The sequence below is a fragment of the Equus przewalskii genome, chromosome X (assembly GCF_037783145.1).
Source record: "Equus przewalskii isolate Varuska chromosome X, EquPr2, whole genome shotgun sequence".
NCBI classification, from domain to species: Eukaryota; Metazoa; Chordata; class Mammalia; order Perissodactyla; family Equidae; genus Equus; species Equus przewalskii.
Genome location: NC_091863.1, coordinates 86007126 through 86079214, shown reverse-complemented (window position 1 = coordinate 86079214; position 72089 = coordinate 86007126). Strand labels below are relative to the sequence as shown.

General features: G+C 41.2%; 1 protein-coding gene across 3 annotated transcripts; it reads left to right on the top strand.

The window, feature by feature from the left end:
* Nucleotides 1-16317: 16317 nt before the first annotated feature.
* MORC4 (MORC family CW-type zinc finger 4) lies at nucleotides 16318-64862 on the top strand. Of its 3 annotated transcripts, none has more exons than XM_070605157.1 (17): nucleotides 16318-16709; nucleotides 16825-16897; nucleotides 22604-22736; nucleotides 27238-27455; nucleotides 28415-28562; nucleotides 30846-30978; nucleotides 31305-31433; nucleotides 34420-34539; nucleotides 35939-36039; nucleotides 45027-45125; nucleotides 47938-48066; nucleotides 49546-49614; nucleotides 50018-50069; nucleotides 51452-51627; nucleotides 62022-62715; nucleotides 63277-63522; nucleotides 63861-64862. In XM_070605157.1, exons 1-17 carry the CDS (start codon nucleotides 16608-16610, stop codon nucleotides 63939-63941), a joined length of 2703 nt encoding a protein of 900 aa, XP_070461258.1. In that variant the 5' UTR covers nucleotides 16318-16607; the 3' UTR covers nucleotides 63942-64862. The 3 variants fall into 3 exon arrangements, with proteins under 3 accessions (XP_070461258.1, XP_070461257.1, XP_070461259.1); XM_070605156.1 differs by having other exon boundaries at nucleotides 63277-63560; XM_070605158.1 differs by lacking the exon at nucleotides 63861-64862 and having other exon boundaries at nucleotides 27238-27456; nucleotides 28416-28562; nucleotides 63277-63717.
* Nucleotides 64863-72089: the final 7227 nt, after the last annotated feature.

The window sequence follows — 72089 nt, the reverse complement described above, 5'->3', positions numbered from 1 at the left end:
AGAAGCAGCAAAGTCACATTGCAAATAGGCCTGCAGAATTAGAAGGGTTGTTGTGGTCATCTTTGGAAACAATGTACACATAGATTGTGCAACTTTGGACCCAGAACCCAAATGTCTTTGTTAGAGCTGGACATAGCTGTATTTCCATTTGCTATTCCCAGGTGATGAGGAAACAGAATATCATCAAGTTTGTTTTAGGCAAGGATGTGTGGGAAAGATGAAAGAACCAGAAAAGAGACTAAGAAGGTGCTTCCCAAGAGGCAGGAAGAGAACCAGGGGTGGGATGCGGACCTGGAAGCAAAGTGAATAAATGTTTTAAGGAGGAGGGAATGATCAGCTATAAGCCAAGGCGGGGTCAGCTATAAGACAAATGCTGCTGAGGAGCTGAGTGAAATAGGTACCTTTTTCCTGGGATGAACTATAAGAAACTGATAAAAAGTAGTTATTCTCAGGAAGCAGTCTGGTGGAAGGAGAATGGAAGGCTTTCAATTATCATAACCTACCTTCCTCTGTTTGATTTTCTAACCTTGTATATAAATGACTTTCTTTTTTCCAATGTGAATTATCTGAAAGGTGAGATTATGGACATTTTTTAAAAATCTTTTTTTAAAGGGCCACTTACCACCACCAACTTTTCTCACCTTCTTACTAAAGTTAAACAATAAGAAAATCCAAGTGTAAGATTGTTCAGGTCACTTAATGTTCCTTGATATTTTTGCCACTTTTTCTCTTGAATATCATGTATAATCTAAAGTGAGGAAGGCAGAAATCTCTGACTTGAAAGTGCAATGAGGTTTCCAGCTTTTAAGCAAGGTTTTCAGGTCTCTGAAATAAAGTGAGCACAGTGAGATCATCCACTGATGAATTTAGGGGAAGGGCTAATTGGGTTGCTCAAATGTATAGTTATTGAAGCTACAATTATCCTCAGGTTGAATTTGTTTTCCAGAGAGGGCGACTTTACACCTCTGCATGCATCCCACTGAAGCGAAATGTGGTTTGAGCCTTCAGAGTGTCAAATCCAGTTTCGTTAGCATTGGGTTCCAGTTCCCAGGGTGCCACTCTGTGACAGAGCTCTGTGGAAATTGAGAAGTGCTGCAGATATGACTCTTGATCCCTCTGTGACCTTGTCACTCTGCTGTTTCTCCCCTTCTCTCCACATCTATCAGTGGAAGGCCCCAGGGCAAGACCTGTTTCTGCACACTAGCTGCTCACCAGCCTATAATTTCCCCTTCTGTCCGCAGCTCCTGACCTCCAAATGTCTTGTTCTTGGTCCTGTCTCACACTCAACACTACCTCAGCTAGGCCCGCCTGCCACTCTGAGGATCCTCACCTAGCTTCCATGCCAATGCCTCACCGCCTACCCCACAGCCCTGCTGACAGGGCTGCAGTCTAGTCCAGCCTGGGACCTGGTAGAGCCTGCAGCCTCTGCTCACCCTTCCACTCAGATCAGCCGAGGTGACCAGCTCTGATCAAGATACACGTACACGAGGCCGGCTCTGTGGCCGAGTGGTTAAGTTCACGCGCTCTGCTGCGGCGGCCCAGGGTTCGAATCCTGGGCGCGGACATGGCACCGCTCGTCAGGCCACGTTGAGGTAGTGTGCCACATCCCACAACTAGAAGGACCTGCAACTAAGATATACAACTGTGTACAGGGGGGCCTGGGGAGATAAAACAGAAAAAAAAAAAGATACACATGCATACACAAATATATACATTGACATATACAAATGCGCACCATTCACACATATACACAAATACTAACACACATGAATAGCATGTGTATATACATGCACATGCATGCTTGTATAGACACAACAAATACATACACAGACCAACACAGAGACACATCCACTTCATTTGGGCCATCTTCAGGCACAGCACACATACATTCCTACAAACACACGCATATATACACAGATACATACACAAACATACATACACACACACACACACATATATACACACATGGAGGAGCCACTTTCAGGCACAGTGAGGGCATCAGCCAGTCATAGAGAATATGTGTGGGTTTGATGTTATTTAGACATGGTGGAGGAGTCCAAGTTGCTCTCCATAGCATCAGAGAGGTCAAGTGGTCATTTTAAAGGACCTCTGGTCCATTTTTCCAGTTCCCATATAGTCCCACTATCCTCAGCTGCATGGACCTTTTCACATACAAGAAAATATTCTTCCCTGTTTCCATTTCTGGAAAGGTTACTTTGTCCCAGATATCTTGCCAAGTATTTTACATATATCACCTCATTTTATTCTTACAGTAACCCAATCATAGGAGCTATAAACACCATCCTATGCTGCCTCCCTCCTCAACACAACACAGGTGGCCTTCCCTCCTTTTGATTTCCAAAATACTTTTATATGCACTACTTTAAGCTGATTTTGAGTCTTGCAATAACACTATAAAGTAGAAAAGCTTGGCTTTGTCATTCTCACTTTGCAGCTGAAACTCACATAGGTTAAGGAACTTTCTTACGACTATAACAACTAATAAATATAAGCCAGATCTTAACTCTCCATCTGCATATTCCAGTTCCAGTAATTTTGTATATTTGTTCCTTTGTTCATTTATCATACATTTATGCTCCCTGCCCATTTCCAGGGACTGTACCAGACACTATGAAGACAGAGACTTAATAAGACACAGTCTTGACTTTGAAATAACTGGCATTCTAGAGGGGAAGAAAGACCAGTAGAGAAATATATCATAATATCACATGCCGGATGCTGGCATAGCGACTTGGACAAACTCGGTGGAATAACTGGTTCTGCTGAGAGAGCCAGCATTAAAAGTAGGCCGTGTGTCACGGACAACTCAAAGTCCATGCTTTGTCCATGCTGCTGAAACATCTGCTTTGCGTGTGCAGTAAATGGTAAGGAGGCTGAGTGGCCTCTGAAAAATTGTAAAGTCAGTCACATTTATCTACCTTTTCCTTCTGCAAAGTGTGAAAGGCAGTAGCAATTAATCAAAGTACAGTTTCTAAGCCAATGCAATATCAATTCCTCAATTATATAGGGACCAATAGGATTCCTGTTTGTCGCAAATAGCTACATTATTATAGGCGAGAAACTACATAATTGAACTTGTCCCTTAAAACTGCTTGTGTAGTTTCCTCGCTATTTTAGAAAGTGAGTTACAGGTGAGAAAACTGGAGCCTAAACAAGATCAAATGTTACCTTTTGCATGGAGGTCTTATGGCTTTTTGTTTTGTTTTTTACTTTTAATTGTTGGATGCCATTTAGTGTTCTCTTTCTCTCTCTCTTTACTATGGAAAATTGTGAAACATACCCAAGAGCAGAGAGAATCATATAGTCCATACCCATCATCTGGTTTCAACAGTTATTAACATTTTACTAATCTTGTTTCGTCCATTTTTTCACACAGCCACACTTTTTTCTGGAATATTTTAAAGCAACTATGATCTTATATTTGAGAAAGGTTTGAAGGGGTGTGCAATTAGAATGAGAAAATATATGTCCTTCCAGACCTCATGGGTCCTTAGCCCTAATTAAACTGCCAGCATGATTTTTAAAAAAGTATTCCAGTTTTAGTGAGATCTCTTTTATGGCATTAGCTCAGCTGGCAACACACAGTTCAACTGGACAAGGTGTCTTTTCGCCCTTCTCCCTTTGAAAGAGTTCTGCCAGAACAAACAGAATGGGAAAGTTTTTTGACTAAACATTTCACCTAAGAACAAAGCACAATGCAGAAATAGATACACAGGAGTTTTGGCTAAATATAAAGAATTCCATTGTTGTTGCTGTCCTGGGAGTTTCAGGATGTTTGGGTTTTAAGGTAACACATATGTCTTTTCTGTCATTGGAACTATGATTTCATTTATTTCCTTGTCCCCTATTATCAGGAAAGCTGCCTCTTAGTTGGTAGGCTTAAGGTATCCTGGAATTCACTGTGATGATTACTAGGTGAAAAGTTCTAAGTATCTTACTGGAGTACAGCTGTTAGGCAACACCATGAGCAGCAATGGAAATGGGCAATGGTTTCAAATTCAGATGGCTTTATTCCTAAAGATACCAACTTCAATGTTACTTTAAATAGCAAAATATTAAAAACAATGTAAATGTTGAATAAAAGGGGAATAGTAAAGTAAATCAGAGTACATCTATATAAATGGAATCTTATAATAGCACGGTTTGTTGGAAGTTGCTTATTTTGTTGCATTACATGATAAAAGCAGCATATGAAATTATATGCTCAGGATGAGCTTAACTATGTAAAGAGTGCATGGAAACAAAATTGGAAGGTAATGTGCCAAAAGGTTAATGGTGGTTGCCTCTGAGTGATAGGGTTATGAGTGATTCTTCTTGTTTCTTTTTCTATTTTTCTGTCTTTTTCAAATTTTCTACAGTCAGCATGTAATTACTTGTATAATCAGAAAAACATTTTTTCTAAATAAAAGGGACAAGCAAATCTCAAAAGCGCAATGCCTAGAAGCAGATCAGAAATCTGTTTTGAATGTTTCCAAGGCAGTGAACCAGGCAAAAGTAAGAAGGATGATTTCAGAGTCCCCAGGGAAGACTTGTATAGTTAGTTCCTAGGAAACCAGAAGTTTTAGCCACTCAAAACACATGTAAGTGTTTTTGGTGTGAATCAAAACCTTCCATTAGGCATAATTGCAACAGCAGCTGTTACACAACCTGTATAAACTATTTTTGGTGTGAATCAAAATTTTAACAACATAGAAACTCTGTTAACTATTTCATAATCACATAGGTGTAAATCTCATCTGACACTGGCCAGGTTTAGCTGTCCTAATAGGCGGGAAATTCCCGATGCTGTGGTGGAGCTTGCAGGAAAGGCTTAGCCAAGAATTAAGACAACTCCTCTGAATGCTACTTTTTCTTCTTCATCTTATTCTCATAAAAGAAAAAAAAAGGCAATTTCAAAATGGCTTTCACATTTATTGGATTTCTTTAAATGTTATAAGTAATTCATGCCCATTATAATAAGAATAACAAATGTATATAAAGAAAGACAAAATCTCATTTCTTTTGGTTCCATCCATTTGGAAAAACCAATGTTAATCTGATGTGTATCCTTACACACTTTTTTCTATGCTCATATAGTATGTACACACACACATACACAGATAGAGACTTCCTTCTCCCCTTATTTTCTTTACAAAAATGAGTGATATTTTACACCCTAATGAATCTGATCATAGGATCTCCTCGAGAGTTTGTTTTAAAAATACAGATTCCTGAGCCTCACCCTAGGCTTATTGAATCTGAGCTCTCAGAGAAGAAATTTAGTGAGCCCTATAATCAGAAGAGTCGGATAAATGCTGCTCTATATATTATTCTGCAACTTACTTTTATCTCTTAACAATATACCATCGTTATCCTTTCAGGTTAATGCCTATACATCAGTCATTATCTTTTGGTAGGTGTAGGGAAAGATTAACAGATTAAATCACAAAAAAAATCCAAATTGTTTGTTTTGCAAAAGACACCATAAGCAAAGTTAAAAGGCAAAAGACAGGCTAGAAGAAAATGTCTGCAACACATATAACAGAAGGTTGATATCCCTAATATACAAAGAGGTCTTACAACTTAAGAAGTAAAAAAATAAAAAGTAAAAAAAAGTAAAGAAGTTTAAAAAAAAAAGGCACTGTTGTGTTAAGAATTTGACTCCGAGATGGTGTCAGTAAGCAGCATGTTAATTAAGTAACCTTTGGATCAACACCTACGGAAGGAAGAGGAAGGAAGCAGGAGTGAGCAGGGGGAGAAGCAGAGCTGTGATGCAAGCCCAAAGATGGCCTCAATTAGAATGGCCCTTCAGAGCTGTCCCTCATCACTTTCTTTCAAGGCCGTCATGAGTGGGGCTGTAGTGCAGCTGTCATTCATTTTCAGCTTATACACATGCACCATGGCAGTCCATCCATGAAAAAAGCTCAGGCTTTTTCCTTCTTTGTCAACTGGGCACAAGGGATGCTCTTATATACCATAAGTGTGAGCATACGAAGAGATGCTGATGAAACAGTGGTGGATGGCATGGGAGTCTGGACTACCTGCTCATATAGCTACTTGCTTCTCTGGTCCTATTTGTGCTGGATTTATCACTTTCTTATTGAGAGCTTATTGTTAAATCCATTTGACTTTAGGATTTGGTGGATCTGACGGAACCCATTTCATGATGAGCAGTTGTGGCCATATACTTACCTGGTGTCCCATGATTAGCTTGCTTCATTTCTGCCAGGACCCAGTAGCACGCTGCGAGTTGTTTTTCAAAGGCATATAATTTTCTCTTCTGAAGATGACATGCCCATGCTCTGAAACCCCAGGGGTCTGCATTGTGATTATCCCATGGGATTTGCCATAAACTCCACATAGCATCTTTTCCCACTATTACTACCTTTTATACCTTAGAGTACTCTGGTCATATGGCCCAGGGCTGCTTGCACTGTAGTGCAGATCTGCTGCAGAGCACTTCCTGCCTCGTGCTCCACTCAAAGTTGGCAGTCTTCACATCATTCAGCATATAGGTCATAGCAGTATTCCCAGATGAGGAATATGCTGTCTCCAGAACCAGAAGAGGCCCAACAGATGTCGCACTTTCCTTCTTAGCGGTGAGATGTGCAAAGTGCAATAATTTGTCCTTTACCTTGGATGGGATTACTCAGTGTGCCCCTAACCAATGGACAACTAAGAATTTATTGATGTGCCAAGCCCCTGAATCATGAGAGGGTTTATCTCCCAAGTTTGAGCGATTGCATATCACCAAGGCCACCAATGCACAATTTTTGCTCATCCAGTTTGATTGGCATGATTTCTTTTGTATAATGGATCAGTGTGATGTTTTGTAGGGTATCTAGATCTCTTCAGACTATATTATGACCGGGGGAGAGAGTTAACATAGTCCTAAAACAAAATTACAAATGTATATTTTTGTCTATCCCATATGAATCTGAACATTTTCTGATCCTCTTTTCTGAATAGTATAGAAAAGAATACATTCCCCAAATTAATGGCAGCATACCATGTACCTGAGGCTGGGTTAATCTGCTCTAGCAAATATACTACATCTAGCACAGTGGCAAAAGTTAGGACCATTACCTCGTTGAGTTTACAATAGCCTGTCATTTTCCAAGATCTCTCTGTTTTTTTTTCCAGGGGTCTAGATTGGTGAATTAAATATAGATATGACAGGGTCTAACACCCCTACATGCTTAGATTTTTAAGAACGACACTAATTTCCACGCCTCCCTGCCAAATGCAATATTATTTTCCCCACTATTACATTATGGAAAAAAATTTAAACTTACAAAAAGTTGAAAGTATGATACAGTTAACACTCATATAGACACCTAGATTCTAAAATTTACATTTTATTATATTTGCTTTATCACATATTTATCCATTCTTATATCCACGTATCAAACCACCTAATTTTTTGATATATTTCAAAGTAAGTTGCAGACATGAGGACACTTCCCTTGAAACAATTGAGCAGGCATATCATTAGAGATCGATGTTTGTTTACAGTTCTTATTTTTGGCAAAATTTTCATATAATGAAATGCACAAATTTTAAGAGTACCATTTGATGACTTTGACAAATGCATATAACCCATGTATCATACAATTTAAGTACCTCCCATCCCGAAAACACACACACACCTGGGACTAGCCCCACCTGAGTGAGCTAACAAGCTACTCGTCTAGTCCTTTGTGCATAGGTGCCTTCTTCCTCTGAGCCCAGGGAACACATCTCCTTGACTCGCAGCTGAAGACTGGCTCCGTGGCCAGCTGGCACCCAGAGCTCTCCCAGGGAGAGTCAGCTTTTGGGAGCTAACGGCACACTCCTGCCTGGTCTGCAGCGCCTGCCATAGGTCTCCCCTTCCCGTCCCTCCAGGGAGCTGGAGCTTCTCCTTCTTCCTGAGATGCTCAGGGATTCTTGTCAGGTAGGAGCCAGGAGGCGGGCTGCCCAGATTTGTCACGATGGGAAAACGGCAATCACGGAGCACACGTGCACTGTGCTGACCTAGGCCTCAGTCCCGGGGCAGGTCCACTAGGCCCCTGACAAGACTCTAGGAAGAAAAGGAAGGAGAAAGAGTTCATTCAAAAGCCAGCAAAGCCCAGAAAGGAGAGTGGCTTTCTGTAGGAAGAACTTATGCCTGGCATTGAGCTGGAGGAGAGCGGCCGTGTTCCCTCTAATGGGAAGAGACCGAGCTGCATGCAGGCCTGGTTGGGGCCCCGGGGAGGTGTGAGGGCGCTGGGAAGGAGACCAGGGGGCTCATTTACCACTTTGTTCCTGCCATCTCCCTCGGACTGGCAGGTACCAGGTGAGTCCTCTGCCAGCAAGCCTTTCATGGAGCCACCATCTGGCTGGGAAGGGCAGTCCTGCAGCAGGCCATGCCACCGGCCTTAGGCCTGAGCCCTGGGCCCTGATATGCCCTCCGGGCTTCTCCCACAGAGCTCCTTCCCTTCCCTGGTCTCTCCTATCCAGGCCCTCAGCCAGCCCCGCTGTCCCCCAGCCCCCTCCTTCCCCGATGAGGGCTCCACAGCTTGATTATGCCCCAGCGCTGTGTTCGCCTGCTCCCCTTGCTATGAAGCTGCCTGACTCCTTTAGCTCTCTAGATCTATTTATGTTTCTAATTGATCTGACAGTTGGGGAGTCAGATCCCCCACCTTTGCCCTTTATTAACTTTATTTATTTTCTGAAGTCTGTTTGCCTTCCCCAAGTCTTCACAACTGGAACTGAAATTAGAACTGTAAAACACACCATGTCAGTGGCTGTAATGAAAGAAAACCTCCGCTCAAAATGCTTATTCGTATTGTATTCCAAATGTTCTATTTCATGTGCCAAAGCTTTTACCAGTAGCAATAAACCATTGGAGAAATAAGTACTAAATGTAAACCAAGTTGGACCATCCGTGGGTCCTATTCGAAACAATTGGTCAGAACAGATAAATCCAAAGACCATAAAATGGAAAAGGAGTTCTTTCTAATAGGGAAACAGGGCTTTATATATCCTCTCCATCAATATGTTTTTGTCTTCCTTTTTGTCTTCTGTTTGGTAAGGAATAAGTAGCCAGAAAATGGAGAAGTTGGAAAAAACAAGTTAAACAAATATGCAAAGTCGAGGCTAGTGGTTCTCAAACTTGAACCTGAATCAAAATCACCTAGAGGTCTGGGGTGGGGCCTGAGAACTTTCCTGTTTAACATGTTCCCAGGTGGTATGATGCTTTTGGTCTGGGAATCACACTTTGAGAACCACTTTAGGGGCTGTGCTGAGCAGGCTTGATGGTCAGGAGTCTCTGGTCCTGGGAGGACCTGCCCAGAGGCAGGGACAGCACCATGTGACCTGGAGGAGGGTCTAGCTCAGTGAGGCTAGGCCTTGGGCAGGGCTCAGCAACCCGCTCCTGGGGCTCCTACAGTTGCCTAGGAGCACAGGTTATACCCGGCACCTCCCGTCAAAGGCCCGGTCTCTTCTGGAGTCATCTAACTCCTGCTGTCATGCCTCCCTCTTCCTGGGTGCTGGAGGAACTGAAGCACCGATGCACCCCGGAGCCAGCGGCCCAAGATGAGCCCCGTGCTGCAGAGCACTGGTGATTCTCAAACTGAGCATGCGTCCAAGTCCCCTGGGACAGGAGGGCTTGGTAAAACACAGATTGCCGGTCCCTCCCCCAGAGTTTGTGGTCAGTAGGTCTGGGGTGGTGGTGGCTAAGAAGGTGCGTTTCTAACACGTTCCCAGCTGATGCTGGCTGATGCCTCTCAGCCAAGGGAATAAAGAGGCTCCTGTTTTCTTTTGTTCTTATGACTGAGGCAGAGGCCTGGCCACTGAAGATGCAGACCGGGGAGCAGCCTGGACAGACACTGGGAATTTATTTGGCACCAGACTAAAAATTCTGAGCGACTAGATTTTTGTTAAGGATTAGTGAGAAAAGCATCAAATTTTATACAGCATTTACTCATTCTAAGTATATTTCAAACTAATCATTGGATGATGATGTTTAGATTCAGCTATTTCAACAAAGGGAGGAGAGAAGAGAACCAACATTTACTGAGCTCTGTTGAGCTTTGCACTAGGCCCTTTACATATGTCACCTCATTTGCTTCTTGTAACAACCATACGTAAAAGACATCAATTAAAAAATAACATCCCCATTCTTTCAGATGAGGAAACTGAGCCTCAGAGAGCTTAAGTGACCTGCCTAAGGTCACACAGCTGATAAAAGCTGGACTCAGGATTTCAACCCAGGTCTGGCTCCAAAGCCCTTTCCACTCTACCCTGCTCATGAATGCACAAAGGACACACCCTTACTGAAAGGGCAGAGGGAAGGAGGGGAGAGTGTTTTCAGGGAAAACATGATAGAAACAAAATGCTCGCCATGGAGAGAGAGTAATGAGTAAGGAGGCAGAAGGGATAGGCCAGGGCCAGATCGTGGGGGGGCCTGAAAGTCACCTGAGGACTTTGCACTTCATCACAGGCAATGAGGAGTCGCTGCAAAAAGTGAAGAAGGGGTGGGACGTTAAATTAGGTGTAGCCTAAGAGAAAGGGAGGTGGTGGTAAGAGCAGAGGGCAAGGGCTGTTGGAGTCATAGCGCCCTGGAGCTGGAAGGGATCCTGGAGCTCACCGTCGTCACTCATCTGACAGGTGAGAAAACTGTGGCGCAGAGAGGGGAAGTGAGTTGCTGAAAGGATGCTTGCTGTGGGGCACTGCCCAGCTCTGCCTCGACCCTCAGCGCCGAAGCCCTCAGCTCCCCAGCTGTAGGGAGTGCTGCTGATCGACAGTGCACAGCTGAGCCCCTCACCAGGAACGGCCCTTAGCTGAAGAGAGCCACTGCGCCCAAGGTCGTGCACCCATCCCAGGTGGCAGCCTGCATCCGTGACGGGTCAGTGCAGAAGCTAAAGCCCTGGCCCCTTTACCACAGTGTAGGACAACTCCGAGGGCCACGCTGGCTCCAGAGCTCCCCGTAGGAGGCTTTGCTGTGGCTGCATGGCAGTTCCTCTTCCTCCTCTGCCCGGTCCTGCTTTCTTCACCCTCCGTGGGTGTGGATCCTGAGAGTGCCCCCCATCCAGGAGCTCGGGACAAGTGACCTTAGAGACTGGGTCAAAAGATGCTGGGAGAACCCTGCCTCATCCCCCCGGGAGCGCCCTGCGTGGTAACAAGTACATGCGTGTGTGAAAAATTAGAACCATCTGTCACAGGAGGAAATGCCAGGTGCCTCTCTGGCTCCTCCGCTTGCCTGGGACAGTGGCTAGGGGAACTCAGCCTGGACCAGGATGAAATAAAAAAGATCATGTGGGTGGCTCAGGGTTTGGACCTAAGCGCCCCGGACCAGGGCAAGGCTGACCTTGAGGTCCAAAGCTTTGCCCTAAGACAGAGGGAGTCAGGCCAGGGATTCTCAGAGCGCCCCCACACCTGGCTGAAGCACTTCTCTGCTCCTCATTTTGCAGCAAGACCCAGGGTTTCACAACTGGCGCCCATGCTGTGCCCACTGACACGCCCTGTTCACTGGAGTCCTCCCTCACCGTGTGCCAGCAGCTGCTGCAGCCCTGTTTGGTGGTGAAGTATGTGCAAGCTCGCATTGTGGCCGCTTTAGGGCCCTGTGGAGCCACAGGGATGGGATCTGTTCGGATTCATTTGCCGCTTTGTTTATTGCTGTGCGGCAGCAGCAGAGCCCAAAGGAGGCCAAACTCGAGCCTTTCAGCAGCTCCCTTGGCCCCTCGGGACCACCCGTCTGTCTCGGGGAGCTGGTGAGGGGCTGAGAGGAGGCCTCTGACCCCAGCTGCCAATCAGGAGGCCAACTACCTGGGAGGACACAAAGCTTTTGTTTAAACACCAAATCCCCCAAGTAGTAAACACGCCAATACTTAGTGCCACATTCACGATGCTCCAAAGCAAGCGAGACAGATGGACCACACACCTTAGAAGAAGGAAGTCAATGGCATTTTCAGAACTTCCAAGACTTGAGTCAAATAAGAGCGAGGGCCAAGCAAGGCTTTCAAAATATTGAAGAAATGGCAATGTGTCACTTTGCAAGGAAGATTATGAATGCTCAATCCAGACATAGGGGTTCTGGTTAAAATTTACCAAAATGGACATTTATGGTCCCTGCCCATCTATTCTTCCTCTAGGAATGCCATGTTCTAGTTACATTTCCAGAACTGTGCTTCAGGCTCTTCTGGCTTCTTCTCCAAACTTGCCACTCATTGTAATTGTACCCTCCTGACTTCTGATGGTTACACTTCGCATAAGATATCTATCTTTTCAGAGCCCTACAATCCCAATGGCTACTGTGAACCTAATTCTGTAATGGCCTTTCCCACTGTCAGGCCTAACTTACAAGGGAGAGCCACCACTGAATTTCTTAGTGGTGCTGCTGGCCCTCTCACCAGAACATTCCTTAGGGCCTTGGTAAATGGTGTATCATGTGCCTTTCTGTTTGAGTTTTCAAGTCTTTTTCAGTACAGTTATGCACCACATAATGACATTTTGGTCAATGATGAACCACATGTACGACAGCGATCCTTCAAGATTAGTACCATATAGCCTAGGTGTGTAGTAGGCTATACCATCTATGTTTGTGTAAGTACCCTGTATGATGTTCATACAATGACGAAATTGCCTAACAACAAATTTCTCAGAATGTACCCCCATCCCCCATCGTGAAGGGATGCATGACTGTATATCCACTCCAGTATTCTCACTTCTGAATCTTTTCATCACTTCCTCCACTATTGGCACAGTAAAGCTGGCAGCATTCAACCTCACTTAGCATGGATCATCATTTTTTTATACTTCTAGGATCTATCTAGTAGTGAGTTTGCAGTCTCTTGCGGTCCTTGTCAGGGTGTTACATCCAAGTATATTCCAGTAGAATATTCCAAGAGAGTGTTCCTACATTGATAAACTCTCCTTTATCCAACCTTATAGTCTAGCTCCCTTGATCAAGCACTCTTAGAATCCAATTATTTCTGAACTCTTCCAGGTCATGCTGGCTAGGTCTTGTAGCTTCTTGGGGTATGGTCATTTTCCTCCCTTATCAGGCCTAGCATGTTCGTTCTATGCCTTAACCCCCGTTACAGGCCTAGTGGGAGGGGAAGGAGGGGAAGTCAGCACACACATTGTCTTGTGGGAGAGAAGCTCTGCGTCATCTCCAAGCAAGAGCTGGGGGCACTATCAGTGGGGAAGTCAGGCTAATTCTGCAGGCTCACAGGGTTCGGGGAAATCTGTGGATTCAAGATTTTGGTGGCATCAATCGAGATATCCCTAACCTATGTGTCACAGTCCTGTTCTTTTCTAGCATCCCGATTTAGGCATAGCAAACCTGTCTGCACTGGGAGTTCAATCTTCTTCAGGCTCAATAACCATTGGATTCTATTGGTCTTACAGCTACAACTCCTCCCGTATTTCTCAAACACTGGATGCATCACACCAGATCATATGTTCCCTTCTACCAGTACACCATCACAATTCACCACCTGGTGAAGGTCCTAACAATAATAGGACTGCCACCTTGTGGCAGGGAGTTATCCATGCTCTACCTAACCCGCTGTGATGTGATCCCCACTGCCAACCTGGCAGTGAGTGATCGAGCTCCCAAATCCCATCTAAGTGCCAGCTTTCTTGGATAACTTTCAGTTTCAAGTATCATAATTTGAGTTCCCCAGATAGCAGACTCCAGGACAGCATGTACCATGCAGGAAGCTTATTAAGAGGTGTCTATCTGATTAAAACCTATGGAAGGAAGCAGGTGTGGGCAGAGGGGCACGTTGAACTGCACTGCAGGCCCAACAACTACCTCAGCCAACGTCACAGAGAGATCTGGAGTTAGAACGACTCTTCAGAATTGTCCCAAGTTGGGCTGAGATGGTCAAGCCTTTATACCCCTTCTTTGGTCAGTTACTATGGGCTGCCTCAGAAAATTTTGTGACCTTGAGTGAGGCAATTCTCTGTACCTGAGGCAATCCCTGAAGGGGCTAACAGCTAAAGGCAGTTTGCCAACAGTTCTCTCAGCAGCTCAGCCAAAAAGTCCTTTTTTTGAAATGGGAGGTGGGCTGACACATCATAGTATCCACCACAGGCACCAACTCTTTACGAATTGTCAATTAAGAGTAAAGAATTAAGCATTTATCCTGTTCTTCCTGTACACATTGTATTTCACAGTAAACAAGTAGTCAAAGCTGATGAGGGTAAGTTCTGTGCAGAAGGACCCAATTAACAAATTACAAGGAAGGATGGGATTAGACTATCATTCTGCGACTCCAATAAAACATTTCTTTCAGACAGTGAATATCAATTGATGAAACCATAAAGTAAAGGCTTGATGGGCAACCTTATAGTGGAACGTTCAGGCTGCCTCCACCTGAACCCACTGATCAATGTGAACGTCACTAAGTGTTGGACAGTACGCACCTCCTGATGTGATGCAAGATGCAATAGGAAGCATGCAGCACCATCTATGAGCGTTCCTGCTTAAAAACAACCTTTGTACTAGAATCTAATGAAGTCTTTGGAGCCAACTTATGCTTTATAGTCAAGTTCCACTTAATCCTCTAACAAGAGGAACAAGCTAAGTGACAAGATGAAGAAGCAGACCAATGAGACTGTAGGGCATTCAACAGTACAAGTGCCTTGGTTTCTTCAACAACTCAACAACATGAAGAAAAAACGGAGGGGGGACTGTTTTAGATTAAAGTAGATTTAAGACACAGAACCAAGTGCAGCGTGTGCATCTTGTTTGGACCTAGATTTAAACAAACCAAATGTAAAAAGTCATTTTTTGAGATACTTGAGGAAATCAGAATATGGACTGGGTATTAGAGAACAGCAAAGAATTGTTATAAATTTTGTTTAGGGTGAAAGTGGCATTGTGATCATGTTTTTGAGAAAGTGTCCATATTTTTAGAGGACACTGAAGTATATAAGGTAAAATGACATGATGTTTCAGATTTTCTCTAAAATGCTTACAGAAATGAAAAAGAAGAAAAGAATATATAAAGCAGGTATGGCAAAGTCTTGATCATTTTTGAATCTGAGTAATGTGTGTGAGAATTCATTATATCAATCTCTATATTTTTGTGTATTTTAAAAGATTTTTAAAGATACCAAAAAAAAAGACAAATGCAAAGGACCCACTGGGGGAAAATGATGCTCAAATAATATAAACAGGCATTTATAGAAGAGGAGATACAAATGTACAATAAACATTTGAGAAGATATTCAGCTTCACTGTTAGTTGGGGAAATGCAAATTAAAACAATAAAATGATGCTATTTTTTATTCAAAAGATTGGCAAAAAGTTAAAAGATCAGAATCATCTAGTGCTATGAATGTAGAAAAATGACTGTTGCTGGGAGGGTAAATGGCCTTCATCTTATAAAAATTAATTAAGAGTAAATCACACAAATGCTGTTAGATACAGCAATATTCTGTAGAGGTAATAGTACCAGAAATTAATGGTTTGTCCACGAGGATGTCTGAGGCAGCACTTTTTGTATTGTCAAAAAGAAATTTGAAAACCACCTGAATTATCACAAGGGAATGGTCAAATAAATTACGGTTCATTCATACTAGGGAATGTGATATTTTCTAAAAATTAAAAATCTTTTTTTCTATAATCAAAAGTATATGTTTAATTGTACAAAATTAGAGAACACAAATAAGAAAAAAAGGGAAAAATTCATAATTCCAGACCTGGAGACATCATCTTGTAATACGTCATTTCAAGTGTTTCTTATTGTGTGTGTATGTGTGTGTGTGAATACATGCATATGTATATACGTACTTGTTTTTCCACTTAAAAAGGTATCATGTTACACAAAATGTTGTAACCTCGTGTTTCCTTAATTCCCTCATGAACATTTTCCACATCAATAAATATTCATGTACTTACATGGCGTTTAAGAACTGCGTGGTATTTCATTTTATGGATACTCCATAACTTAACAAATCTCCTATTTTGGGGTATTTAAGTGCATTCCAATTTCTTCTTTTATAAACAGCCTCCCTGCACGCTGGCAAAGCTTTGGAGAGGATTTGCCAATTGCCTTCTAGAAAGTTCTGGGTGCTTCTGGAGGCATTTGACCCAGAGTCGTTAGAATGCTTTCCCATCACGCGATCCTGCTATCTTCCCAGATAGCAAAACTGCAGTTTTTAGACCTTGTAAGACTTGTCTTATCCTGCCCGTTAGTCATGCCGCCTAACTGGGACTCTGTTCCAGAAATCCCTCCCCGCCCGCCCGCCCCGCCCCCGCCCCCGCCCCCGCCCCCTCCCCCGCGCTTTCCCGCCCGGCCGCCCGGCCTATGGCAAACGCCAAGAATTAATGAGGGGCGGGGAGCGAGGAGCGGCTGTCAGGAGGTCGCCATATTTCCGTACGGCCGAGGGAGGCCGCCGGCAGTCGGCGGGTCGGGAGAGGTGCTGCCAGGGCGGGGCCGCGCGCGCCTCCTCCGGCCTCCCCCTCCCGCCCGGGACAGGTGGCTGCGCGCCCCGCCCCGCCAGCTGCGGTGGGAGCGGGGCAGGCCGGCCGGACGGCGGCCGCCGCGGCGGGTGGCAGGGAGCGGGGCCAGTCCGGGACGGCCGGCCGAGGAGTCCGGCGGCGGCCAGCGAGTATCGTGGCGGCCAAAAAAATGCTCCTGTACCGAGGGGCCCCCGCGGGCCCGGGCGCGCCGGGGAGTGCGCTGGCCCGGCCGGGCGGCGGCCCGCAGGCCTTCGGGATCCGCCTGAGCACGGTAGGTCGGGGGCCGAGGGGGCGGACGCGCGCGGGCCCCGGGGCTGCGGGGGTCGCGTGGGGAGGGCCCGGCGGGCCGAGGCCTCACGCGGGACGGGCCCTTCTCTCGCCCCCAGATGAGCCCCCGCTACCTACAGAGCAACTCCAGCAGCCACACGCGACCCTTCAGTGCCATCGCGGAGCTGCTAGGTGAGTGGCGAGGGCGGGCCTGGCCGCGATCGCCCGAGGCAGCGGTGCCAGCGTGGGGCCGCGGCCGCGAGAGGAACGTGCGAGCCGCGCGGGGCGGGCCGGGCTGGGGGCTCCGCCGGCGCAGGAGGGGGCGGCTGTCTTGCCGGGGCCGGAGTTCCGCGAATGAGGCTGAGCAAACAAGGTGTGTCCGAAGAGTTGCGACTGCCGTGTGGCTTTTCTCTCTGGCTCGTGATGTTCCGGGCACTCCAGGATAGCCTAGTTAATAATCAAAAGGAGATGCATAAAAATACCGGGCCCCAAGGCACCTGGGCCCCGCGGGGACTGGTGACCGACAGAGGCCGCCCAGGTAGCCAAGGGGCATTGTAGAGGACCTGGGAGGGTCATGGGGAAAGGTCTGGAAAACGGAGTTCTTTAACTTTTGGGACTAGAGAGTCTGGGAATGATGGGACATCTCTTAAGAGATGACACGAGTGCATTTGGCTCCCTGCGACTGCGGAGGGCTGGGTCCGTGGTCCACGAGCGCCCTCACACCGCTGGAATGAATACTGAGCACTTAACCTCTCGCTCCACCGATGTTTGCTTTTAAAGCGTTTTCAGTTGATCCCTTGAAGCCAAGTACACCAGCTTTTGCAGTAGTGTGCTAAATGCTATGTGGAAAGCAAAGAAGAACAGCATTCCCGGACAAAACGCAGCAGCATCCGGAGCATATCATAAATGTTTCCGAAATTGGGAGAGGGGAGAGAGATTTATGGGGCAAGGTAGCACAGAACAAAATCTTGAAAATAGTTTCCAAGCTCCCCAAATGAGCCCCAGCCCCTGCTTAAGCAATCACTGTGGCTGTGCAGCGTGAGTTGCTTTGGGCACGAAGTCAGTAGGCAGCAGGAGGAGATGGTGAGGAGAGTTACTTGGAAGGATGACAGGGAACTTGGATGATCAGTTTGACCATAACACAGCATGCTCGCAGTATGTGTGACTGTTCATTAGAAGGTGCAGGAAAGAAAGTGACACGGATGCCTTTTGAATTCTAGAGAAGAAGGACTGTATCTTTAAGGTTTTGCACCATGCCTGAGTGAAACACTGCACAGTAGAATGAGGTCTGTGTGCATGTAACTTACAAAAAAGAAAAAAGAGAGGGCAAAGTAACGGTTTACTTAGTGGGAAATGGGAGACAGAAACGTGTTGTTCCCTCACAGTGGCACTGTGCAAAACTGTTTGTACCTATGTTGTATACTGAACTTTATGGGGGATTTAAAGAGTGTATCATTTGTAATTTTGAATATGTATGATTTTTGTTTCAAGCATTAACCTAAAGAACCTAAGCCTTGTCCAAGATGTTCCATATGAGTGCAAGTATGTGTGTGTGTTACATACATGCACACACACATACAGACTTTAAAACCAAATCACGACTATTTGTAGTCATATTAATAACAAGAAAGAGGGAAAGCACAGTGTTAATTGGTAATCCAAAGCTTTCATTTCAAGTTTTCCTTCAACAGTTTTCTCCTTCACTTATGCATTAATTTTCTAGTGAATCATTCATTCGGTAAATGTTTATTGAGCACTCACTGTGGGCAAGGCCACCGTGGTAGGTACAAAAATGAATACAACACAGATTCACCCTTCTAGTAGGGGAGAGAAAATAGGTACAGGAAGTATATGCTTTGTATAACAACAAAATAGAAAGGGATATATCAGCAAAGATATACTCATCTAGTGCTGTGGGAGTTCAGAGAAAGGAGGGATGACTTCAGCTAACCAGGAAGAGAATTAGGAAAGGCTTTGTAGAGGAGGTGACATTTGAGCTGAGATTTGAAGGATTGGGGCATGTGGATCTGGGTGAAGGGAGGGGAGGGCATTCCAGGCAAAAGGAACAACTGCATGAACAAAGGCATGAAGAATACTGGGTAATTGAGTTTAATTAGAGCATAGAGTTCACAAATAGTCAACTCTATAGGTCTCTGGAGAGTTTACAAAGAGCTTTTCCAAATACGTTTTTAGCTTTAGCCTTTGAGGTAAACAGCATTATTATTATAATCATCCTGCAGATAAGGATGCAGAGGCTCAGAGAATTCAGTTGGCTTTTCCAAGGTTACGTGTCTAGTAAGTGGCAGATCCAGGACTCAAACACAGATCTTTTTATTCTAAATACCAAGTAGGGAATGAGGTTAGAAAGGTGAACTGGGACCGGGATGTGACCCCGAGGCTTGGGTATTTGGCCTTTTAGTTGTAAGTTTTCTGAGCAGGGGAGTATTATGGTCATGTGCTCCAGGAAAGTTAATCTTGCAGCGATGTGTAAGATGGATTGGAGAAGAAGGAGACGTGGCTTTGAAAGAGTAGTTAGGAGGTTATCGCAGTAATCCAGATGAGAGGGAATAAACCCTGTCAACTAAGAAATTGACGGTGGGAGTAGAAATAGCGAGATGGGAGAGCGCCTAGGGATGTATAGAGTAAAAGACAGGGAGGGATAAAAACTTTGAAATTTCAAACTTGTGGTCATTTCAATTGTGTGTATATAAAGAGAACAGAGGAAGAACAATAGGGTTGTGTCAGAAAGATGATGACCTTAATTTTAGACAAGAATACTTTTAGATGCTTGCAGAATGTCTGTAGGGCAGCACCTTGGCCCCAGTGACCTTGCAGGAGTCCACATAGGCCATCTTCCTGGAGTAGGGGAGCCTCAAAGCCATCTCCCACTTGCCATCCTGTCTCTTCGGGGAGGCTGTCATGGGACAGTTTCTCATTGCCTCCCAGGTTCTGATGACGTATGAGGCTTGTGTTACAGCGCTTTTTCAGAAGACCAGGGGTCGGGTACACCAGCTTAGGGGATAAGAGAGATTCCGTGTGATCTGGTTTCTCATGCTCTTGCCTGAGTGGTGGGTGAGGGGAGGTAGGATAGGGTCCTCCCACTAAGGATAGCATGGGCCGGGTTAGGAGAGAGAAGACTCCTTGGGATCTGGTAGTGCAGCTCTTGCGTAAGTGGGCGAGGGGAGGGAGTAGGGGTTCTCTCGCTGTCCTACCTGCTCATAGGCTGGGTAGGCCAGGCCATGGAAGAAGATAGTTTCCCTGGGATCTAATAGCATGTGCTGTGTGTTGATAAATTTTTGGAAGGTTAAACAGCAAGAGGTAGAATCGAAACCAGCCGCCAGATTGGTGCCTGATTACTCTAAGTTCATATGTTGAAGTCGACCGTGTTATTATTATAACTTCATTTACTGAGGCCAAGTGAAAGGCCACTTAAAACTGGAAGTAAGCGCAGAGCTGTGCTCACTGCCTGCCGGCTGATCTCTTGTTCCCTGCTGCTCCAGCTGACCCTGGCCTCTTGTGGGCCCCCTCCCTCCGGTACTCCACCGCTTCCAGCCAAGAACATAAAATGTCTAGCTACTCCTGGCAGCTACTTCGTAACTCCTGAAGTGCCTGTATTAAAGCTCTTTGGTGTGTTCCTGTAAAAAAGCACCTAGTAAAGTTTGGACAGAATTTGCTGTAGAGAGGAAAAGAGTAAAAGTAATTTTGTGAGAAGCCTGCAAGCTGATTCATTGAATGTGTCGTATAAATGCAGAATTGGAATTGATGTGTGTTATGTGTTTGAATCATGAATGTTCATAAAGTGTTAGAAAAATTCATCTGTGTCCCAAGTTTTCAAAGTAGAAATGATGTCCTGTTGGTTGACAAGTTCAAGGTATCAATCTCAATGGCCCTGGCTTGCTGCCAGCAGGAGTGACTGATAGGTCCTGCAACAATTCAGGGCCTGCTTGCCAAATACTTTCTTCAAACAATGTAAGCAGCTTCACAATGCTGAATCCTTCTGTCAGTTAAAGACAAACTGCTGCCTCTTGTACTAAGTAAAACTCTGTATTTCTGAAAAAGCCACTATTGCATATCAAACTTATAATTTCTGCCAAAAGTTGGCTCACTTGATTTGCTACATGACACAGGGCTTTGGCTCCACCTGGTCCTTAAGTATTGACTGTATCAGACCTCTTAACCCCCTTCTGGGGCTATTGGGGATGCCAGACTGCTGTTGCGACTTTGCCAGGTTACAAGCAGTGACGGTTTTATCAGTGGCTCTGGCAGTACCATTGTGGCCCTTGAAATTGTGCCTCGTTTTATTGGATGGACATTCCATACATCGAAGTGATTGTAACTGATGTTGTTAATTGTATTGTAAAAAGTTTCATTTTGAATATGTGTAATACAGAGATATTGTGGGTTGGGTTCCAGACCACCGCAATAAAGTGAATGTTGCAATAAAATGGGTCAGATGAATTTTTTGGTTTCCCAGTGCATATAAAAGTTATGTTTACGCTCTACTGTAGTCTGTCAAATGTGCAATAGCGTTATGTCTAAAAAACAATGTACATACCTTAATTAAAATATACTTTATTGCTGAAAAATGCTAACTATCATCTGAGCCTTCAGCAAGTCATAATCTTTTTGCTGGTGGAGGGTCTTGCCCTTCACAAAATATCTGCAAAGTGCAATAAAGCAAAACGCGATAAACTGAGGTTTGCCTGTACTGCCCTTGCTTGTAAGGGATGCTCCCAGTAGAGAAGTGCCACAGTTTGAACAGTGGTGGTAAGATGAGTATGCAACCAGGACCCCACCCGGCTCTCTCAGCCCAGCCACGTGGTATCAGTGAGGCGGTATAGGATGCCAGGGAAAAGGAAGTGGGTGGACGGGAACATCTCTGTCTTGCTCAAAGAGCTGGTAGACACAGAAGTGCTTAAGGAACCTATCCAACAGGCGGCACAAACTGCCCTCCCACTCGGGCCGGTGAGCCCTAATGAGACTTTTGCACCACATGTGTCAGTGACTGACAATTATGTAAACTGGTGCCTGTGGCAAAAAGATATGGCCTCTAGACAGTGGCATCCCTGGGGTTGTGGGCATAGCATATATGTTAGAATATGGCTATATTTGATGTCTTTGGAGTCTTAAATAATTAACCTGTTATGAAGACCTAACTCAGGAGGAAAGGTGAAACTTCCTATGTATTTTTTTTCTACTTTAATTCCATGTTCTCCATTTAATGAGAGTTGGACAGCCTCACCTTTAAGGCTGTTGCAGAGTACCTAAGCAGAATCACTCCTTCTCTAAGCGTGCCGGTTACCATCACTGGGATCCAGGCAGGCAATTAAATGTTTTGATTTTAACCTCTGACTCTTTCAGTGCCTCTTAGGCTGTAAACAGGGATCATGATAATATGTGTTCTTTAACAGAGGAGGTGATGTAAAAAAATAGAAAATAAAATTTTCACAAATAAACAGTAATGTGTGTAATATGCATCTATTTGTACCAAAATTGCCGATTCAGCTCTTCTCAATAGCTACCCTTTACTGTATGTGCTCATGAGCAGTAAAGTGGGTAAGGTACAAGAAGTAATAAGATAAAAATGGAGCAAAATGCTTTGTATATAGGAGGAGTTATTTTTCCAAGAGACCCCAAAGTTTATAAGGAGAAAAGCAGATTGCAGATCAGTCATTCTGTGAAATCTAGAAATCAGCTTCATAACCCCATCTGCCACTATGTCTGTTGTTCCCTGTAACCTAGTAAGTGCACTACCATTAATGCTCCCTGTTCACCTTCCGGAACATCCGTGTGGAGAGAATAAAGGACAGTGTATATCCTCCTAGGGGCACTGAACTAGAGATTTTAGTCGAATATTGGAAAAAGAGATCTAATATCACAGATTTCTACCTTTTGCAGATAATGCTGTAGATCCAGATGTATCCGCCAGGACGGTCTTTATAGATGTTGAGGAGGTCAAGAATAAGTCTTGTTTGACCTTTACCGATGATGGATGTGGGATGACACCTCATAAACTACACCGAATGCTCAGGTAAAAATGTATTCATTCTTTTTCTCTTGAGTTCATGAAAGTTTCTTTAACGCTTAATAATTTTCTTTAATATTTTACTTTCCCTTTAGTCATTTAACAAATATTTATTGAACATCTGTTATGTGCCAGGGCACTGGTTATGGAATAGACACTGTTCTTGCCCTCACAGAACTTACAGTCTAGCTGGTGATTCAGCAGTAATCATAATAGAAAATGATTAGTACAATGATAGGAAAGTGTAGGAGGCAGTGGGATAAGTCAGCAGAGGAGCCCAGTCTGCTCCAGGAGGTAAGGAACAACCTCTTAGATGAAGTGATATTGAAGCTGAGATGGAAGGATGAGTGGTAGAATTGAACAAGGTAAAGACTTAGCAAGGGGCAAGGGATGAGAGTTCAGGCAAAGAGAACAGCGAGTGTAAAGACCTGGAGGCCTTCACGGGCCTGAGACCTTCTCCAGTTTATATTAAGCTAAACCAACTCTTGATCATAAGTAGTGGAGTTGGGGACAATTTGTGGATTAGAACCATGAATGTGCCTGGGTATCATCAAGCCCCATGAAGGATAAATAGAAGGCATTCATACATATAATCTTTGAAGGTTTTGCAGTAGAATTGCAAAGTTAGGAAATTCTCTTTTCTAACTGCTGAGGCAGTTAGATTTCTGTTGCCACTTTCAACTCATTTAATTACTTAAAAAGGTTTGTAGTTGAGAATGAAAGTTTGTACTTTATTGTCTTCACATATCACTCAGTGGAAGATGAGTGTTTCCTCAACTCCTTCCTTCCCTCTTCCTTTTTTAGCAGATGAGGTTGATTACTCTCCGTGTGGCTTCCTGAACTAGTGCGTGAAACATGAGTGCCAGTGGAGAGGTGCTGTGGAGGAGGGAAAAGGGTCCGAACTATAAAATGGAAAACATTCATTTGGTTGTAGTTCTGTTTGAGGGTATCCTAATTCTCTAACCCTATTTGTAGGGAAATCCCTTTGATCCATCAAAGAAAAGAAATGAAATTTGGGCATAACCAGTTATAAATTTGCTTGTGTTTTCCCCCTCAGCAGTCTGTGTACCTTATGTCTCAGACCCTCATAATTAGAAGAATGTTTGAGGGGCCGGCCCCGTGGCCGAGTGGTTTAGTTCGTGCACTCCGCTTCGGCGGCCCAGGGTTCGGATCCTGGGCACGGACATGGCACTGCTCATCAGGCCAGGTTGAGGCAGCGTCCCATGTGTCACAACTAGAAGGACCACAACTAAAATATACAACTATATACTGGGAAGATTGGGGGAGAAAAAGAAGAAAAAAAAAAAGATTGGCAACAGATGTTAGCTCAGGTGCCAATCTTTGAAAAACAAAATTTAGAGAACTTTTTGATGAGTCCTGGATTAATGTATACGTAACTAGATTTTGTGATCATTTCTTAAACTTGAATCAGCTATGAGATCCATTTATTTAAAAGAGATCATTTAGTCCAATCCTAACTTCTAGCCAAGCATTCCACTTACCACAGTTTCTTTATAAATAATTGAACTTTAGAGGTAGCTTTGAAAATTATTATTAAGTATATTAATTTTTCTGGTTTTGGTTTGGGGGCATATTGCTTTCATATTTGGAAAAAAATAGTAGGGGTAATTATGCAAAATTATTAAGCCTACAGAAATTCTATTTGACCTATAACATTTATAATAATCCTATCTACATTTTCCAACTCTTTATGCTACTCTTCCTATTTTCAGGCTAATAAAATAGTTATGTAACTCCAGCGACAGTTTCTCCCATAAATATAGAAGCCTATGAAAATCAAATTAAAAAGGAAAAACCTATCATTAAATTCATTTACGGTCCACAGTTAATTCTCTTTAGCTTCTGGGGACAGCCTGTGAATCAGCTAGTCCATATATTCAGCTGCCTTTTTCAGCAAGGTGGAAAACCTCTTTCAAAGTTCAGGGATTAAAAGCAGCCACAATTCACGAATTGAAAGTAATTTGCTACCTCTGCTCAGAAGTGCATTTCCTAGAGGTCTCTTCTTCTAAAACAATAGCCAGAGAATAATAGTGTGCTTAGCAGGCTTTTATTCTTTCATATGACATGTTACATCACCAGTATATCTAGGAAACAGTAGTGCCTGTCCTTGTATGTCCATGCATTTGCTAAGGTTTGTTTCATTGGTCAGAGTCTCAAATTTACCTCTCTAGATTCTAGAATCTTGACATTTTAAGGAACTAGGGAGCAAGCTGCTATCTTCCTGGATGCTACTCAAAGAGCTGGTGTCCAGGCCTCCTTGGTGTATCAACATTAGGAAATAAGTTGGAAGTTAGTGAGCTATGCCAAACTATATAAAATTCCTTCCTACAATTCTGTTATTTATTGTGAGGGCTTTTATTTTAGGTAGTTGTTTGCTATCTGGCATTCATTCTGCAATTTTTAGTTAAATAGAGTACCTAATACGGAAGGTAAGTGGAATAAAAGAACATCCAGGAAGAGTTAAGTGGAACATAACAATGACAACCTCGGGAGCTTGCAGCTGCTCTCTTCTCATTATTCTTACTCTTTTCCATTTCTGGTTCCAGCTCTGCCCTGTTACTTATTTTCTCAGCCTTATATAGTCATTTGGTCTCCCCAAACTAAGTAACACAACAGGGGTTTATACTTAGAAAGGGGAAAAGAGATGACAGCAGAAGAGGCAGGAATGTCTAGGACATTAAGGGAGTAATAGAGTCTCCCTATTTTCACCACTTTCCCTTGACCACCTAAGTGAAGCTTTTGTGGCATTAGAGAAGGTTCAAGTCCAAATAACCATACAAATTCATTTCACGTGGTACATAGGATTACTATTTATGAAGAGCCCTGAGTTTTAGATATGACATTGGATCTGAAGTAGAGGTAGATGACAGCACATGACAGTTCTCAGAGTGACTTCTAGAGTTAGTTTAAAATTGAAGTTTGAATACTACTTTATAATTTATAATATATTGTGTATACAGTATATAATTTAATCCTCATAATGACCCCATCTTTTCTAGCCAATTCTTCCACAAGAGGAATAGGAATGCCTGAATCTTACCAACTTCTGTAAGTTTATTTCCTGGAATACTAAGGCCCATAGACAGCGGAAACTCCATGCTCTTTTGGTATTTTCAAAGAAACCAGTGCCCTAGAAATTGCCTTTTTCTGTGGCTAGATTTATCTGTAGGCTACACAAAGCTCCTGTAAAGTGTCTACTCTAGAAGGACATAATGGTATCACTGTATGACACTTTGAAATAGAAAATTAAAAGGTGGTCCCATTTCATAGGGAGTAAACACAAACCACGGCCTTCAGGAAGTGGAAACCAGGCACTTCAGTCCTGCTCAAAAGAGTAAGCGCCGAGGCCAAGCCGCTCCACCATGTCATATAGAGTGTCTATTTTATTGATGTTGTAGAAGCATCTAATCTGTAATATGCAGAATCCTTCCTTAGACTGTAAGCCACGAGGGCAAGACTCTTGTCTCTTTTATGAACAGTTGTGTCTCCAGTGCTTAACACAATGCATGGCACATAGTAGGTACTTAGTAAATATTTTTTGAATGAATAGTAGTGTACAGCGTTGTAAACTTAGTCAATCTGAAAAGAAACAACCTTTAAAATTAGTTTTATTTGTGGTGAGGGAAGATATATATGAGGAAGATAATCATCACTTTCTAGATTTCATGTCTTTCAGTTTTTTGTTTCTATTATTTTATTGTGGGTTTGAATGGAAGAAATCAGAATGGGAAAGGATCTGGCTCCTACATTAAGCTGATCTAAGGGGCTGTAGATTGTTGAGGTGACTGAGTGAAAGGCCCTTATTAGAACAAGAGAAACTTTATGCTGCAGCTGTTTGCTGATATTCAGAGGCAGAACTACCTATTTTTATCCCTTGGCGACATTCCAATGAACTGTCCCAGCAGATGGAGCAGAGGGTAAGAATTGGAAGGGTTATCCTTTGGGGGGAGAGTTGAAATCGTCAGGATATATGACTTCTGACTTTCGGATTTCTAGAGGGTGATATAACCAGGTTAGGGGATGCCTACTGTAGTACCTCTGACCAGTGCCACCATCTGGTACTTTTGTTACCTTCTTACGGTGTATGCTGAGATAACCACGCTTTTCACCTTACCCTAACTTTACTGTTAGCAATCAGCCATTTTATCTAGACAAGAAAGGCAACTGCCTGTGGCCTTCTCCAGCTGTCTCTGTTAGTGAAAAGAAGCCACCTTTACATTTGTAACATGTGACTCTACTGTAGTGGAAGTGTTCATGTGCACACAAAACGCATAGGAAAATCAGTCCTGTTACCCCATAGTAATTTCCTATGTTTTTAACTTAACAGTTCTGGCCAAAAATAACAAAAGGAAGAAAAAAAGAAGGACTTTTTACAAGTGTTCTTCATTTGTAAGCCAAACATTCTGCCTGTCACCTGTCTTGGGGTGCTTTTTACCTTTCTGATTTCTTTTTTTTTTCTGATTTCTTTTTTCTTGTGTAATTACAGCTTTGGCTTCACAGATAAAGTAATAAAGAAGAGCCAGTGTCCCATCGGGGTCTTTGGTAATGGTTTCAAGTCAGGCTCCATGCGGCTAGGAAAGGATGCCCTTGTCTTCACCAAGAATGGGGGTACTCTCACTGTTGGACTCCTATCACAGACCTATCTGGAATGTGTCCAGGCCCAGGCAGTTATTGTACCAATTGTTCCGTTCAACCAGCAAAACAATATCCTTTCTGGAAGTGGAGAATGTTGGTTAAAAATTAGTCTAATCTGACTCTTTTGATAGAAACTCTTTCTTCAGGTCAAATCCAGCTAACAGAAATTTTCGTACTTAAAGAGGTATTCAACTGTCTTAAATTTAACTGGAATTTCATCCTATTAAATATTTTTAAAATGAGTGGACAGTTGACAAGCACAGAAAAGTTTTTGTTATATTGGAATTTTCATTGTTATGCAATTTGATTATATAGTATATCTCTCCCCCACCCCCACTCCCATGGTAAAGTTCGGTCCTTCTCTGTTTTTCCCCTTAAGGGTAGCTACATTTGCGTCATACTCCTAGAAACATACTATTCATCAGCGTATCTGATAGCAGAATAGCTCATTTCCCTATACCCGGACAAGCTGTTATTCCTGTTAGACACCAGGTTGTCGGACCCAAGCAGTATAGCAGTAAAGTCTGAACTCATTGCTTTCAAAGAATCTAAAAATTCAGCCTTTGATCTATTTCTTAGATACCGTCATGGGCTACATAACGATGTTTCAGTAACTACCGACCACATATGCGACGGTGGTCCCTCAAGATTAGTACCACATAGCCTAGGTGTGTAGTAGGCTATACCATCTAGGTTTGTGTAGGTACCCTCTAGGGTGTTCACACAGCCATGAAATCACCTAATGCCACATTTCTCAGGACATAGCCCCGTCATTAAGCAACATATGACGGTATGGGACTCTTTGTTTACAGTATGTCTTTGAAGCTGTATCCTGCAGGGATGACTAATTTTGGTGTTTGTCTCTACAACCTTTCTCCATTTTCCCCCATTCCTTTCTTCTGTAGCAGTAATGCCCATGCCTTATGGTATATGTGAGTATTTTGTCTGTACGTGGAACCCAAAAGACAGATCTTCCTGATAGCATCCTCTTAAGATATTAATTTTTCTTTGACTATATTTGGTTTTACAAAAAATGATTATTACTGAGGATTCCTTGCCCAGCCTAGAAGCCATCTTGAACTATTCAATTTTCAACAGTGAAAATGAACTGCTGTCCCAGTTTGATGCCATCCCAGGCAAAAAAGGCACTCGTGTTCTCATTTGGAACATCCGCAGGTATAGTATGCTAAGGGCGATGGATTCTAATAAGCACAGGTAGTATGGTAAAGCACATTTTAGTAAATCTCTCTAGAGAAGCAGAGTAGATACATTTTGATACATATTTGTACCTTATTGCATACCTTTCCTTAACTTTCTAGAACCACAGCTCTGTTCAAGATGGTGGTCTTATTGGTAAAATGTGAAGCTTGATAAGGTGGAGGCATGCATATCCTGAGGCTACTGCCACAATCACAACAGTTCAGCATTGTTCTGAAATCTTGAGAATCCATTATAAATATCTATTTTCTATTCATGGACACTGTTTTGAGATAGGTAAATGATAGTTATTTTACCTATTTGACAATGAAAATGAAATATGAGAAAGAGAAATTAGGGTTAAAAAGCACAACATGATCTTTAAAAATAAGAATCTCTGTATTAGTGCTTTCCTAGTAGCTGGATTAGAAGTAGAAAAAATCTTTGAAGCAGATAAATTTGACCTATAGTGAGGCTGGCTTGAGGTCATGTGTTTAGAGCTGATAAAACAGTCTAGAAATACTCTAGGGTACATCATTTGTTTAATCCTGGCTTGTCAAATGGAATACATTTAACAGTGTCCACTGTAAAACCTAAAAACCTTTAATATAAGGTAGAGGTACTACTCTTACGTTTAGTAGAATAGAGTATCCAGTACATTCATTCTTCTTTTTCTCCTTAGGTCAAGTATTTCGCCTCATTTCTTAGCTGGGTAAAACTTACATAAAAACCATGCTGGTTTATATAGAGAGTACTTTCAATTAAAAAGAAAAAAAGTAAGGTTTTTTTACACATTGGAAACAGATCTTCCTGTGTCCTTCTGGGAAAATCCCAAGTAATATAATTTATATTTTAAAGAATCTTTTTTCCTGAGGTATTCCAGTGATTTAAACACATTAATCAGACTTTTTTCTTTATACATTGTCTCTGTGTTATATGGTACTAGGTGTTATGTAAATGAAAGGATTCCCAAATAACTTTGGGAAAAGTTGGCTTAAACAAAGCTTACCACGTTGCTCTATTGCAGGGCTTCTCAGAGGCTTTAGTATACTAACGTTATTTCAATATGCACTGAAAATATTTGAGAGCAATATAGTACGCAGTATTTCCCAATTCAAAAAATGTCTCTGCAGACCTCTTTTCCCTGGATGGTGAATGGTGAGGGCCAGGGAGGACAGGAACCCTCCTCAGAGTACATGTGTTAGAGTGGGATGGGATAGCAAGAATCAAGATTATCCCGGAAAATCCAGAATATACTATTATAATGACTTGGGCTTTAATAGTGGCTCTGGTCCAGCCCTGAAGAAGGAGCTACATTTTCAACACAGCATTTCTGAGCTTGTGAAGCCTGAAGTATGAGGGAGGTGTCACCAGACCTTGAGGTGACTCGGAAAGCCAGGAATTGTTTCTCAGTTTTATTCGATTATACAACCTTTCTTTATTTCTTTAGTTCTTATTTAAGAGTATCTTGGGGGACTACTGTTCCACAGAACAAATTTTGAGAACTATTGTTCTGACATATATGTTTTCTCTATAACCCATCATTTGTTTTGCGCTTTTTCCAGGAACAAAGATGGGTTTGGCCTTTTTTCTCTGGCACTTTGTCAGTGATGTAGCTCAGGATCTTGGGATGGACCAAAGCCAAGTGGCCCAAAAGGATTCTGAGAAGAAGAAATGTCCTTAGGAATATAAGTACTATTATATTTAAATGATAATTCCATAAATGATATTCTAGAGGACTAACAAATATATGCTGTTTCTATAGCAACCTTTTTTTCCTTCTAAGAAATAGGATTAGATCTGAGGAAATCTTGGTATCTCATTAGTCCTTATACTATTGCTGAAGTTAGAAGATGTAAGTTTTGATTCATCTGTTTATTCAGTTGGGGAAAATGATGTTGAATGACCTACCCAGCAATACCCAGAAAGTTGGGATCTATTTTAAGATCCTGCTTCAAGGATAGCTGACGTTCATTTGATTTATCAGATCACAGACATTCCCACCTTCCCCTTTTTTCTTTCCTTCTGTACTTGGCATCACCACCTCCATGAAACAGAGTAGATTTGTATAGTCTGGAACTATTTGTAAATATTGTGTGATCTTCAAACCAAGTAGTTTGTAGTTTCTTTGCACTGGTAGTCAGGGAAGGAAATAGATCTCTGAATTTTGGCTCATATTGTTTCTTTTCTCTTGGGTTCCTAGTGCATTTTTGTCCTTTGGAGCCAGTTTTTGTTAGATTGGTACTTGTCTCTTTTACCCAGAAATAAAGATGGAAAGTCTGAGTTGGACTTTGATACAGATCAGTATGACATCCTGGTATCAGACTTTGGCACAGAAGAAAAAGAGACTGGTGGTGTTACCTGTGAGCTGCCAGAAACAGAGTATTCTTTACGGGTGAGTGAGAGTGGTTTTTCTTCAACAGTGAGAGGTAAGGTTTCCTGTAATGTGAAAATATTATAGAACAAGATCTTACCTTAGTTATATAAAGATGACAACCTTTTAGCCTTGTGCTAGGATTCCTTTTCACTGTCTCCACTGAAACAGTTTAGCTAATAATGTAGTCAGCAGCACTTGACTGTGGTAGTTGACATAGTATAACAAGGTATAGAAATGGAGCCAAATCGTTGCCCAGAAGAGATCTCGTTTGCTGGCAGTGTTCTATGGGGATAGCAGTAGGACTGGCAATGTTGTATAATAACTTTCCCTTCACTGTTCCATAGGCATTTTGTGGTATTCTATATATGAAGCCACGAATGAAAATTTTTCTGCGTCAAAAGAAGGTGACTACCCAGATGATTGCCAAGAGCCTGGCCAATGTAGGATATGATGTATATAAACCTACCTTCACAGTATCCTTACAACTACAACTACATGAAGCTGACCTCTGTGTTTCAGGATTAGGTTTCCAAGTTGGCACAGAAAAACAAAAACCTGTCTTTTTCCAATTCAAAAATGTGTGTTATAGTACAAATCCTATTATAGTGTACTCTAAGGAGGTATTTCTTAATTGCCAATCTGTGTACCAGTTTTATCAGAAATCACCTGGAAATTATTAAAATAATACAACATCTTGAAATTTTGGAAATTCTGGTTCAGTAGAGTCTGAAATCTCTTTTTTTTAAAGGAAATATTTATTTTTAAATCTTCAGCTGATGCTAATGAGTAGCCAGATTTGAGGATCTCTGCTGTAGGAAATAATCCACACTGTTTGGTTTGTTCTGGAAGTTTGTTATATATATACGCTGATTGAAATAAGCAAAATGTTGACTAGAATTTGTTAATCTTTTGGACATAGTATGATTTTTGTCTTAACAAGTCCAGACTTATGTTGATGGAAGTTAGGAGAGTAAAAATTAAAAGTTGATTTTCTAGGGTGAGATAAATCCTCAACAGGTTTGACATGAATTTCCTAGTACTTCTCATAATGGCAGCCCCTCAGAGAAGTAATTACACGTTTTCACTTACCCTCCACCGCACTGGGAACGGATTTCAAACACTTGAGAAAATCTTAAGATGAACTATGGAAATTAGGTCTATCTTTGTTGATGGCTTTTTGGGCAAAAAAAATCTTTGAAAGTCTGAGAACACATAAGCAGGTATGAAGAATAGCTCTTGTAATTTATTTTTTAGTAACTAAGCACAGCTCTTGGCCCAAGAAACATGTTCACACTCTATTTGCTTTATCAAAAGTGTTGTCTAGCTTGCTTTGTCTTTTTTCCCCTGACCAAAAATTAGGAATTGTCATTCCCTTTTTAAAACAGCTGTGTAGTTGTTACTCATAAGCAGATTGATTTTCTCCTTTTGGGGAACACATACTTTGTCTTCCAGGAAAATTTTTAGAAGCCCTAAACAAACCCAACTTAACAAAACCAGAAAATTAGTTAAAATATTACTGTGTATAGGCCAAGATCTTAGTGCCATGGGTTTAACAAAGCCAGTCTAAAGAAGTGCTTTCCAACTACTGTTTCAGGATATACCTTACTTTTGTCTCCAGTTTCTTTCTTTTGTGAGTTTCTATCATGGCAACTCCTATGTAATCATTCTATATGTTTCTCAGCTCTTCTCAGCTCCCTTTCTCATTAAACTAGTTACCCTCCCCTGTTATAATTTGGGCTGAATGAATTCACCTTAGGCAGGGGTAAAATGAAACCCCTGACAAAATTTCCCTGGGTCACTGAGGAACAAGATCATTGATGCTGACTGATTTATTCAATTATCAAAGGCCTCTTCTCTCCTCTTGTCCTCTCTCCTTATAGTAGTTTGAGGAACCTCCTACCCCATTGTACCCTTCACACCATAATTTAGAATTTTTCAGGTGTGCAACAGGAGGGAAGTATTTGACCATCTTTATCTTTAAAATGTTAATTTCGCAGTATAGAGTTTTGGTTTGTTTGTTTGTGGGACTTTGTCCTGCTTTGTTTTCATGTTAGAATAGGGTCTTATTTGAGGTTTGATTTGAGCTTCTGGAGCCTGGAACGTTATATGTTCTGCGCCAAACATTACTGTGCTATGTACTCACTTGTATCATGTCTTTGTATCACATCTGACTAATTTGTCACATGGATTTGATGCAAGTAGCTTGTAAAGAGAGCGCAATGGAGATTATTTTATTTTTTTTTATTATTTTTTTTTTTTGATGAAGATTAGCCCTGAGCTAACTACTGCCAATCCTCCTCTTTTTGCTGAGGAAGGCTGGCCCTGAGCTAACATCCGTGCCCGTCCTCCTCTCCTTTATATGTGGGACGCCTGTCACAGCATGGCTTGACAAGCGGTGCCATGTCCGCACCCGGGATCCGAACCGGCTAACCCCGGGCAGCTGAAGTGAAACATGCGCACTTAACCGCTGCGCCACTGGGCCGGCTCCGGAGATAATTTTTGAACAAGTAACAAAAATAACTTTTCATTTAACTCATTTGTGCATGAAGATTTATTAGTGTTTGTTTTAACGAAAATCTCAATTTCTCTGTCTCTTTTATCTTTCTCACTCTCATACGTTGGTTTTTAAATCGAGTAGGACTTGTTAAAAACTCATCATTATTCATCTTTTACATATAATAATTAGTTCTCTTAATTTCGTCTTGTCTAAGCTTGTTAACTTCTTCCTGTGAAATGTGTTACTACAGGACTGTTCGTTGTCTTTTACCGCTAAAGGTGATTTTGTTCTTGGTGCTTTTGCTTTCGTTGTTTCAGATGATTGGCAGAACTTACCTTATTGCTTATAGTTGTGTGAATTTGTGTTGTACCATTTACAACTCTTACCAGAACCTGGGAGACCTTAGGAGCAAACGGAGCAACTAGCAAGGGTTAAGAAATGTTTTGTGATTATTTGTGAATTTTTAAATCACTGATGATATTTTGGTATGTTTCCTTACAGTCTTTTCTAAGTATATATTTATATACATATTGTTTTAGATAATGCTTGTTATTATATTAGGAACATTTCCTAATGTTTCCAAATATTTTTCAAGGACATAATTTAAAGAGCTGCATAGTGGACCATGTAGATATACCAACATTTATTTAATCATTCCCTTATTGTCAAACATTTAAATAATTGATGTTTTTCTGCCATTATAACTAATTGATAAATCTCTGTAACTCAAACCTTTATGGACTTCGCTGACTGTTTCTGAAGGATAAATTCCTAGAAAGAGAATTACTTTGTCATAGGTTAGGAATATTTTTAAAGTTATTGCTACAAATTTTTTAAATGCCCTCTAGAACGGTTGTATCAATTTACATTCAATGATGTTTGATGTTCTTTGCTATAATATAGTACAACATTTTGTCTGCTAAAGCCCCTGGTGTTTGTGTCCTTAATGATTGTCTTCTCAGAATAAGCAGGTGAAAATAACTTTTGGGTTCTCTTGCAAGAATAATAACCAGTTTGGAGTAATGATGTATCATAACAACCGACTCATAAAGTCCTTTGAGAAGGTGGGCTGCCAGGTGAAGGTGAGTGGTTAATGTTTCCTTGTCACAGAAGGCTGAAAAGAGTAAGAAGAGGATTTAAAATTTGCCAAGGGGATAGAGTCATTAATGGCTTGTGCTCTCATCTTTTGATGGTTGTTAAATCTGATTCTGGAATTCTGTGTTACCAGTGAGCCATCTTGTGTTGAAAAACTCTGTTTCTCATTCTTCATAGATGTTAATCAAACCAGGAACTTTACTGATTACATTTTCTACGTAGCTGTTAGTAAAAAGTAGAATTAAAACACCAGCAACTCTGCCATGTGTATCAGTTTATTAAAGAGAACTCTATTTTCTTGAGGAGACAATAAGGCATAGCGGAAGATGCATAAAATTTAGTGGCTGATGACAAGAATTTGAGTCCTGGCTTTTCCACTTACAAGCAGTGTAACCTTGGCTAAATCATTTAATTTCTCTGAGGCTCAATTTCCTTACCTGTAAAATGGAAACAACAATAATAATTTTACCTGCTCTGCCTACCTTACAGCTTAAAGGGTTGAGAAACTTAATTGGCATAAATTATGTGAAAATACTTTATAAACCAAATTATACAAATATTACCTTCACCTTTAATGTTTTAATACAATTTAAAGTAGTAATATATCGACAAGTATCCCATTCATTCCTGTTTTACAAATAAGATTGTTAAAGCACAAGGAATGATAAACTACTTTATGTTACACCATAGGGCAAAGTTATGTTAGACCAGGATCACTAGTTTTCAGCCTTTGTTGCTTTTTCTTATTCTGTCATCTTTGTACAATTCATCTATGTGTATCAGTCTAATTACACCTTGACTTAGTTCCTTCCGTTAAAGAATAAGAAAGTGATTTTAAATGCAAAAATCTCTTGTATCAACTTGTAATTAACAATCACTGTAAGTCTGACTCTTCGGTAGTTGTTTGGTAGCCTACATATACAAAAATTGTTTACTTTAATAGAGTGTAATGATTACATAGCATCCTTAAATTTTTTTTTCAGATGAAGTTTGGTTTCAGTTCCCTAGGACAGTAGTATAGAACCTTGATTTTTTCCCGGTGTCATTCTTTGTTCAAATGAATTCTTATGGCAATCCCAGAATATAAAACAGATGTAAGTGGAGATAGTGTGGGTGAAATAGTAACGGCTATCAATCCTTGGAAAATCCTAGGGAATCTAGGGATCATAGTTTGAAAATCTCTGCCCTGGAATTTACCAGAGGTTCTAGTTTAATGTAATACTTGCAGTCTCTTGGAATACATTCTGAGTGTTTCTCTAGATCTTGCTGGCCTTTCCTTGCCCACGAACATTATGTAACCTTTCTATTATTGTTAGGAATCGAAAGGAAATGCCTCCAGGCAGTCAAAAGTAATGTAAGTGTTGAAATTAATATTTTTCTTCTAAGCCAACTCATGGAGAAGGTGTGGGAGTAATTGGAGTCATTGAGTGCAATTTCTTAAAACCTGCCTACAACAAGCAAGACTTTGAGTACACCAAAGAGTACCGGTGAGTCACTGCCAACCTGAGGTGTTTCTGATACTTTGTTCAGATACCATTCTATTCTCTGAATCTTCTAAAGTCATCTCTGAAACCAACCAGATAAGGTAACTGAGAATTCCTTCAAGCCTATTTTCTAAGATTAGAGATAAAATGATTTGATTTTTAAATTAAAGTTCATTGATACATGATACATGGAGCCCAGCTGAGACAAACCTTAACTTTAAAAATTATGGAAAGAACATAAGATTCATTTATAGTAAAATACTTCTGGTGAAACAAAGAGCCTTGGAATTGATCTTAATGAAAAGAGATGAGTGAATCTGAAGTTGTTGAATATGTTAGGGGAAAAAAAAGCAGCACTTTGAAGTTTGTTCCAAGAGGTTTTCTTGAAGCCAGTGAACAGATTGAAAGGAAAGTATTGGAGCAGCTGGAAAGATGTGTGTGTTCATGGAAGCATCTAGATTTAACAGGTAAGACCAGTAAAGAATCAGAAAGGAACTTGACGTTGAGGCTGAACCAGCAAGGATATTTTTAGGAGACAAAGAAAGGAGTTGATAAAGCCAGGATATAATAGTTTGTTTTAAAACTTTTGGGGAGGGATGGATCATTCATTCCTGTTTGCATCAAGTATTATGAGATATCTCCTATGTGCCAGGTACGTGGGACATAAGAATGAAAGATAAAAATTCTTGATGTCTTTGAACAAATGAGATGAGGTGTGTGCAAATAAGAAACTTAAATACCTATAAAATAATTGCGGTAATTGGGGATATATGCAAAATGGGAAGAACCTTTAAATATACCTAAAGGATCAAGGAAGGCTTCACATAGCAGATTATATTTGAACTTAAACTTGAAGGAAAATTTTGAGTTTGCTAGGTGGACAGATAGGGGAAGGGCATTCTAAGCAGAGGGAAGTATATGCAAGGGCATGAAAAGGGCAAGGGGTGTTCTGGGAGTGTGGAGAAAGAAGTCATGAGGTCATTTGGTGTCGTTTTCCTTGAAGTCTCAGTAGCAAATTTTTCCTTAGAGTAGAGGAAAAGTAATTTCCCAAATCTCTTTTGTTTTTGTGCCCAAAACTGTAATAAAATTAATTAAATGTTCTACCTTAATTTATCTGAAACCATAAGAATTTTAGGTTTAGTGCTTGACAAAGAGAAAACTATTTGGATGACAACCCCAAATTAATTTCAGGGTAATTGGTAATTGGTCACTAGCGCTACTCAATGGTTATGTTAACTATCTGCCCTCAGTTTAAGTAAAAGTGTCTTTTAAGTAGCTTTGACTAGGACTTGACTCTTAAGAATGTAAGCTTAGAAATGACATCAGTTTAATAAAAGTGTCAAAGCCAAATCATTCTGTTTCTCCTGAGTGAAAGGAATAGTGAATTTCTGGTGATTAACCAAATAGTTAAGATTTGTGTAAACCAAATGTTAGATATTAAAAATTACTTAACATCTTTCTTATATCCTCTTTGCCATCCCCCACCCCCTCTATCTTGGAGATTTTAGACGTGTTAGACCCTTGGTTTGTGAGGTTTAGTTTCAGTATGATGAGTTTGAGGTGATTGTAGAGGATCAAAATACAGATATTCCATAGACAACAGGTTAATTCAGTTAAACATATAGGATTTCTAGCTTAAGTAGCTTAGTATCTGCTACACATTTTATTAGAAACAGAAAACTAGTATACTGTCCTGCATACAGGGTCTTTTGAGGATAATTGCATAACTCATCCCAATTCTGGCATCGTTTTCCTTTTTTACTGTATTTCATATAAAATAAAAAGATGTTTACTTAAAAAGTAAGGGAATTTGTGAGGGGGATTAGAGAAGGTTGTCTATGATCACAAATTCATCCTAAGTGTATTATAGACATCAAAGCCGCAAATGCTAAAAGAGATACGAGCCATCATACTGCTGGAATGTCTACAAATAAATCATATGTAATATCACTTTTAATAGTTATGGATATCAGATTTCAGCTGCAACTATCAGAGCTCAAATTTACAACATTTTTAGAGTGAATTTCAGCTTAAGAAATGCAATCAACACATACTAACTGAGCACCACACTGGTGCATGGCACAGTGTTTAGGCTTTGTGGAATTTTCCAGAGAAATTCAAGACATGGCTGCTGTCTTTGAGAAGCTAACAGTCTATTTGTAATAACAGATTGTCATATATGTGAAACAATTTAGAAAGCAATAAAATGGCTACTTGGTTAATCGAAACCTAGGTGGTATGGTATAGGAAAAATGCCTTCATAGAGTAGATAGGGAAGGTTCTAGGTGGAAGGTATGACTTGAGATATGCCTTAAAGGATATAGGATTTAGAAAAGGGAGGGAAGGGAATTCTAGGATAGAATTATAGCATGAGCTAAGGTAGTGACACGAACTCAGAATGGTAAGAATATGGGGAGTGGGGATAAGGGAATGTAACTAGAATGAAGGGAAGTAATGGATAGAGTAGGGCCATATCCTAGAGCAGGCATTGGCAAACTTTTCCTGCGAAGGGCTGGAAAGTAAATATTTTAGGCTTTGTGGGCCATATGGTCTCAGTCACAACTACTCAATCATGCTGTAGTATGAAAGCAGCCATAGACGATAAGTAAAGGAATGAGCGTGGATGTGTCCAAAACCATTTTGTTTAGAAAAACAGGCAGTGGCCTGAATTTGGCCCACAGGCTGTAGTTTGCCCTCCCCGGTCCTAGAGCTACAGTTCCCAAACTGTGTGCCAAGCTGCACATAATGAACTCACAGGGAAGCCAAAGGATATTTAAGATTTTTGAGGGAAGTACAGTGATACTTGACTTACGTCTATAAACAATAGAAATTGTTTTCTATTGCTGTTGGAACAAATTGCCACAAACTAACTAGCTTATGACAACACTGACTTATCTTAGAGTTCTGTAGGTTAGAAGTTCAACACGGATCTCGCTGGGCTAAAATCAAGGCGTTGGCAGGGCTGCCCTCCTTCCTGGAGACTCTAGGGAAGAATCCACTTCCTTGCCTTTTCCAGCTTCTAGAGCCTGCTGGCACATCTTGGCCCGTGGTCCTCTTTCTCCATCTTCGATGGAGTGTTGAGCCCTTCTCACATCACATACTCAAATGACCCTGCTTCTGTCATCGCATCTTCTCTGATTCTAACTCTTCTGCCTCACTCTTTCACTTTTATGGACCCTTGTGATTGCATGGGATAATTCAGAATAATCTCCCTATTTTAAGGTCAGCTGATGAGTAATCTTAATTGCATCTGCAACCCTAATTCCCCCTTGCCATGTAACCTAATATATTCGCAGGTTTCAGGGATTAGGACACAGACATCTTTGGAGGACTGTTACTCTGCCTACCACAGTCTGCCCTCTGGGTCCCAAAGATTCACTTACGTCTCACGTGCAAAATACGTTCACCCCACCCCAATACCCCCAGAAGCCTTAACTATTACAGCAACTCAAAGTCTAAACTCTCATCTTAATGTCATCAGCTCAAAATTCCCAAATCTCATCATCTAAATCAGGTATGAGTGATACTCTGTGTCTGATGCATCCTGAGGTAAAATTCCTCTCCATCTGTAGACGTGTCTTTTTTCTTTTTCGTATTTTGCTCCCAAAATACACTGATGGTACAGACATAAGATACTATAGATATTCCAGTTCAAATGGGAAGAAAAATTGAAGGAAAAAGGAGTTGCAGGTTCCAAGCAACTTCAAAATTTAACCAAGCTAACTCCATTCAATTTCAAGGCCTGGGAACAATCTTCTTGGGCCTGCAGCTCCACCCTCTGGACTTAGGGCTCTGCCCACTGGGCTCATGGCTCCACCCTCAGAGTCATCTTTCCTTTTTCATGAAGGGTAGCATGTATTTGCAGGTGAGTAGTTTCATCAGCCTGTTTTCTGACTATAGAGTTTTTGGAAGTCCAACAGCCTTCTTTCATTTTATGCTCTCTCTATCCCATTCAGTCCAATCTAGCAGCTTCTGTGCCAGTATGCCATTCTCAAGAACCTTATGCTTCTCACATGTATGTCATGGATATTCACTCCATCAGACAAGAAGTTCTTGACAGCTCTTTCCTCGATAATCCTGTTTCTCTTCTTGGCTTCTACTGAGTTGGCTGTGGAGACCTGAGGCACGTGTTTAATCTTTTCAAAGAGCTTTTTGTGTGACTGAATGCTGTGATCTTTTGATCTTTCTGAGATATTTGCAAAAGGTGGTCCAGCCACAGCCTTAGCTCTTTCTCTAGAACATGCTTTCCTAACAGTAAAATTTTAGCATCTTTTGCCATCTGAATAGGCTGAGAATTTCCAAAACCATTAAGTCTTGGCTCCTTTTCGTTCTTCCCTCAATTTATCTCTTTCCTCTCACATTTTACATAAGCAGCCAGAAGATACCAGGCCACACTTTCAACACTTATCTTGGAAATCTCCTCAGCTGAATGTCCAATTTCATCATTTACAAGTTCTGCTTCCCACACAATTCTGCTAAGCTTTCTGCCACTATGTAACAAGGATCACCTTCTCTCAAGTTTTCCAATAACGTGCTCCTCATTTCCTTCCGAGTCTTCACCAGCAGCACCTTTAACATTCGTAGCTCTACTAGTGGTCTGTTCACTATGACTTAGGTATGCTCTAAGGAGATTTGTGTTTTCTTTACCATGCTCCTCACTTCCTTCTGAGCCCTCACCAGTGGGGTGTTTAACATCCGTATTTCTACTAACAGTCTGTTCAAGGCAGTTGAGGCTGTTTCTCTCATGTTCCTGAAATTCTTCCATCCTCTGCCCCCTGCCCAATTCTAAAGCAGCTTCCACATTTTTAGGTATTTGTTATAGCAGCACCCCACTTCCAGGTACCAAATTCTCCTACACTCATTTTAATTACGTCTTTGTGAATCTGAGTTTTTGGTGGTTGCTGTGATAAAAAGCAAATAATACATGAAAATCAGTGTTGAATAAGAAATGAGGAAAGCTGTGTCCAGTTTGACTCCAAGGTTTGAGAAGTTGTATAGTACTCAACAGGCATACACATCCAATTAGTAAGTAACTCTGGTTATTTACGAATGAAACAGAAATATTTTTTCCACTTATGTGTATTTTTTCAAATGGATTCTAAATTTTAGTACATAAATACTTACTAAGTTGTTTGAACCTCACCGTTTAATGAATTGAACTGGTACGTATTTCTTTTGACTTAAGGGTGCCATGAACTGAGAAGGTTTGAAAACTTCTGTCTTAGAGGGACGTTGGGTAGAGTAGTTGATGCCTTAGGCAATGAGAATTCATTATGTATTCTTCAATAGGGGAGTAACTTGAACACTATCTTAAGAATATAGTGCGTTATACATATATACTGCTTTATGGTTTATAAGGTGCTTTACATGAATTATGTCAGTTGATATATCTGGCAACAGAAAGTAGGATGGGTTGAAGGAAGGATTAAAGGCTGTTGGAGTAATTTAAGTGTGAGGTGAAGGTCTGAAATAAGAATACCTGTGAAGAAGGAAGTATATGACAGATACTATAAAAAAAGATCAAAAGAATTTGGTGATATATTGATAATGGGATAAGGGAAATAAAGGAGAAGGATGAATCAAAGATCACTTCAACACCTCAAATTTAGTAGACTAGGATATTGGCAGGATCATTGATAGAATAATGAGGCTGGGAAAAGGAAAAGTTGTGTGGAGTGGCAATGGTGGGAACTAGATTGTAGAGGAGGAAGAAAGGAGAATGAAGAGGAGGTAGTGACTTAGACCACATACATCAGGATTGGAGAAGTAAAAGGAATTTGATTAACAGGACAGTGGAGTCAAGTCAGGGTTTTTGCAAAAAAGAATGGGGTTTCAAAATACGTGAGAACAGTATCTTGATTGAAGTGGTGATTACGTCCCTGTATGCATCTGTCAAAACTGATAGAACTACACACTCAAGGTGAATTTTACTCTATGTAAATTTTACCTGAGAACAGAGATTTATTTTTCATTTTTAAATTGAGATATAATTCATATACCGTAAATGTCAACATTTGAAAGTGCACAGTTCAGTGGTTTTTGGTATATTCACAAAGTTGGGCAACTATCACCAGTATCTAACTCCAAAACATTTTCATCACCCCAAAACAAACCCCTTGTCCATTAGCAGTCACTCCACATTTCCCCTTCTCTCCAACCTCTGACAACCACATCTACTTCCTTTTTTCCCCCAATTTTTTTATTGTGGTAAAATACATATAACATGACCATCTTAACCATTTTTAAGTGTACACTTCAGTGATATGAGTACATTCGTATTGTCGAGCAATCATCACCACCATTCGTCTCCAGAGCTCCTTTCACTTTGCAAAACTGAAACTATACCCATTAAACAGTAGCTCCTCATTCCCTCACCCCCTGGCAACCACCATTCTGCTTTCTGTCTTTATGATTTTGACTACTCTGAGTATGAGGGGTGGAATCATACAATATTTATCTTTTTGTAACTGACTTATTTCACTTAGCATAATATCCTCGAGCTTCATCAGCGTTGTAGCATGTGTCAGAGTTCTCTTCTTTTTTTAAGGCTGAATAATACTCCATTGTATGTGTACACTACATTTTGCTTATCCACTCATCCATTAATGGATACTTGGGTTGCTTCCATGTTTTGGCTGTTGTGATTTATAATTATTTTGTTTTATATTAGTATAGACACACTTGCTCTCTTTTGGTTACTATTTACATGGAATATCCTTTTCTATCTTTTCACTTTTAACCTATTTCTGTCTTTGTATCTAAAGTTAGTCTCCTCTAGACAGTGCATATTTGGATCATGTTTGTTTACTCATTCTACCAATTTCTGTCTTTTGATTGGAGAGTTTGATCCACTTACATTTAAAGTAATTACTGGGGCCGGCTGGTGGCTTAGTGGTTAAGTTCGCACACTCTGCTTCAGTGGCCCAGGGTTCACAGGTTCAGATCCTGGGCGTGGACCTACATACTGCTTATCAAGCCATGCTGTGGTAGCATCCCACATACAAAATGGAGGAATATTGACACAGATGTTAGCTCAGCAACAATCTTCCTCAAGCAAAAATAGGAAGATTGGCAATAGATGTTAGCTCAGGGCCAAACTTCCTCACCAAAAAAATTTAAAAAAAACTGATAAGGGTGGACGTCTGTCATTTTATTGGCTTTTGCCTGTATGCTCTATAGATTTTTGACCCTAGTTTCCTGCATTACTGTCTTCTTTTGTGTCTAGTTGATTTTTTGTAGTGAAACATTTAAATTCTTCTCATTGCCTTTTGTGTATATTCCATAGCTATTTACTTTGTGGTTATCATGGAGATTACATGATTCTTTGATCAGGAGCAACAGCAGCAACCAGAACACAAATGCTTGATATTTGGAGGACGGGGCCCTTTTTGCCCACCCTGGATCCTGCAAGCAGCTCTTGGAACGTGTGCACAGCTGCCTGCCACTGGGCTGGGGGTGGGAGATTATAGCTACTACTACACTAAGAGCTGAAATTTGCCAATTTACCCTCCAAGCCTTCCCCTGGAGATTGCAAGTCTTCAGTAGACTCTAGAGGTCGAAGTAGTTACATCCGACAAATTCTGCTAGTGCAGTTTTTGTCTAGGTGAGGAGTCAGATTCTTGGTGCTTCCTAATCCACTGTCTTCACAGAATCTTGCCTAATCTACTTTTTTTTTTTTTTTTGAGGAAGATTAGCCTTGAGCTAACTACTGCCAATCCTCCCCTTTTTGCTGAGGAAGGCTGGCCCTGAGCTAACATCCCTGCCCATCTTCCTCTCCTTTATATGTGGGACGCCTACCACAGCATGACGTGCCAAGCGGTGCCATGTCTGCAGCCAGGATCGAAACCAGCGAACCTGGGGCCGTGGAAGTGGAACGTGAACTTAACCGCTGTGCCACCGGGCCGGTCTCTACTTCTTTTTAAAGTAGATTTAAAGTATAATTTTAAGAGAAAACAAGGAATAATTCTTCACCTATCCTACATCCTTGAGGGAAGCATATAAACATAGAGGAAGTAACATTGGTTGGAAGGGAATAAGAACTTATAGCGGAGCTCGTATATGATTAATTTTCTCTGTGTAGTCAGAATCTAATGTAATATGAGCAAAGTGGAGGTAAGGAAGAATTCCTCTTAAGGAGAGAAGAGTTCTGCAAAAATCTTGGGGAACGATCCAGGGAGTCAAGAGATTTTTAAAATACTGAATTTGTAGTATTTCGGGTGTGTTCAGCTCTACGTTAAGTTGTGGTTCTGGCTTGTAGAATTAAATCGGAATCAGGCATGAGAAACTGACGGCTTTTAAAAGTCAAATTCAGATTTTGACTTATACACATTACGTTTTTTGGGTCCATTGTTGTTCATTTGGGAAGAGAGATAAAGGAGAAAGAACCAGAGCCAGAACTGGGGTACAGCCTACACTAACAACTATGTCATAGAAGGTTGAAGGGGACTTTGTTGCCCATTGGTGCTGTAACTGCTGTGGGTCAACATTTGAATGAAGAGGAACTATGTAGACATTTTTAAGTTAATATTTGATTGATTTGAAATAGATAGGATGCAGCAGTGGATCCTGTCTTTCAACCTGGTCCCAAATTGTTTACCTGTAGTCATCTGACAATTGAATCACCCCATCAGCTCTTCAGTATTTGGCTCTGATTTAGCCCTCTCAGTTTAGTTCACTGTCATTGTCTGTAAGCTTAACTCCCCTCCCCATGATTCTAAAAGCCCTGAAAATTTGGAGAACATGGTACATTTTAGGACTTTCACCATTTTACCTTTTCAACCAAAGTGACGATTCAACATTATGACTTTGTAATTTTGACATGTAATTTGCAAAGGCAGTATGTTCCCATCCTAGTTTCTGAAAGTGCAGGTGTTCAAACTATGCTGAATATTCTGAATTGTCGGCTTCTGTGATGTGGAAGCATCTCAAACATCACAAAATTGTTCAACAAATCCTCAACATTGATGTGCTTCTTTTTGCTTTTCTTTCAGGTTGACAATAAATGCCCTTGCCCAGAAGCTCAATGCTTATTGGAAGGAAAAGACATCCCAAGAGAATTTTGAGACCTCAGCCATAGCCAGGCCAATACCGTGAGTAGTAAATCTAGAATGTAAAAGTATTAGGGGTAATGTTCGTAGAGCAAATGGAAAGAACAAGGGTAAGATGGTGCTTTTCACATAGGGAAGTTTAATGAAATAAAATAGAAAATCACAGGTACTAATTTCATCATTTTCTAGACCTCTTCATTCTAGTTTAACACTTGTGTGGTTTGGATCATAAATATGAAGAGTTTAGTACTCTCAGTTTATCCTACAGGCAGTGTGATATAGTGGAAGATGATGGCCATTTAAATCAGACACTCCTGGGTTGAAAATCTGGATCTGCTTCTTAATAGTTGGGTGAGCTTGGGTAAGTAAGTCACTTCACCTCTCTGAGTATATTAAATTAGATGACATAACATTTTTAGCACAGTGCCTGGCATATAGTAGGTATTCAGAAATGTTAGCAAACTTCCCTTCTCTTTATTTGTAGTGAACATTGTTGGAGCTGTACCAGGGAATTTGAGAGTAGAAGTAGAGAACTCAGCATATCAGAAAAAAGATAGACTTTATTGGATCGAAGACAGGGAATTACACATAGAACTGTGGATCAGGATGAAAGGCCTGAGTAAGCCAGGAAAGGAGCATCATACAGAGGATAGAATGTATGACGACACATATGCAGTCAGTTACACCACCATCAAGACAAAGATTAGGGTGGTAAAAGTTTATTTGGGGTAGGCAACTGGGGTTTTTTTTTAATGGAAATCATCAGACACGTGTGTGATATAAAATTTCGTTTCAAGTGCAACATGATCAACTGCTGTGTGAATATTACTATCTTACTCTAAAAATCTCTGCTCCTGTCCAACCTCCATGATTTTCAGAGAAATACAAATTAAGATGAAATGCCATTTTTTTGCCTTTCAAATAAGTGATGATTAATGCAGTGAACCAGATGTTCATAAATTTCTGGAGTGTTTGTATGTATGTTATACAACCTTTCTGGAGGCAGAATTATAATAATGATTACTATTTACTGAGTACTTACTTATAGGCCAGGCACTGGTCTAAGTTCTTTACATGTATTTACATTTATTTAATCTTCACAACAACTGTATGAGATAGAGGATATTATTACTTCTTTACAAATATAGACACCGGTACCCTGAGAGCTTAAGTAACTTGCTCAAGATGAAGCAAGTGGAAAGTTGTAGATCCAAGTTTCAAATATAGGCAATCAGACCCCAAACCTGAGTTCTTAACCACAACATGCTTCTGGAAGGATGCAATGAAGGGAACACGGTATAGCCCCTTCAACTACATTTTTATTGCAAGCACAAGCTAAAAGCCTCTTCTGTCTGCCTGGATGGAAGGATCTACCGTGGTGTGCATATGACCCGAGGCAGAGAGTTGCTATCTAATACTTGTCCTTGAGAGAGATATTCGCAGCCTTCCACGAGAGACTCTTCCGTGCGTGTGCATGTAAAACCAAAGCTAATATGACCTTTCCTCTCCCTTCCCACTACTGCTGAAACTGCGTTTTGCTGGCTCTGGCTCTAAATAAAACAGTGGCTATATGGAAATATATAGACACCAGAGGTCAGGCCTGAGCTTAGAGTGTAGAGGTTGCAAGGCTGGAGCAGCCTGGAGCTAGGAGATAGGAAGCTATATATCTAGAATGTGTACGAACTCTCTTTGTTAAAACAGTTTTAAACAAGAAGAGGATGTTGTATTTGAGTGATAGAATTATAAGTACCTTTTGCTTTCTTTTTTGTGTCTTTCTGTATTTTCCAGTTGTTCTGTAATGAGTTTATGTTGCTTTTATAACTAGCAAAAAGCACTATTTAAAAAGATAAGAAAAATATTGAACTAGGACATAAAAGAACCACACTACTTTATTGAAATGCCCAGTATAAGAGCAGTATAAATGCAACATACACAAAACCCACCCTAGGCTAAATTAACATGTTTTTCAAATTGGCCCTAGGTGCCCCTCTCCCCTCGTTCTGTGTCTTTTCTCCAGCCTTCCCTCTTCCCACTGCAGTCTTCTTTTCACGCCTTAGATGCTGACTACTTCTGTTATATATGGACTACCTCCTTTCACAGAGAGACTCATTCACTGTAAGGTGTAGGAGACTGAGTTTCGCTTCCTGGGGGAGATGGGAATGGGTATGTGTTTTAAGAGTAGAACTCTGGAAAAAATTTGTCTTAATAATTTAACCCAATTATTGGCCTGGAGCCACCATTTCTAGTTATGAAATTTAATCAAGTTTATATTACTTTTTAAGATTAACTCTGGGAGTATCAACCTAATACAATTTTGATTGAAGTATGAGCAAAGACTTTTTGAGAGGAAAAAAGAGGACTAGGGAGTCTGCAGGGAAATGGGGCAGACATGAAGATGCTGATGCTTCAGAGCCTCCCGCAGAGGCCTTTTAAACCTGTCACGGAATTGGATAGAACCAAAGAAAGTGATTCTATGGAGTTGATTTCTTGGTAATATTGTAATATATATATAATTTTTTTCCTAGTTAATAAATTTTAGAGTTAAAATTATCCTCTTATTTGCTTAGAACAAGAGATTACAGAGTGAATATTAATTGGCCTCCCTAAATAGTGGTAGCTCATCATGTTAATGCTTGTTACTATTTTTTCATATCCATGTCTGGTGGTGTCCTATCATTATTTTTTTATCTTTGAAGTTCAAGATATATATATCTTGGACACCTCGACTATAACAGTTCTAACACATTTCATATATAAAATGATGTTCTTTCACCTTTAGAGTATGCCTTGCTAATGTAAGACAGAGCACAGAGCTAGAATATGGACAGTCATACTTCTGTTTTCCTTCATTCAGGAAGATTCCTGACCAGACATGGGTACAGTGTGACGAGTGTCTTAAATGGAGGAAGCTTCCTGGCAAAGTTGATCCGTCCATACTACCTGCAAGATGGTTCTGTTACTATAATTCCCATCCAAAGTACAGGTAAGGTTAGGACTCAGTATTATGCCAGAGATAACTCCTGACTTGCCTCTGTATTCTAAATACATCTGTATTCTAATACATTATTATGTATTATACATAATAATGTATTCTAATACATTAATTTTCATCTCAAGTCCACACTCTTCAGCCTGGCATTCAAGCCCCTGTGCTAACTGGTCCCACTCTACCTAACCAGCCTTATTTTTCATTGTATCTCAACACAAACTGTGTGCTTTAGCTAGGCCTGTGGCTTCACTATTCCCCACGCATACCACGCTTATTCCCTCCTCCATGGCTTGATAGTGTCATTGCCCTTGCTTACAGGGACTTTCTGCATTATGTCTGCCTACCCAAATCGCAACCATCTGGGAAGCTTAAGTATTTTGTGTGGTACTTTTCCTGTTGACAGTAGTTGACAGTGATTTTACTCTGGCTTCCTGTGGTTTTTAATTCTTGATGTTTGCTCACATACTGTTTTGTATTTTTTGGATGCTTTTCATATTTATTTACTTTGGCTCTTCAAGAGATGTAAACTATTAGAGAAGGGCTTTACATTTCAGATCTCCAGACATGCCTGAGCGCTTCTCCATGGAGAGTAGCTGGGATTGTGAGATTAGAATATGGCACTGAGTGCTTAGAAGTCTCATTTTTGAACCCTGCATCGCCTGTCAGTTTACACTCAGTTCAGGAGACATGGCCTTCCGGGACACTTTGCCCCCTTATAAAAATGGGTATAACATAGACTTTCCAATTATTATTAATTTTTGTTTCTTTCTAGGATTACTTTTGACCAGTGAACACATTTTCTAGCACTCCTTTCAGTTTTCACTCCTAAAATTCTCTTCCTTGTGCTTTATGTATATCAAATGTCTTTTCATTTATAGAATTCTCTTTTTTCCTCCTCTTTGCTAATCTCTGTTCTGTTCTGTATATGATGTAAACACCTAGTCCCTTATTGCTGCTTTCTGTCATAGCCTCTGATTTTCTTCTTCAGTCATCATCACCTGGTTTAGGAATTCTCATGCTTCTAGATTGCCCCTTGGGAATTACTTTCTTATAGATAAGAGGCAAAAGACTTAGATTCCAGACTCAGCAATAGTCTCTTTGTATGGGCTCTCAAGCAAGACTTTTGTATGGTCTCAAGACAAGCAAGTTTCTCTTGTGCTTGAACTTCACTGTGTAAAAATAGGGATTATGCTTCATGCTGCCCATGATAATATGAATTTTGTAGCTGTTATGTACTTTGAATGTCTTGGGAGAAAGGTAATACATGCACCAAAAATAATTATCTGATAGTATGCCTTGAAATAAGAATTGTTACACGTTAACCTGCACACAGGTTTTGCAATATGGGTGGAATCTGAACTCTATACTGTTAGAGGGTTGTTAACCTGCCTTATCATAGTTGTGAGGAAAGTAAAGGTTAAAAGTGAAGGGCATATTTTGTTTCCAAATAATGATTTCTTCTCCATATTCCAGGAGATGCTCTGTTCCAGAGGAACAAGAACTCATTGATGAAGACCTGTACTTGAGCAAAGCTAAGAAACAGTTGAGTATACCTGAGGTGGTGTTCTGTATCACACAGTAGACCCTTCCTAATAGGATAGGGGTGTTTTGAGAAAATGGATGATTTTGGGGGGAGGAATTTTAATGATTTCCCTCCTCACCTCTCTGTTCTTCCAATTCTTTGTTCCTTGTAATCATCTCCTGAATGTCCTAACTAATGATTGTCCTTAGTGTCTCTTCCTCCCTCCCCATGCCCTCTCTTTGGATGGGGCATTTGAAATCTCTCTTTAGTAGGAGAGTTCAAGAAGGCACCCTTAGTTACTCGGTGAGGCTTACACTATTTCTAATTTGGAAGGAACATTATAACCTAATTCTATAACTGGTAATCCATTTCAGACTGAGAAATTTCACGAGTGAACTAAACAGCACTTTTATCTTCTCCTAGAGATCAAACTGTGGAGAAGAAGAAGGTGCCAGTGGAAAATGAGAACCACCAGGTGAGAGACAGTCTGCCCTCTTCCTTTTCTCACACAAAATTTTCCCCAACAGAGGACATAGGTTGAAGGAAGCAGCAATCTTGAAAGCTGCATAGAAATAATGAACCATTTGTTCTGGTGGTCTTTTTTTCATTGGATCTTTGGATTTTGCTTTTATCTGCTGTTACTGATGTTCAGATCACCAAAAACAGAAGAGTGAAATCATGTATTTCCCAGATTTGTATTCATTACCGATTCTGCACAGTGTGAATGTCACATTTGGTGTCATGGAATACTCAGGGTCATGGTCTATCCTCATACAGGCTGCTCCTGTTGAGTTTCTAGTTTTCCTCAGTCTTCTTTCTTCCAGGATTCAGGGGTGATTCCTTCCTCCTTCCTCTTGGGAAGAAGGGGTGGTTCTTTGTGCCCCTCCCCCATCCCTGCTTTCAGGCTGGCTGGCTTTATGAAGACTCTGCTGTTTTGAATTTTCAGGAGCACTGTCTCTCGGACATGGGTGCCCAGCTCCGGACGCTGAAGGGTGCAATAAGGTTGGCCGTCCTTTCAGGGACACTCCTTTCCTGACAGCCACCATGGCACCCATATATCTTTCCCACCCAACCTTGCTTTTCTGCATGATTTTCCTCTTGACCCTCTTTCCCAGAGATATCTGCTAGTGGCATGTTAGATCCACCTTCCACCCACTCAATCAGGGTAGGTCAGACTGGTGAGGATAGAGGCAATTTAATACTAATTCTTCTTCTGACATCCTACCAAGACCCAAGGTATATGAATCAACAGGTTTCATACCCTCATGTCTTGGCTTAATAGTCTGATCTAGAGATTGGGAGATTTCCTGGGACTGCCCTGTCCTCATTCAGTTTGCCTTCCCTTTATATTCCTTCACTGTCATTGTTCATACTATCTTCATAGGCTGGCTCTCCCACAAGATCCCAGATGCATGCCTCTGTGTGTGTGCACTATGAACTTATGTTAGTCTTTAGCATGCATTTCTCCAAAACCAGCACAGACAGTTGCTGCAATGCTTATTTCCTCTACCCCTATCTTTATCACAGATCTCAGAGGAATGAAAACCCAGCCTTAAACTGGGTCACCAGAGAGCGTTAGATAGTGATTAGGGGGCCTGAGTTTATTTTGTGGGTGGGATGACTCTAGGAGCCAATAAGTGAGTTGGGGAAGTCTGTTGGTGTCCAGCTGATAAGGTTATAACTGAACGTGCCTGGGTTCAGTGTTCTAGTGTACATTACTGCGTGCTGTTTGTTTTGTGTAGGAAACAGTTTTTTTTTATTTGGCAAGTATTTTCTCCTAGCATCAGAAGGATTGACTCAACCTTTGGTATTTAGTTTGAAATTGGGATTTTCATGAATCTTTTCTTTTTTCGCTAGGTATTCACTAATCCACTGAAGATCCCTACTATTCAAGATATGGATGAATTGAATAATAAGACAGTTGGATATGAGGGAATTGATAGCCCTGGTCGGCTTCCTTCTGTTGGAGAAGAAAGCAAAACACCTTCTCTTCAACTTAAGCCTCTGGATTCGAGTGTTTTTCAGTTTTCCAGGTGGGTGAAAAACATAGTCTGTCTTCAGTTGTGAGCCTCGGGTCTGTTTTCCTATGAAGTCAGTTGGTATGGTTATCATGTTTATGTTTTTCCTAAGGCCTAGCATGGAATTCAGAAGAAGAAACACCATTTGGGGTTGATAAAGTTGTATGTTGCGTGTACCCCCAATTTTTCAACATTACAAGTGCTATGACAAGTTTTTCTATCTATCTATCTCTCTACTTTTCTTTGTTTTTACTTTTTTGAGGTGATCGTCTGATGAATGCTCCTTTATGTATTATGTATTCACATTATGTTGGAAATTGTGTAAGTGACATAATGGACATGAAAACTCTTTGAAAAGCATAATGTGCTGTACAAATGTAAGGTAACGTTACATAGATAAGCACTGTTTCTTGTTTTAAGTTTAGGAATATTGAAGTCCCGTGGGCCCCATAGGCCTAGCACATATTGGCCACATATAAAAATAACTATTAGCAGTTCATGCCGTTAGGTAAGCCTTCTAGTCCATTGTTTCCTGGAGTAAATTATTAGTATAAATTTAGTCTTGGGCTTTACTTGTTCATCTTCTAGTATCTCATCAATATTATTTTGTTCATCTTTTTAACGCAGAGGAACATACTTTTTCTTAAACATCAGAAGTGTTTGAAGCACTGAAAGATATGAGTGCCCCTGTACTGCCATGGGACTGGAACTCAGGACTCCTATTTATGACTTGCTTTCTCCTCTCTACTATGCTTCTCACTTCTGGCAGGGCCAAGCCGTAGGGCAGGTACAGAGTTGCTTTCCAATAGAAGCTTCTACAGTTAGCAATAACGTGACTATTACATAGTGGCTTGTGAACTTTTTGTTGACCCTTTTTAGTTTAAATATCTTCTTAACATATTATAGGTTAGAAGCAATGAAATACATAACGGTAAAAATAACTCCTGGTTTTTTCCACCAATGTTACTGATTCTTTTTCCTGTTTCTTGCTTCTTAGGTGGGTCTTTTCAGCTTTTCATCTAAACAAACATCTCTACATGTATACAAGTCCCCTATTCAGTGATTCTTCCACAATTAAGCCCTATAGATATTGGAAGAACCCCATGACCCCCTCAGTATGAACAAAAAGTCTTAAGAGGAAGTAAGCTATTAGGAGAAAAACTAATAAAACTCTAAAGAAATTAAATGAGAGTCTGTATGAAAGCGTTTATAACAGTACCTTGGAAGATAGTAGGTAATCAATAACTAATGGTTGAATCTGAGTCATATAAAAGGACCAATTTCTAAGATTGAACTATGCAGCGAGGGGGTAAGAAATATAGTCCCGTCAGTCCTCAGGGGCTTGAGCATAATTCTCATGTTCCCATCCATAGTTTTTCCAACTCTCATTGTGGTTGGGAGGGGTGTACAATAAGGTGATGTGTGTTTTTGAAGCACATTGTTACCCCCTACCTCGATCTCCTTGAGATGGTCATGTATGAGAATTGCCACTGGAATATCAAGCTGTCATTGCTCTTGAAGACTCTCTTTACCCTGCTGAGCCTTCTTTTCCTTTTCTTCAGTGTTTCTTTTGTTACTCTAGTGATTTTTGGTAACCTGAATGAGATTACAGATGCTAATCTGTTTAGGTGTGTATTTTATGAGTGTAGTATGGCAGTACATCCATTGGGTGGCATACTTCATCAGTCTTTATTGAGATTTCTGTATGAGTCTTTATGGAAGTGCTATATCCAGGGTTTTGGCTGTAGAGGACAAGTAAAGTACTTTGACTGTTCATGTGTAATTTTAATTTGAGAATAATATTCTTTCAGTAGAGATACATGATAATTGATGCTGCTAATGTCATGTTATATGTGAGGTCAGTAAATGATGATTATGTCATTTCAAGCTACAAATATAGGGGGATTCAGATTGATTGGAAAGAGTCTGCCTTTTGATAGGGGAAAATGAAAGTGCTCAAGAGTTTACTAAAATTTACAGGGTTTTCTGGTAAAACAATTTTAATGGAATAATAGGTTTAGTCAAGAGTTACAAAGAATCTCCTTTGTTATTATCAAAACCTAGAGCTGATAAGGGTCCTTGGGTCATGTTGTACAGCTCTCTAACTCTAGATAAAATAAAGCCTACACTATTCAAAAGAGTTTTTAAAAGTTCTAGTGGAGTAGATTATATGACCTAGCAGGGGCTCCAGAGGTGTCATTGGAAACAGTTTTTTGAGTCTCACAAATCTAGCAAGGGGAGGGGAGGACTTGCAACAAAGAAGAGATTTAGCCAGTATGTAAATGGGCATAAACTTTTAGGGGAGATAGCTTATTCGTTTAAAGGAAATGATCCCTTTCTGTTCCTTCATTCTACATATATTTGAGTGCTTACTGTATGAAAGGCAGTGTTCTAAGGCAGAGATGGAATCAAAGATGAAGGAGCTTGTGGTAGTCAAGTTTATATATGTAAGTATCCTCAGTACATGCTAAGTTTCATATGAGTGGTACAAACTAAGGTCTAGCATAGCCATAAGCATATCAACAAAAGCAAGACTTAGTGGCTGTAATTTACTTAGATATTTAGAGAGCCTTGGAGTAAGTTATATGTCAAAGGCTAACTAGTGCTTGTTTTAAAAGGATAACCAAAAAAAAAAACCTATCCAATTAGACTAATGGTGGAAGGAGAGGAGGAGAGCCATTCTGATGTGTTTAAAGAAATATTTGAGGCAACAAACATGAGATAGAAATAGAAGAACAATTTTGCAAATGAATAAGATTGACTCAGGGGCCAGTATTAACTATTAGGGTAAAATTATGGTTTAAATATTAAACCATATTTAAAATATGATCTTTGAAAGAGACTTCCAGAATGGAGAAACGAGGAGCATGATGGACTCTTTTCACCAACAAATAACCATTTAACTGGAAAATATTATTAAAACAAAACAGTCATTCCAAGTTCCTGGAAATTGTCCTAGGGGCATATAGCAAATGGAGAAGACATTCATTCAAGAAAATCTATTAAATCTCAGAAAGAACAGCAAGAGTCTTTGGCATTTAGCCTGCCCCCATCCCCCTCCAAGCTGTATTTTATGAAAACTACCCCAGGGAGCTCTAATCCAGGTACATATGGTCAAGAAGTTTGGGGCTCCCTCTTCCCCAGCTCCCAGTCTAGAACTGTGATTTTACCTGGGAGCGGCAGGCCACTGATATCTCTCATCTCCCCCAGTCCTGTCTTGCAGAAGCTCTATTCCAGGCAGAACCAAGAGGACTGAGTCTCTTTTTCCCACTCAGCTTTCACTTCCCCTACCCAGGCCCTACTCAGAGAGTGGAAACACTCACCTAGGGACAGCATGCCAAGGATACTGGACCCCTATTGCTCCAGCCCCAGCTTACTTATAGGGAAAAGTTTAGTGCCAGAAAGAGCAAGCCAAAAACCATCCCAGCATCCATTCATAAGAAAAGGTTTCACTCTTAGAGAAGTGGGCCACCATCCCTGCCCTCAGCTCTTGCACAGTGGCACAGAGGTTCTGCTTAACGAGGGAAGCAGGCCTTAAAGATGAAGAACTCATTAGTTGTACCTGAAGGAACTGACTTTATCTGGAATAGATCATGGAGAGTTCCATTCCTGAGGGCATTGTCAAAAATGACAGAAATCTTGGTAGGGAACAATTAAGAGGGCACTCATAACCCCATGATACAAGTTACAAAAAGCAAAATGGCCAAGCAATCAGAAGTTTGGTAACAGAAGGAGCAAGGAAAAAGACTATGAGGAAGTGCTCTTCTGGGATCATAGTCAACCGTGGGGGTTAGGAAGGCTCACTCAGGAGCAATCAGACCAGGACATAAGGTGGACTTGAAAGCAGCCCCCAAGCCTCACACAGATCAAACAACAAAGGGCAGGAAACTCACTGGCACTAGGGTCTTAAACACAGCCTCTAAGCAACCACTGGCTGAACAATAAGCTACTCTGACCCAGGGACAATTCATGGGAAGCCAGCCTTAAAAATAAAATCATACATATCCCTCGTATTCTGGAAGACTAGGTGCATGCTCAAGGCTATGCGCTTTCAGAGGTGATTGGAGAGGGACAATCCAAGCTACTACTACCTGGCTGAATGTGGGGCAGAAGCATAAATTCCTTGGACTGTGATAGCAGCCTCCAAGCCACACATCCAGTGGTAAAAGGTAGAATTTAACTGGCTAAGGGAGCCTAAGCACAACATTTGACCTATGCTGACCCAGGGGTAACTCATGGATTGCCAGGTAAAAGATAACAATCAAGAAGAAATCTGAGCAGGAACATCAGAGGCTGCATACTGTAGGGGAAATAGATTTCATGTAGTCAGTTCAGCTAGGACACTAAATAAATAACCAAGAAATCAACAACCACCACCACCACTTGGAGGTGGGATCAGTGTCCAGAGTTTGCTATACCATATTATTGAAAATAGTCAGTTGTCAGCAGAAAATTATGAGACATACAAAGAAACAGGAAAGTGTGACCTGTACATAAGAAAAAAAAAGAAACAGGCAGTTCAAACCTGACACAGAAGTTGAATTTAGCAAAGACTTCAAAGCAGCCATTATAAATATGTTTAAAGAACTAAAGGGAACCATGTCTCATTAAGTAGAGAATATCAATAAAGGGATAGAAATTATTTTTAAAAAGAAGAAAATGGAAATTCTGGAGGTGGAAGGTATAATAACTAACATGAACATGAGCATTTCACTAAAGGAACTCAACAGCATATTGGAGTTGGCAAAAGAATGAATCAGCAAACTTGAAGGATATATCAATTTTAGGTTATGCTATCTGAAGAACAGAGAGAAAAAAGAATGAAGAAAAATGAACAGAGCATCAGAGAACTGTGAGACACCATTAAGTGCACCAACATATGCAAGATAGGAGTACAAGAAGAGAGGGAGGAAAAGGGGTAGAAAAAATATTCAAAGAAATAATAGCTGAAAAGTTCCCAAATTTGATGAAAAACCTTAATCTACACATCCAAGAAGCTCAACAAACTCAAAAGAGGATAAACTCAAAGAAAGTCACAGCCATACAGTCAAAATATTGTAAAAATATTGAAAGCCAAAGGCAAAGAAAGAAATCTTAAAAGCAGAAAGAGGAAAAATATCCATCATGTAAAAGAGAGCTCCAATAAGATTAACAGCTGACCTTTCATTAGAAACAATGCAGACCAGAAGGCAGTGGGATGACGTATGCAAAGTACTGAAAGAAACAGTGTTAACCAAGAATCTTAAATCCAGTAAAACTATCTTTAGAAAATGAAGGTGCAATAAATACATTCCCAGATAAACAAAAGCTGGTAGAATTTGTTTCTAGCAAAACTGCCATACAAGAAATACTAAAAGGAGTTCTTTAGGCTGAAAGCAAGGGACCCAGATAGTAACTCAGATTCACATGAAAAAATAATACTGACAATGGTAACTGTAATTATTTATAAAATACAATATAATAGTATATTTCTTCCTCTTTCTATTCTTAACCAATTCAAGGAATAATTGCATGAAACAATATGTATAAATTTGTGTATAATTTCATATATGTATATAATTTTATTGTTGGGCTCACCTAGAAATGTAAAATGTTTGACAATAACAGCACAAAGGAAGTGGGTGGGAGCAAAGCTCTATTGGAGTAAGGAAATAACACCAGATGGTAACTCAGATCCACAGTAAGAAATGAAGAAAATTAGAAATGGAAAAATAAGATGGTTGATTTAGCAAACTATAAATATTATAAATATGTACTTGCTCTGTTGTCTTCTCTCAGCTTCCTCAATAGATATAACATTACAAAAAGTAATAATTATAGCAATGTATTGTTAGATTTGTAAACGTTAAACTAAAAAATATCCATATAACATGCGAAGAGGAATAGTAGTTCCAGGAAGAAAGGAACAAAGGCATGACACATGTAGAAAACAAAGCTAAATAGCAGACATAAATTCTGTCATATCAACTATAACATTAACATTAAATGTGACTAAATTAAATAATCAAAAGATGGAGATTATCAGATTGGATTTTTAAAACATATCCAAATGTACTATTTACAGGAGACATACTTTAGATTCAAAGATACAAATGGGGGACCGGCCTGGTGGTGAAGTGGTTCAGTTCACACACTCCACTTCGGCAGCCTGGGGTTCACACGTTCAGATCCTGGGCGTGGACCTAGCACTGCTTGGCAAGCCATGCTGTGGCGGCATCCCACAAAAAATAGAGGAAGACTGGCACAGATGTTAGCTCAGCGACAATCTTCCTCAAGCAAAAAGAGGAGGATTGGCAACAGATGTTAGCTCAGGGCCAGTCTTCCTCACAAAAACAAAAAAGATACAAATAGGTTGAAAATAAAAGGATGGAAAGAGATAATAGCGTGCAAACAGCAACTGTTAAGAGAGCTGGAGTGGTTATACTAATATCAGACAAAATAGACTTTAATTAGGAAATGTTACTAGATATAGAGAGGGACATTTCATAGTGATAAAGTCCATCAGGAAGATATAATAATTATACCCATATATAGACCTAACAACAGAACCCCCAAAATGCATGAAGCAAAAGCAGACAGAATTGAAAGGAAAAATAGGCAATTTAACTATAATAGTTGGAGACCTCAATACCCCAGTTTCAGTAATGGACAGATAGATGATCAACAAGGAAATAGAAGAGTTGAAGAATGTGATAAACCAACTGGACCTGACAGACATATGCAGAACACTTCACCCCCATACAGCATATTCTTCTCAAGTGCATGTGAAATATTCTCCAGGATAGACCGTATATTAGACCATAAAACAAAACTCAGGGCTGGCCCCGTGGCTAAGTGGTTAAGTTTGCATGCTCCGCTACAGCGGCCCGGGGTTTCGCCGCTTCGGATCCTGGGTGTGGACATGGCACCACTCATCGGGCCGTGTTGAGGTGGCATCCCACATGCCACAACTAGAAGGACCTGCAACTAAGATATACAACTATGTACTGGGGGGATTTGGGGAGATAAAGCGGGGGGGAAAAAAAAAAGATTGGCAACAGTTGTTAGCTCAGGTGTCAATCTTTTAAAAAAACAAAAAAACTCAATAAATTTATAAATTTGAAAGGATTGATATCATACAAAGGTTGTTCTCCAACCACAAAGCAATTAAATTAGAAATCAACAACAGAAGGAAATTTGGGAGATTCACAAATATGTGGAAATTAAATAACACACTCCAAAATAACAAATGAATAAAAGAAGAAATCACAAGGGAAATTAGAAAATACCTTGAGAAGATGGAAATGAAAACAAAATATACCTAAACTTGTGGAATGAAACTAAAGAAGTACTCAGATGGAAAATTATATTTGTGATTGCTTATATTAAAATTGAAGAAAGATCTCAAATCAACAACCTAAACTTCCACCTTAAAACTCTAAAAAACCAACAGCAAGCTAATCTCAAATCAAGCTGAAAGAAGGAAATAACAAAGATCAGAATGGAAATAGAGAATAGAAAAAGCACCAGAGAAAATCAGTGAAACCAAAAGTTGACTCTGAAAAGAACAACAAAAATTAATAAAACAATACCATTTATGGTAGCTTCAGAAATATTTGGGAATGAATTTAACAGAAGTGCAAGCGAGACTTGTATACTGGAAACTACAAAATTGTTGAACAAGATTTAGAAGACCTAAGGAAATGGGAATACATTTCATGTTTGTGGATCAAAAGATTTAATGTTAAGATGATACTCCCCAAATTGAGCTACAGATTCAGTGCAATCCCTGTCAAAATATCAGCTGGCTTCTCTGCAGACAGACATGGAGGAATATGACAAAAAGGAAGAAAGAGAGAAGAAACTATATAGTTGGAAAAGAATCCCTGGTATGTAAACCCTAGATTAATCTTTACTAAATGAGTGAATACAGGTCTGGAATAAGAGTCGATTCCTAGAGGGAAGAACCAGACGTTTACTTATAGAACTAATAAGTATTTATAGAACCAATAAGTAAAATCCACTTATTTTTCTCTCATTCACATAAAAGTTCCTTTTTGATTACCTCTTATGCGCAAAATATTGTTCCCTCATCGCCATCCAGCAGTTAGTTAAGTTCCCTTCTGTGAAGGAACTCATACTTTAGTAGGGACCCTACAATACACACACACACCCCCATACCCACACATGCACACAATAGAAAGTGATACATATTAGAAGAGAATGCTAGAGCACTGTAGGAATTCATAAGTAGCATTTGAGCTGGACTTAGACGTGTGGTATTGCGGAGGAAAAGGGCATTTCAATCAAAAGAAGCAGCATGAGAAATCGTGGGGCATTCTGTTTGCCTGGTGTTTTTGAAGGGAAATAGTAAGAGATAAAGCTAGGGCCAAATTATGTCCTACCTCTGCCACTTACTAGCTACATGACCTCGAGAAAGTTAGTTAACCTCTCTAGTCCTAAGCATTCTCTTTAAAAATGAACATAATAGTACCACCTACCTCAGGGTTATTGGGAGGAATGAGTAAGGCCATACACATAAGCACTTATCATACTGTCTGGCACAGAGTAAGTCCTCAACAAATGTTTCTTATGTTTTGTAATGGAAAAACTTCAATACCAACTTAAGACATTTGAGATTTTATGTTGTGGGGAGCAATAGATAAAGATTTCAAATAGGGGAGTGACCTAATCAGAGCAATGCCTTAGGAAGATTAACTTGGCAGTGGGTGATCTGCAGGTGAGAGAAGGGGAGCCTGGAGGAAGCCATTGCTTCCAAGAGTGGCAATGAGAGCTTGAACTTGAGTATTGATAGTGGTAGAATTATGTAAAATTACTGAGAGTTTGATGGCATTGTACACAAATAGGAAACCTAGGAAAGGGAGCAGGTTTGAAGGTGAAAATGAAGGGTCAGTTTATCCATACTGAGTGAGATACCAGTGGGGCCTTCAGGAGGAAATGTGCATGACAAGCAATTGGGAATTCAGTACTGGAGAACAGGGCTGGGGGAATGACTTGGAGTTACCACTCAAAGGTTATAGCCAAGAAGTTGTATGAGATTACCAAAGAAAGAAATGTAGGGAGAGGAGAGAAGAGAATTCAAGACAGAACCCTTAGAGGTGGGAAAAGGAAAAGAAGACAGATAATTTGACTTGAATTGCCTTTCATAAAACTTTGCTGTTGCATATACCGTTCCGTCATGCTTGTCAGTTGATTGTTTTACTGTCCTCCTCAGTACCACAGCTACATGGACTACTGGCAGTGGCCCTTACACGTGTTGAAAGACAGATACTTTTGTTTTTACATAGCCCCTAAATCCTTTTGTTTCCCCATAAGGCTAACATGACAAGATCTATTAAGATAGCAAACCAGTTTTATTTCTGGGTGAACACTAGTTTTGAAGACTATTCAGGGAGTTATAAGAAGCTAGGGTTTGAGATGTCTTACAGATGTTCTCAGAAATTGCAGAAAAATATGGGCAGCCTTGAAATATTGTGAGGTGGCCAATCGCTTGCCTGACACTTGCACATTGAAGATTTGAAAGTTGATTTTTCACCTTGAGATTTCTTGATTTTCTGCAGAGAAGGCAGAATAGTTATGAGGGTAAAAATGGGGGTCCTGTCCTGCTCCATGATGTAAAATTGCCTGTGGATTTCACTGGCGCCAATTGTTTGGTCAGTTCCTTCAACACTTAGTGGATAGAGCATCCAGAAATGGAAGGTGATCCTAGGTCACCATCCTGGACTTCTCTGAAGAACTGAGGGAGTGCCTGTTTGTCTTGACAGAGGGGGACTCTTTTGCCGGAAGAGGGAAATGACTTGAATTGGCTGATTCAGTTTGTTTCTGACCAGGGCCCTGTGTTTTAATTAACTTTTACGAGTGACTAATGGGCAATACCCACAATCCAGTTGGCTGGCAAAGAAATTCTATGGTGTTCTATTGTGATGTAAAAGATATGTATGTCTTTGATACCAGACGGTTTTTGTGGCACTTTAAAATTAACGAGCTGGCTCGGTTCTCCTCCACATATTCCAATAGGCTTTATATGACCTTTTTTTCCATTCTCATGTTAGAAGATTTTGCATATGTATTTTTTTGCTTTCCTTCCTTGTCTTGCATTTTGGAAACTTCTAAGTCAGGCTAGTTTCAATCCTATTTTCACAGTTCTTACCAAGGTCAACCTGGTCCTGTTATCCAGACGCTGACTCTTCATAACTTTCAAATTCATCTCTCCCTTAAGACCAATTGCTGTCTCAGCAAATTACATGAGTGAAGGGGTTGGGGTTTGGGGATAAAGTTGTATTCCTAACCTGAAATAACAGCTAGAGTCAGTTTTAATATGGGACATTTGAAGAGGGGCTCCATAGAATAAGAATATACTTAGCCTGTCTTGTGACAGCTTCAAATTTAATTTCCTCTTCTTCTTGCAGTAAGTACAAATGGATCCTGGGTGAGGAACCTGTGGAGAAACGAAGAAGGCTCCAGAATGAGATGACAGCACTTCCTCTAGATTATTCCATGCCTGGCCCTTACAGAAGGGCAGAGGCAGCTGTTGCCTACCCAGAAGGGGAGAACAGCCATGATAAATCTAGTTCTGAGAGAAGCACACCACCATACCTTTCGCCAGAGTACCCAGAAGCAAGTAAGAACACCAGTCAGAATAGGGAGGTTTCAGCTCTGTATTCAGGGGCCCAAGACCAACACCAGGGGTCCCTGCTGCCTGAAGAATTAGAAGATCAGATGCCAAGATTGGTAGCAGAAGAATCTAACAGAGGCACCACAAACATAAACAAGGAAGAAGTAAACAAGGGACCTTTTGTAGCTGTTGTTGGTGTTGCAAAGGGTGTTCGAGATTCGGGAGCTCCCATTCAGCTGATCCCCTTTAACAGGGAGGAGCTTGCTGAGAGAAGAAGAGCGGTTGAATCCTGGACCCCAGTGCCTTATTCTTCTGTGGCCTCTGCTGCAACCCCTGCTGCAGCAACTGGGGAGAAAGGAAGAGGCTATGAGGAGACTGGAGGTCGTAATACGCCAAAGATGAAGAACCAAAGAGAGCTGGAAGAACTGAAAAGAACCACGGAAAAATTGGAACGTGTTTTGGCTGAACGGAATTTGTTCCAGCAAAAGGTGAGGGTAACACCTTACCACAGGAATAAGAGATCATTGTAACCAAGGGTCCAGAGAGTTGGAGCTCTGATGATTTCATGTTCTGAAGCCTGTAAACAAAATAAGCCATTGAATCATTCTGTGGTATGTCTCAGATTGAGTGAACCCTGATGGGCATCCCTCCCATATTTTGGGATTGAAAAGGTCCGTAAGTTGCCAGCCCGGCGGCGCAGTGGTTAAGTGCACACGTTCTGCTTCGGCGGCCCAGGGTTCACCGGTTCGGATCCCGGGTGTGGACACGGCACCGCTTGGCAAGCCATGCTGTGGTAGGCATCCCACAGAGAAAGCAGAGGAAGATGGACATGGATGTTAGCTCAGGGCCAGCCTTCCTCAGCAAAAAGAGGAGGATTGGCAGCCGTTAGCTCAGAGCTAATCTTCCCGCCCCCCCCCCCCCCAAAAAAAGAAAAGGTCCGTAAGTAGAGGAATATGTATAGAGGAATCACAGAGTGAATGTATTAGCTAGAATTTTTGGCACTCTCATAGCTTGTGAGGTCAACTGATTTTGTATTTCTTGGACTGCAGGTGGAGGAGCTGGAACAGGAGAGGAATCACTGGCATTCTGAATTTAAGAAAGTCCAACATGAATTGGTGACCTATAGTACCCAGGAGACAGAAGGCTTGTATTGGAGCAAGAAACACATGGGCTATCGCCAGGCTGAGTTCCAGATTCTGAAAGCTGAGCTGGAAAGAACCAAAGAAGAAAAGCAAGAACTAAAAGAGAAACTGAAGGAGACAGAGACACACCTGGAAGTTCTGCAGAAGGCTCAGGTCTCCTACCGGACCCCAGAGGGAGATGACCTAGAAAGGTTAATTACTAGGGTTTAGCTATCAGCTTGTGAGTGCTAATGGGAAGCATCCCTTAGGACCCCTAGTTAAGGGAGGAAGCCTTAATTAATTCGTAGGCCGCCGAGAATTGAGGAATTACTTCTTAGAGAGCAGCAGCTAGTCTCCCTGCGCATGGTGGCATTGTGCTTTCTTCTTTCTTTCTGACTAATGGAAATGTAATTGTTGAGAAATGTAGGCCCATTTTTAAGGAGCTTCATGGTGTTCTTTTGGCTAATGACTTCATGTCATCTCTTCTCCTGCCCCCTCACTCCATCATACAGGGCTTTGGCAAAGCTTACGCGACTGCGTATCCACGTCAGCTATCTCCTTACTTCTGTCCTCCCTCACTTGGAGCTTCGTGAGATCGGGTTTGACTCAGAACAAGTGGATGGGATCCTGTATACAGTGCTGGAGGCAAATCACATACTGGATTGAGCACCAGACTATATACTCTATATACCTTTCTCTTCTCTACCCTCCTCTCTTCTCTACCCTCCTCTCTTCTCTGCCCTTGTCTCCTCTCTACCCCTCTCTCTTCTCTCCCCTTTTGTTCTTTACCCTTCTTTCTTCTTTACCCTTCTCTTCTCTCCCTTTGTCTCTTCTCTATCCTTCCCTTCTCTCCTCTCTCCTTTCCTCCCTCCCCCACTTCTCTCTCTCTTTCACCTTTATGCCTTATATAGAGAATCCCTGAGTAATTCCTGGCTCTTAATCAGTCTGCTTCTTATTCAGTTTTGGTGTGGAGAAAGAGGCTAGTTAAATAGGCTTTTAAGAGTTCCAGGAATGGAAAAGCAGTAGTTGCCAAACCAGGTGACCTGAAAGCTTTAATTTTCATGACTTAGATACTTTGCCTATTTCTTATTCTTTCTGAAATGGTTAGTATTAATTTAGATTAAATCAGTCAGCAAATACTGGGTCCAATGTACTAGGTGATTGGGGATAAATTAAGAAGTATAATTCATGGTTTCAGCCTTCAACGATCTAACAATCCGGTTGGAAACACAAGATACACACCAAGTTAACTAACTTGTACAAGTGAGTGGTACAGACATGATAGAAAAGTTCTAGGGGGTAGTTCAAGGAAGACGCCACATCAGAAACGGGACCTAAACTAAGGTTGGTTTAAAGAATGAGCGTGAGCACACTGTTAACAGCGGTTGTTCTTTAGGTAGTAGGACTATGGTTGATATTTTTTCTTCTTCCTATCTTCCTGCTTTTTTCAAATTTTCTATAATAAACCTGTTATTCTTCTTAAATTGGAAAAAATAAATTGTTTTAAAAAAGAATGAGTAGGCTTGGATTTAGATATCAAATGAGAGACTGTGTGAAAATGTAAGATAATTATATATTTATAATTTATGTTATGTTTAGCATTACCTCTGGAAGAATAGCATGAACAAGGGCACGGAACAAGCCAGAATGTGAAAAATGTGTTTGGTAGGAGTGATGGGTTAATGTAAAGGGAACTAAGGTTAAATCATGACCCATTCACCCACCCCCCCACTGTGGGATTTGCATTTTAATAAGGGATTCTTGAAAAAGAAATCTTCAAGGTTCAAATTCAGGGAAATATGCATCACCTGACTGTGGGATTTCCAGTAGTGGGGGAGCTGTTTCAGAGCGGGGAGAGCTGTGTGCTCTCCCCCAGAATACACCACCCAGCCACTTTTCAGGCTGGTGCCGGGTGAGGGGTACATCTCATACTATCAGAAAGAGTAAGACTTACACTCTTGGAGAAGTAGACATTTTATTTATTCATTGCTTTATTGTATTTGTACAACACATACTTTTCAAAGAGCTCAGGGTACTCTTCGAAAGACGCGGAACAGTGGACACATAAAAATATACCAAGAGTGAAAAATAGGAAGTAAAGGAGAAGTAATCAAAGGGAGGTGGGATCCAGCAATCACAAAAGGATTAGCTAGTCTAGAGGAGTGTTTTGAATATTTGTTTTGTTTCTCCTCTGCCGAGTTACTTCAGAAAACTCTCCCAAACTTACTTTACTTCCTTTGAAAGGAGGCCCATCATAGATATTCCAGTGAGACTGCAAGGAATAGGGGGAGGCCGGAGCCAGGCTTCGCCACTGCATGAGTACTTAAAGATTCCCTGCCCCCTTAGCTCACCTCACTGCAGCTCCAGCCCGCCAGTGATTACCTCTGATGTCAGACATTTGGACTGTGATATGGAAGGCCCCAGCTGTCTGAGTATGACTATTACTGAGAGAAGGGGGAGCACACTCCCCAATCTCAGTGACACTTGTTCTTCACATGGGGCTGTGAAAAGGTGGGGTTTTGCACAGATATGGACAATGGGGATGGGAGGGTGTAGTAGGAAAAAATTCAGAGCATTGAAGGTTCAGCCTGTGACTCTATGTGTGTGTGTGTGTGTGTGTGTGGTGAGCGAGGGGGCAGAGTACGAAGGAGTACAGGCAATTGGGCTTTAAAAAGAAAAAGATGGAAAACTTTAACTCATCTTTACTAGTGCTTTCAGCTCATTTCCTTGTCCCAACCACATGCTGCTGCTTCCAGCGAGTTACCTTTGTGAGTCCGTTTACTACAATACCTGAGCTACCCTTTGTTACCTATTTACAATGAAACCATACCAGCATGAAGTCCCTTTAACTAACGTTAAATGCACAGTGGAGAGACTGAAGTGTCACCCAGCCTTACCAGAGCTCATAATATAGTGCGGAGGCAAGACATTCAGAAGAAAAGAGTGGGTGCCTCCTCCTGGCTGTCCTGCTGGGTTAAGATAATCACGATTCCCCTTTCAGATGTCTCTCACATTTGCCCTTTGACTGTCCATTTCCACAATCAACATGTACATCCTTATTACCTCATGCCTTGATAATTGAAATAGATTCTTAATCGGCCTGCCTTTCCTCCTATTCTCATTCCTTTAATCCACCCTACTGACTGTCACTTAGTTGCTTTTGATGACCTCATCAGATTACGCCTCTGCTCAAAGGCTTGCTAGTGCTCACTTAGTGCAATACAAATTCCCATCTGGCTTCAACCATGCTCTCTAGACTCATCTTCCAACATTCCAAACACAAACCATGTTCCATCCAAACTGAACTGTTATTTTTCAGTTTCTGAGCCTGCCTTGAGATTTTCCCCTTCACCTTTGCCATTCCATTCCCTTTACCTGGAATGTTCTCCCTCCTCATCTTTCCTTTGGCTCAAATGTCACCTTTTTTCTGAAAATTCCTCTGATTAACCCAGCCAGACATCACCTTTTCTTTGAACATGTAAGTCTTGTGTCACTGATAAGGCTCTTGTCATCAACTTCCTTGTCCTGTCTTCCCTGTTAGAAAGCTTCAGATTCAAATATTCAACTGTCTGCTTGACATTTACACTTACATGCCTCACAGGCATTTCAAATAAACCACGGTGGAAATAAACAGTGACACACACACCCTGCGACAGTTCCTTCCCCCAATTTTCCTAATTTTAGAAAATGGCACCTCCACCCACCAGTCACATAAGCTAGAAACCTGGAAGTCATCCCTAATTTTCCTCTTCTATAGTCCCCCACATCCAGTCTGTCCGAAAGTCTGTCACTTCTGTCTCCAAAGTGTATCTTGACTCCACTTGCTTTTACCACAGCTTCCTTGGTCCAAACTACCGTCTTCTCCCATGGATAACTGCAACTCCCGACTGGCGCCCTTGCTTCCACTCTTGTCCTTGCCATTGTCTTATCACTACAGCCAAAGTTATTTAAAAAAACAAACAAATCAGATTGCATGACTCCCTGCTTAAAGGCCTTCAATGACTTCTCACTGCACTTAGAATAAAATCCATACTCCCTACGATGTCTTAGAAGACCCCTGCCTACATTGGCTCTTGCAACTCTTCCTCATATCTCCCTTTTCCCCTTGCTCATTGTGGTCTTCCCACTGAAACATGTCAGGCTCCCTCTTACCACAGAGCCTTTACCCATACTGTTCCTCTCCTACGATGCTCGTATCTGCAATCTTGGCATGGCTGACTATGCCTCATCCTTCAGGTCTTAGTGTGTCAACTTTCTCAGACAGGCCTTCCCTGGCAGCCTTTTTTTCTCTATTTACCCTGTTCTATCACTATGTCCTATTTTGTTTAATTCATAGCACTTCTCACAATTTGCAAGTATGTATTTGGCTGTTCACTTTCACTCATTCAACAAATACTGGGTACCTACCACATGCTGTGTGATATACAGTGGTGAACACAACACACAGTCCCTGTCTGCCTCTTTGATTAAAAAGTTCCCTGATGGGAAGGGTCATGCCTGTTTTTGCCAATCACTGTACCCCAGAGCTTATTATAGTACCTGGTATACAGTAGATAGTCAATAAATAATTGTTAATGATGGGAGCTGTGTTTTGTTCGTATCTCCATCTCCCTCAAGAGCCTACAACAGTGCCCCATTTATAGAAGGGGTTGGATAAATACAGTATGAGTGAGGTAGGTAACAATCCTGGACATTAAACTCTGAAAATGAAAGACTGAGAAAATACTATGGGATACAGGGGGCAATCGCTGTAAGCCGGAGTGACCTAGGGTTTCTCTCTGGCAGATCTTTGATTTGGATAATTTAAGGCTGCCAAAGGAGAAGGGGAATATGGGTATTCTCTACCTCGAACATTCTGAATATTATCAAAAGGAAGCTCCCTAGCATGGGATTTTAAAATGCTGAGGATTACCTAATATAATCAGTATAAGTCTATGGAGCCCAGATCTTGAGAGAGAACTAAAAAGGGGAAAAAATTTCTGAGGAGTCTTCATTCAGTTTTTCCAAGAGTAGTGATCGTTTTATTTGAAGAGAAGAAAGAGGAGCTTTTCCTAAGCAAAGAATAGACAGAACAAGCCTCAGGGAGGTAAGTTCTTGGCATATGTTAGGAAGTAAGTCCATGCTTGTTGGATGAGCAAATGGGCACCTTCCGGAGGACAGGAAGATTTGCTTGCCCGTGTCCAGTGATTGCGATTTAGAGGCAGAAGCTTAATTGGCAGGCTCTCAGTTCCCAAGGCAATCTCCAGATAGAATGTATTGCAGAGTTCTGTGCTATGAGTTAAAACCTCTTTCTGTAGGACTGTGTTGGGAGTGAAGCATGGAGGCATACTCAGGAAAGCTGGGGGTGAGCTCAGGCTAAGTCAAGTGCATTTCCCCAAAAGAATAACTTGTGCTTATTTACAAGGACATCCCTAACTCCTGACGTATCTTAGGCAGAGTGGAAGTTCAGGAGCCATATTTTTCTGAATCAAAAGTCACAGCACATGATTGGATAATAAACTAGACAATTTGAAAGAGCTGACTTAGATAGTCTTGAGTAGATTAAAGCCTTAGGCATTAAGTGAGACATAAATAGCATTCATTTTCTAGTGGAAAATAAAACCTGCAGAAGAAATATGTTGTTACTTCCCTCCATCCCGAAACCCAAAATTTTGATGTGAATCATGAGAAATCTCCAACCCGCTTTTAGATAAGAATAGTTCAAATGTTTTGGGTGCCTTCTACATGCCAAACACATTTCATATATTTGCCCGTTAAGTCCTCAGGGACAAGCAAGATGACTTCAGGCAGAGGCTCAGGACAATGTTCCCAAAAGGCCTGATCTTCCAAGTGGGCTGTGGAAACCTGCAAGGATTGGAAGGGTGGAGGTGTGTGGGGAGGGTTTTCCAGGTGTAGGGGATTGTATAAGCAATGTCAAGACTGGGTGGAGGGTGAATAAAGGGACACCCAAGGCGGGTTGAGCAATAGTGAATTATTCAATTTGGAGCATAAAGAACAGAATGGACCAAAGGCTCGTGAATGCCTGCAAGAGCGGGGCTATGCTAAATCTGCTTCATAGGCTGAGTTAGGAAAGTGGCTGTTGAAATCTCCCCAATTGTTCCTGAGTTTGGGAAATTAACCCCAGTTTGCGGTCCCTTTGGACTAAACTTTTCTCTAGCAGTGGGACCTGATTGATCATGCTTCTGTGCCACCTCAGATTGTCACACATCTAGATAAAGGTCAGAGCCATCACCACCCCTTTCCTCTCTAGCTTCTCAAGTCTGCTTTTCCCCTGGCTTCTGTTAATGGACTCTCATGAGTAGAAGCCTATTCAAGGTCTTCAGACTTTTGGGAAGAATCTTGAGAAGTTTTGGCCTGGGAAAGACTATCCCCCTTGCTAATGTAGATTCAGATCTGTGGTAGAAAATACACTTTGTCATTCTCCCCCATTCCCCAAAGGCACACACATTTTGTGGTGACTTTGACACCACCCTTTAGGTCACCAATATGCTTAGAATACAGCTAAGCATTTGTTGAGGACCTGCTGTATGCCATGATCACACTGAGAGGCAGGTACCATCCCCATTTTACAGATGAGGAAACTAAAGTGTAAAGAACTAAGTGACCTTCCCAAGGCCACACAGCTAGAGAGTGCAGAGGGAAAACCAAACCCAGGTTTGTCTGACGTCAAAGCTCAGGCTTTTTTCCCACTACACTATACTGCCTATCTTGAAAACGGTTAGCCTCGTCTTCTTTCTTTTGATAAGAAAATGCTAAAGGTAGCCCATACTGATAGGAATTTCCAAGGAAGCAAGTTCCACCATCCTACACAATGTTTAACTGCCCTCATGATCAGGAAATTGTTCACTTGTGTAATGAATATCCCTCTAAACGACGTGGAAATTCATTTCCTCTTGACTGAGTTTTTCACTCAGGACTGTCGCTTGGCAGCTTTCCTGATATTCAAACAGCCATCAAGATCCTATTCTTACGCTCCAGGAGGTCTTGGACTTGTTAGCCTCTGCCTATGAGTGTTCTCACTGGCTCCTTTGTAGCACCCCCTTCCCAGACAGTGCTGAGTTGGGCAGATCTCTTGGGGAGTGAGAAAGTGACACTTCAGAACATATTGGTTTATTATTACACTCAGAGGAGTAAAATTAACCACATGGCGTGCGTCTGGAATCGTCAAGGGGAAGATGGCACCACCTTTCTCATTTTGTCTGCTTTTTTCTTGATTTCTACTTCATCTTCATTTTTGAAGCTGTTGAATTATTTAGTTGAAGGGTGCCTATGTTACTCAGAGAATTCCCCTGCTCCCCCAAAGTCCGGTGCCCATTGTCTCTGAATTGGTGTTCTATTTTTTAAACTCATTGGACCTTCTTCTCATTCTGGCTCCTTTAGGGCTAAACTGAGAAACTAGTGGAAATTCTCGTGTTTACGACTGAAGGTATTTCTCTTCCCAGAAGGTATACTTGCTTTTTAATCAAGGCATTCAGTGCTTTTACACCAAAGGAGTAGGATCTTCACAATCTCATCAGACATCCTTTGCGGGGGGATGCTGATCCACCCTCTTGCATCCCGTTGGGTAATCCCAGAAATAAATTCAAGTGAAGAGGCTGCAAGGAGCATCTTCTCTTTGTGTTTGGTGTGACTGGTCTTTCTCCCAAGTAACTCACACACAACTCTGTCAAATATCACATACTCTGCAAGTGCTATTGGAGAAAAGGAGCTACCCCTGAAATGCTGGGTTGCCTGCCATCCTACTCATATTCATTTGGCATCTAATTTCACATCCCATTGTACTCCTTAATATCTGTTTGAAAGCACGTGAATTTTCTCAATGTTATCTCCACAAGGCCCTGTTTGCAAATAAAAACTTCTTCAAAGCCCTCCTAGGAAGTGACTTATTAAGTGGTGAGGGTGCCATTCTGGAGGAATGGGACTTCAGGGATGACAGGAAAGCAGGACCTGGAGATTTGCCTTTGTATGGTGACTTCCTGCTTTGTCAAGCCCTAAGACACCCCTGCTTGTCTTGTGGCAAAATGAGGCCCAGAGCGGGGAATTGTAGACAAGAGTTAACTAGGAGTTCCTGAGCTACAGTGACCAGGAAAGTGGTGGGTTGTGCGAGGTGGAGGGGGTGGTCAGATTACAGCTTCTGTATTGCTGTGCCTGATAACAGCCTGTTAATATTTTATCAGTGATCGCATCACAGCATGTAGTGAGCCACCACTTAGGGCAAAAGAGAGAGATAACCTGCTGGACTTCCTGTTTGAGGTTTTCTCCCCCGTTGAGATAACAGAATTTCTCATCAAAGCTAGAAGCCGCTCGGGCAGGGAGACCAGGCTGGGCAAAGGCCAGGCTTCAGCCAGCTGAGGAGGAGCACATGCACTTCCCAGCCTGGGGCCTCTATGTCCCAGAGTAGGCAGCTGCAGGCACGAAAGAATCCCCTGTCCGTGGGCCCGGGGCTGAGTGGGAGGGAGCAGTTGACCCTGCAAGGGCTCATGTGCCTTTCTTTAGCACTTGGCCCCTTCTGTCTCCTCTCTCCCTTCTCCCACGTTTGTGTTTCTCCTCTGGTTCAGAGCCAAAAGACCTCAGCTTGTCTGGATGGGCACTGCCTCTGCTCCCTCAGTAATTTCCAGAAACCTGCTCAAGAGAAGAAGATGAGGGAGAAGAGATTGAACCCCAGGGTCGCTCTCTCCGTTAGAGCCACTTAGGGGTCTTGTGATGGAGTTCTGGGTTAGCAGTGCAGTGTATCCCTGTTT

Bases quoted from the DNA above. Each gene is read 5' to 3' on its own strand.
- MORC4 (XM_070605156.1), top strand. From the start codon at position 16,608: ATGCTCCTGTACCGAGGGGCCCCCGCGGGCCCGGGCGCGCCGGGGAGT. The intron at 16,710-16,824 runs GTAGGTCGGGGG...TCTCGCCCCCAG, and splicing joins TCGGGATCCGCCTGAGCACG to ATGAGCCCCCGCTACCTACA. The intron at 31,434-34,419 runs GTATCCTTACAA...TTGTCTTCTCAG, and splicing joins TATATAAACCTACCTTCACA to AATAAGCAGGTGAAAATAAC.